Here is a 71690-nt window from a genome sequence, read left to right as displayed (position 1 = left end):
TTACCAAATGGCTTATTTGACCTGGCAAGACCTTTTCCACTTATGTTTTAATTTTATGAGAAGAACTTCTGACCTCCTTCTGTAATTGCTGTTTTTCATGATATGAAGCTTGTCCCTTAGGTGCATACTGCCCGGTTGCAAAACTAAATACAACTACGGGCGTCTGCGAGCCGTAAGTTGACATATTCTTATTTGAGTTCCTTCTGTTTTCAAAAGCATGGCGTGTCTGATTATTTAAGTTCAAAAAAAAATTATAAAAATACGCAGATACACTTACCAAATACCTCCAGGACAGCCAAACCATACCTGCGGTGCCGCAGATACATGGACTGATGTTTTAAGTAATGATGAAATCTTCTGCCCAGCAGGATATTATTGTCCAAGCACTACAAAGAAAATTTCTTGCAGTAGTGGGTATTGTTTCTTTATCCTACCTATCCAGTGGTTTTTAAACTATTTCAAGAGCATCATGTATGATATTGTTGTATTTTCAAGTCAAATCTTGATGATAACCAGCACTTTTGGGGTTTGAAATGGGTATTTACTAATTCACATTATATTCCAATTTGCAGACATTACTGCAGGAAGGGTTCTACTCAAGAATCAAGTAAGTTCCTATCTATTCACCTAGTTGTATGGCCATTTCCTTCTTCTTTTTTCCCCGGTAATATGATGGAGCCATTTCTCAGTTATTGAAGAACATTTTGTTTTGTGTAACCTTCCTAAATCGTTATGATCAGATAAAGAAACCAATCAAAGGTAGAATTTTCTATCACATCTAGGAGTTCTTTGTAAGCATCTGTCCTTTCTGCTTCCTCACTGGTGTCACCTGTCCATTGTGGCATGGCAGTCTGTTCCTATAATTTTTTTTTTTCTTGCTGGCAAGGTTGTGTTTTTCTGAGGTTCCAGCCTTCAAACTGTTCATAGATTAGGCATTTGATGTGTTATCTCATGCTCATATACTAAATGGATGTACTAATCCATAGGTAACCCTTCTAAGGTCATTTCAATTCTGAAGCCCTCTTACCGATATTGTTGCCACAAACATGCACACCCCTTAGTTTATTTCAATAGCTGAAGTGCTAACTAATAGTTATTCTTCCAAGTTGGTTCTCAATGAGCATACAATCATATTACTATATTCATTTTGTTCACCACAATTCCCATATGAAGATTTTTTCCACAATTTCACATCTCTTCCACCTTTGAAGTCACAAATCACTCGGCATATCTTCATGCTCATTAGCAAAAATGGTCTGGTTCACTGCATATCTGACTCCCATATGCAATGTATATTGTTTCATAATTAAATTGCAGTTCATAGTTCTATGTGTGAAAACCCTAGATGTCTTTCATATCTAACAGCGCATTGAAAGAAACTAAAAAACCTTGCTGTGATTTTTTTCTTCTTCTTTTTTTGACAACCTTGCGTTCACCTCAATGTCATCAAGGCCTGCAAAAGGAAGTGGAGTGCCATTGAGCTAGATGCTCACAGCTTTGATTTCCATAAGTGAAAAATGAAGAAACCACTCTGAAGCTTTACACCCTCTGAGTGAATAGAGGATGTGCTCGCCTTTGTGCGACATCAAAAAAGAAGTTGATGGTTAAAAGATAATAAGTATACAAAATCAGAAAAAAAAATGACGCAATTGATGCGATTACTTTGATATTGGTCCTATAAAATCAGCCCTTTTCCTTGCTACAAATATGGATTCATTGCTACAAATATGTATTATTGAAAAAATAGGACATGTTATTTGGATACTTCTCTTCAACTCCAAAGAGCTAAAGCAGTAAATCTAGTCGACGGTATATTTTTTGTGTTTCGTGGGTGAATTTCGTTCAATTGGCAAATTCTCAATTTTCATTTTTTTTTGAAGAAAAAATAATTTGATTGCCTCTGTCTTCTGAGGAGTTGTTTCTATATATGTTTTGTGGTTTTAATTGTAGCTTGATCGAAGTCTATAATGAACTTGCAGGGTGCTTTAAGAAGAGTTCTTGCAAGCCAAATTCTGTAAATCAAGATATTACTATTTTTGGTGCCTTACTAGTGGTAAGCATTCTTTTAGATACCTTCTTTTTCATTTTTAATAAAAAATCAAATCACTATCATGATCAGGTTATCAAGTGCAATTAATTTTTGAGAATTAGTGCACAATTGTGATTATTCAGGATTTTTTGCCCGTTGATATTAGTTTACAATAAGAATGGCATTTGCTTATTTTGGTCCAACACTCGCTCCTTAAGTTTATAATTATGTAAAATTCGACCCCAGACTATCTTAAGTTCTTGTGATGAAAGTACTGGCAACCTTGTTAATAATATGACTCGAACAGAATGATTCTTCACCTATTCATGAATTCTTCAACTTTTTGAGTGTAGATGGATAGCATTTCCTCAGTTTTTTACCCCAATTTTTGTTGATCTAAAAAAGGCTAAAAGGGTGATGGCGGTATAAATTATCTTAACCACACCACAACAACTCTGTTTTCATTGCTATGAAACAGAAAGGTGCAAAACAAGGGGATATCATCAGACAAGTCCCCTTTTGCAATAGCAGGGACAAGCTCTCGACAATAAAAACAAAAGCCAGTTGCATTGACTAGTAGAAATTATCACAAAGACAAGAACACCACCACACATAGAACACCTCAGGGAAGGAATGACAAGAAATCTGCAAGATATCCAAAATATATTAAAAAAACAAAAGTAAAAGGTAAAAACATCCAAACTCGAAAGAAAGTGTGATGATAGCATATTCTTTCTACCATCGAAGTCCCTGAGTCTTCTCTGGCATGAGCCACCTTAGTTAACAAGCATGCCCTCTGATGCTTGCTTGCTCGATAGCTCATATTTTACAAAGTACTTCTATTGTGCTGGAATGGAATCAGAGACCATTAACATATATATGTGCATACTAAGCACAGCATTAATCTTATATGATCTTAAGATCAGCTTTAGTTACCAATCAACTTTACAGCTTGCAAATTCAAAAACTTAAATTACAGTATGACTTAATACATGTTTTTGCCTAAACATAGCATCTTTTTAGGAAACTATGTATCTTGACGACATGGAGGTTTTCTGTTGCTATATTTTTGCCCTTAAGTCTGTAGCCTTCTCATATACCTTAGGAACTTCTGAGAATCCAACATTGTTGTCCAACTATTCCTTCTGCCACTGCTTTAAAATTTTCTTGCATCACCCTTTTCTAAAATAAAATTTACATTCGCTAAGAAAGCAAAGTACCTTGATATCATTACTATCATATACCTACCAGCACATAACTATGCAACTGATAAGATGGCGTCCATATTGTCTGCAGGCATCAAGAATAATCTCCTTTGCAATATATTGCTCGATGCAATAGCACATAATTATTGCGCCATTCTTCTTTGTAGTGCAATATATATTGGAAATAAGCTCCAATGGATATGCACAGTTTGAATCTAAGCCAAGCAATAACTAACTTGTTCTTTTTATTCCTGTAGGTGGCATTGAGTTTAGTTCTATTGATCATATACAATTTCTCTGGTCAAATTCTCACTAATCGTGAAAGAAGACAAGCCAAATCCAGGGAAGCAGCTGCAAGACATGTAAGAGAAACTGCACAAGCTCGTGAGAGGTGGAAAACAGCTAAAGATGTTGCAAAGAAACATGCAATCGGACTGCAGACACAGTTATCTCGTACATTCTCGCGCAAAAAAACTGCTGCACAATCAGGGCCATTAAGGGGTCTTGGTCATGGATCTGATGAGAATACATCAAAATTACCAACAGCATTGCCACCAAAGAACAAGGAACCAAGTAAACTTTCTAAAATGATGCAATCGATTGAAGACAATCCCGAAAGTGATGAAGGCTTCAATCTGGAGATCGGAGATAAAAACTTGAAAAGGAATATGCCTAAAGGAAAACAGATGCATACTCGTAGTCAAATATTCAAGTATGCATATGGCCAAATTGAGAAGGAAAAGGCCATGCAGCAACAAAATAAGAACTTGACCTTCTCAGGAGTGATTTCTATGGCCACTGACACTGAGGTTAGAACAAGGCCTGTAATTGAGGTTGCCTTCAAGGACCTAACTTTAACTCTCAAAGGGAGTAAGAAAAAACTACTGAGGTGTGTGACAGGAAAACTTATGCCTGGCCGTGTAACTGCAGTCATGGGTCCATCTGGGGCTGGGAAGACCACATTTCTAAGTGCTCTAGCTGGAAAGGCAACTGGATGTTCTGTGACAGGTTTAGTGCTCATAAATGGAAAGGTAGAACCTATTCGTTCATATAAGAGGATCATAGGATTTGTACCACAAGATGACATTGTTCATGGAAACTTGACAGTAGAGGAGAATCTTTGGTTCAGTGCAAGGTGCAGGTACGAAAATGAGTCCTATCTTTCTTCATGCACTTTCCGTTTCCAGTTTTCCTTGTAAGTAAGCTGCTTGCTCTTTGCTCATGCGAGGAAAATACCTTTACAACAGATTCACCCTAGTCTAGGTCCGATTCAAGTAGCCAGAAGCAAAAATTTGTTTCACAAGTTCACCCTCTAAATGAAATCAACTACAATTCTAGTTTGTCTTGAAATCATGGATTAGCAGTGCACAAGAAAAAGGGTGAAAATTTGTATGCTTTCCTTGGTTGACTACTCCACGTACATGAATCTATATTGTATCATATCACGTAATTGCATAATATTTATACTACGCATATAGTATTTTTTTCCGAACTTTCCCATTGCATTCATTCTATTTTTTTTTTGATGTCTGTTGGAAGGACACAGTCTATTTTTTGTGCTGCGAATTGACTGTCTACCGTTTAAGATATCACATTCTCTTCGTATTCTCTGGATCTCCTTTATTTGTTGGAGCTTTTATATATCCCTACCTTCACCATTATGTTACCTCTATCTATCCCTTGTTTGTCTTGCAGGCTTTCAGCAGACATGTCCAAAGCCGACAAAGTTCTAGTTGTAGAAAGAGTTATCGAGTCTTTAGGGTTACAAGCAGTACGGGATTCATTAGTTGGCACCGTAGAGAAACGTGGAATCTCTGGAGGACAGAGGAAACGAGTAAATGTTGGTCTAGAAATGGTTATGGAACCCTCTTTGTTGATCTTGGATGAACCTACATCTGGTTTGGACAGTTCTTCATCTCATCTGCTACTTCGAGCTCTTCGTCGTGAGGCTCTTGAAGGGGTAAACATCTGCATGGTGGTTCACCAACCCAGGTTGTTTCAATATTCATGAGATTCTGGATCTCTCTCTCTCTCTCTCTCTCTCTCTCTCTGTTTTGAAATATGGTCTTTTTCTGATTCCATTTATCTTCAAATATGATGACATCCTCATACATATTTTCAATAGTTGTAACATGAAGTCATCTAGGGTAGATAGCATATAAGAAAATACTAGTCTATATGACTAGGAAGTGGACTTCCTTCCTGCAAAGACGTAGCCAATATGTAAGTTGTATGAATGATGTGGCAGTATAAATTTTAGATTAATGCGATAGCATTTTCTAGACATGCACATAAGTTGCTTACTTATTAGATGTTGAGATCACTTTGTAGTGGCAATTTTCTTCGGCATCAACATGCATAAATTACTAAATATTAGCATTACTCTTATAATTTCTGACAGGCCTCCATCTGCCAGTTGAACTGACGATCTCCCCCTTGTTGACCCAGTCTGCTGTTAACTGCAGCAGCTGAATTTTGCAAGTTTAACCTGCGAAAAGAAAGAACTTTAGAATCTCTATTGTCTTGCAGGATAACTCTCATGCAACTAAAATGGTTCTTGACAGATTATAATGCTAAACCATAAATGCATGATTTTTCTTTTCTTGCTTTTCTGAAAAAACATCTAAAGAATTATTGAGATCTTATTGCTCCTAGTGATATACACTGAATGTATGTCATCATTCTCGGTCACTAATGGTGAATATTTTTCTGCTTCAGTTATACCTTGTACAAGATGTTCGACGATTTGATACTTCTAGCAAAGGGAGGTCTTACTGTGTATCATGGGTCAGTGAAGAAAGTTGAGGAGTACTTTTCGAGCCTTGGGATCAATGTCCCTGAGCGTATGAATCCTCCGGATTACTACATCGACATCTTAGAGGGTATAGTGAAGCCAAACACGAGTACAGCAATAAACTATAAAGAGCTGCCCCTCCGATGGATGCTTCACAATGGTTATGATGTACCACGAGATATGCTACAGAATGCTTCTGACCTTGACTCATCAGTAAGGGGAGGTGAAACAAATGCTGCTGGGGCTGGATCTGATGGACAGTCTATTGCTGGAGAAGTATGGGATAATGTAAAGGATATTGTAGGGCAGAAGCGAGATGAATATGAGTACAATTTCTCGAAATCCAAAGACTTATCTAATCGCAGAACTCCTGGTGTGCTCCAGCAGTATAAGTATTTTTTGGGAAGGTAAGTTTTGCAGCTCAGCTTTCTCAACCTGTTGATTTCACTTCTATAGTCTCTGTGAAAGCAACTTGCACATTCAGAATGTTAGAGAGCTTGGGTCTCATGTTTTGCTGAATCATCCTTTTAATGTTTGGAGCTCTTTTTTTTCTTTTTTTTCATGTTCAGGGTTGGTAAGCAACGCCTTCGAGAAGCTAGAATACAGGGAGTTGATTTTCTTATTCTGTGTCTTGCTGGAGTTTGCTTAGGAACACTTGCTAAATTGAGCGACGAGACATTTGGGTCACTTGGTTACACCTACACAGTAATTGCCGTCTGTAAGTTGGAGATCTTACCATACTAACTTATCCTTCCACAGTTAATCCTTTACTAGAAACCATTATGATTGCTCTGTAACACTCATAATATTAGTTAAAACTCCTAACCGGTGGCAGTAATTTACATGCCACATGACAGAGATGGGCCAAAATCATTATATGCACTATTGTAACTGTTGTAAGGATGAAATATAAAACCAAGTAAGTGACAAGAATGTCATGCAATTATAGCTCAAGTGCTTATTTGCAAGCTTTATTCTAAATTAAATGGCAACTAGTTGAAAGTTTCAAAAATTCATGACGTCCCAAGGTAATCAAAGATTTCAGCAAGCTTAATAGATTCCAGTAATGCTGATTTCCTTATGCAAGGCAGGGTTCTGTTTTTGTATCAATATGAAAACTTCAAATTGATGATGGAAGGAGTTATTTATTTTGAAGTGCGTTCATGCATATATGCATGTATTTTTGAGTGTATACCTAGGAGTGACATGCATGCAAGTCGTAGATTTTTAGCAACATGAATAATCATTTTTTTTTTTGTTTTCATTTATACAACCTGTACGTAGCCTGCATAATGTTAATGTCTGCATTTGCACTAATATGCACTAAAACGAACATTATTCATGCTACTAACAGTGTTGATGCTTGGAGGTATGCACTTGCTAAAACAAATAGTTGGAAAAGGGCCTGATGATTATGATGGTTATGTAGGGCTGAAAACGGATCAGATATGGATCGGATATTGATATATCCATATTTGTATCCATATTTTTGAACAAATACGGATGCGGATACGAATATTAAATGGGTATCAAAATTAATATCCACATTTGTTCTAAATAGATACGGATACGAATCGGATATTAAACATATTCATGTTTGTTATAAATGGACATAGATATGAATCAGATATTAAATATATCTATATTTTCTATCCGAATACGGATATAAATCGGATACTTTCTAGATATTAATCAAATTTAGGCAAAATTCAATAATAAAAACTAGCAACAAAGACATGATCATAAAGAAAAAATTCAATTAAAAAATATAATTTTAACAAATATTTGTCAATAATAAAAACTAATAATTTCATAAAGAATATACCGCTTAAGGTTGCTCGTCCCGAAGTAGATAGGATATATGGTGCCTCCATGGCATTTCACAGTTGTCATCGGTTATAATCGCCAGGTGGAAACTAGAAAATGGACGGAACCTTCAAAACCCTAGTTGCTTGAAGACAACGAAGAGAAAAGAGAGACAAAACGGATGAATGAGCTAGAGGTTTGAGCCTTACAGGGGTGTGGGGTGATTTAAAGAATTTTATTCAAATCCGGTATTTGTTTTCGGGTTACTGTCTTTAAGTAACCGTCATCCGATATCTAGGTTTTTTTTAGTTTAAAATTGGTTAATCACTTAATTGATTCCCTGATTTAACTCAACTTAAACTTCTTTTTTTCACTTACTCTTGTCATTCGGATATCCGAATCCAAATCCAAATCTGAAAAAAATCAGGTGTATCCACATTCGCATCCGTATCCTGGAGAGTTTTGAACTGACTATCTGAATCCGTATCCGAATCCGATCGGACCAAAAAAATAGTATCTAAATCCGATTTGAATCAAATATGAAAACAGATACGATTGAATATAATTTGACCCGTTTTCAGTCCTATTGTTATAGTGTGTAGCAATGCATATAACCAAACCAAAGACGGCATGGGGAGAAGATAGTCCATTGAAATTATAATATGATTTCGACATTTGAAATGTGAGAATTAATTATATTCACATCTAGACAAGGCACAAAATAATATATGTGCTTGCTAAACTTATTCCAATAAATTTCACAGCAAGAGGAATATGTAAGTTGCAGTTTTCTTCATTAAGAACTAGTTTTTATTGTATCCAGCACAGTACTCAGACTCTACTATATACTGCATCTCAGAAGACCTTGTGTTTGCCTTCCTTGCTAGCCAATTCTGGATTTCAAATCTAACAGGATTCAGGCTCTCAATAAACTCTTGGTTACCTTAAATGTTTTTCTAGTGTCGTCTAATATCAAACTGAGAATTTGATCTGTTTTCTTCTCAATCTCTTCTTGCTTTTGATATATGTGGAAGACACAACAAGCACATGTCTATTTTTTTTCTTTTTTGACATAAGGGAGGCATTGCCGCCCATTTTATTATAAAACTACATAACAGTTACATTTATAGATCACAGTCTATATTTGTCTCCTTAGTTGAAACTATTTGTTGAATTGCAGCTCTCTTGTGTAAGATCGGAGCTTTGAGATCGTTTTCACTTGAAAAGTTGCAGTATTGGAGGGAGAGAGCATCTGGCATGAGCTCGCTGGCTTATTTTCTAGCAAGAGATACCATTGACCATTTTAATACAATAATCAAGCCAATAGTTTATCTTTCTATGTTCTATTTCTTTAACAATCCCAGGTCATCAATTCTGGACAACTACGTCATCTTGGTCGCACTTGTTTACTGTGTGACTGGTATCGGTTATACTTTTGCTATCTTCTTCCAACCAGGGACTGCCCAACTGGTGCGTATAGTTTCAGAGATCATTGCCTTCTTTTCTTAATTTATCATTACACAACAGACCTTATTCCATCAAAATGGAGTTGGCCATATTTATCTTTCTTTTGCTAATTTTAAGCTATTATTTTCCATTCAGTGGTCTGCATTGCTTCCCGTTGTTTTAACTCTCATAGCAACTCAGGAGAAAGTTTCAAAAGTCATATCTAACTTATGCTACACAAAGTGGGCACTTGAAGCATTCGTGATTGCAAATGCTGAAAGGTGTGGTTCACTAGCCATCTCCTCTTCTAAGTTACCATGCACTCAAATTTACTGGAATTCACAGTCTTGATACAATGCTTAATTTAGTATTGTTTTCCTATATACCTACGAGGACTCAATTTGCACCATAAAAATTCTTAGCAGCAGCAATTGGAGGAAAAAAAAAAAGAAGAAGAAAAGGACGACGACAACAACAACAAGAATACCTCTCAAGAGTTCCTTGTAACATGACAAAAAGGATCAATACATCCATCATTAAACATATTTTTATTGCAGATATCTAAATGCATTCACTCTTGAGTACTTTCATAACTCTCTTATTGATCTATCAGCAAATCTTACTAGCATTAGCATAGGTTTGACCTTGTGATCATGCTCAAGCATCAAATCATAGGCTATGAGGTAAAGGAGTCTTTTCCTTCTTCAGCTTAAAGTAATGAATTTTCAGGAGCAAGCCAGCAAGGGCATTTGAACTGTAGGATGCCATATACATGCACATGGACGTTGATTACTGATGCAGACCTACTCATATTTTCTTTCCTTTAATTAAATATTGTGCAAAAATGTCATCTTGCTTTGTGCTAAGCAATTATGTATGCTTGATATTTTGCTCTTGCATTCATTCTGCAGGTATTCTGGAGTCTGGCTAATTACTCGGTGCGGTTCAGTTGTGCAATATGGATATGACATTGGTGACTGGAATCTTTGTTTATTTGTTCTCGTTGTTAATGGTATAGTTTTCCGCTGCATTGCCTTCTTTTGTCTGATGACCTTCCAAAAGAATTGAGGCTCAGAAAATTTACATTTTCTCTCATTGTACTTGTGTACAAAAGCTAAAATCAGTTTTGATATGCTTTTACTGTAATAGGGAATGTAAAAAGAACAGCAGTTATTAATTAGATTAAATCTTACAAGCACCAATATCAGGATGTGTTTTAGATGTGAGGGAATTTTGTGGGTTATCGGAGCTTTCTCAAGAATCAACATTTACCTGTGTTGTAGCAAATGATGCTAATTTGAATTTCACAGGACATTTGGTCATAGAAGAGATGGAAATTATTTCATTCCCTTCTCGTTGAATAAGATCGATACTTTTTGCTTTTTATTAAAATTACTGTAGTATTACGTAGGAGAACCACCATGGTTCAAAAAAACTTAAAAGGAACAAAAGGTTCATCTTTTGGTTACATTAGACCTACAATGCCGAGCATGATATGCCAGTCAAACAGTTGGACTACTCATTTTGTATGTGCATGTTAACATCAGCAAGAAGCATATTTCAAATTGGGACTGGTTCTTTAAAGTCTGCTTTTTGACGAGTTCCTCGCAGAAAGTCGAGTCCAAAAATCAAAAGTCTCTTCAAATAATTATCCTCCATCCAAATTATCTTGTGGTTATCTTTTTTGATTCATCATCACCATGTTTTAAAGACCTCATTTTAAACTATCTAAAACCATTATTTGCTCCTTATCTTCTGTTGGTGTCCCTCTCTGTATAATATACTTGGATATCTATCCCTTTTAGTTTTACAATGCAATGAAAACATCATCATCTATAGTGTATATATCTTATGTTTCTGCACCTACCCCACCATCTAGAAGTATAATTTTATACGGAATGTTCTGATTTTTTATTTGGCTCAACTGTATTAGAAGAATATGGGATAACACTTGAAAGGTCCATCTCTACTTCAACCACTCCAATCCTATGAGAGCATATTCCTACCTCAGGACTCTCCATATAGCTGCTCTTGTTTTCACAAAGTCTTATTCTTTCTCTTAGTAACCTTCTTCATCCAATCCTATTTAAAATTATCCTTCTCTATTTCATTATTTGATACTAGATTTATTTTCACAAGCTCAAAGGCCCTCTCTGCTACTCAAAATGTATGAAATATAAATTGCACATGCAACCGATTTATAAGAATCCTACAATCTTTCATCAAAGTTTATAAGAGACAGTGCATGGCAACACCTGTAATGCATATCAAACTGAATTCAGCAGCCTAGCAGCAAGCAAGCAATCAGAAAAACAACCAGGCATTAAGCAGCAAAAAATGCCGGTAAGAAGTGATAATTATCCAGGTATTATCCTCTTAAAGTAGCAAAAAATCAGCCTAGGGACTACAAGAATTGGTGCAACTGGAGGGCTGTAAGACATGAATATATACTGGGTCCTTTTTATATAAGTTTTTTTGCTTCTACCTGTTTCTGGGTTTCTGTCAGAATTATCTCGAGGAAGAAACACAATAGTTGAGAACTTCGCGCATTAGCATGTTTAAGGTCCAACCAGCTCTGGTGTCCATGACTTCGCAAATGCCAACAAGCACCAACAGCCAACCATCCTTAGTTTTCCTCTTCTTTCAAAATTTGCTTCGAGCCAGATTCTCTAAAGTAAGATTCAGGGTGGTCCAAACTGAACCTTTCCTCACCTTCCCTCCTCATGCTGCTAACACATCTTCCAAGCTCCCAGGTTCCCCAAACCAACCAATTCGATCTGCAATGAGATGGAGATCATTAATTGCACCCTCCAAAGCGAGCCACCACCACCACTCCCATTTCATATGATGCATCGCAGAGTGCCTTCGCAGATGCGGTCTCACAACCCTTGCATGTAAAGATCATGGCAAATTCGTGTCTCTTGGATGCTTTTTGAGCTAGAAGAGGCTGTGTGCTTCTCGTTGGACTCCATGTCAAAAGGGCTAATTTTAAGTTAGAGAAGGCTGTATACTTCATGTTGGACTCCTTGACTCCTTTTCGATAGGGCTAAGACTTTCATCCAAGTCAGAGGCCTGTTTTGAATCATTCTAGCAAGATTGCAACTTCACCGAATATATCAATTGATTCTGTCTTTGTTTGGACAGATCTTACGCCTATTGCTACATAGGAAGACCAAGCAAGCCCTGCAATAACAGCAAGTTTTGTGTTTTTGGCTTCAAGTCATATGCGTACCCATCGATCTAATTCTTGTTGGAATTAAGCCTAAATCCTCCTCAACTCCAGTTCCATCCACGAAAGCCATAATTTTGAATGATACGGGCAAGCAAAAAAAAAAAATCCAAGGTGATGAAAAACTGAAAATCTACAAGAAACCTGAACATAAAGCAATGAATTTCTCAAAATAAAATGCTTTTGTTCTAGCATTCTTATAATTGTTCACGAATCCACCAAAGAACTTGTTTTTCGAATCAAAAAGGGACCCCAAATTTCCAGTCACAATATATCTTTAATAGAGAAGAAGGATCTCCAGGAATAGAGCAAGAAAGGAAGGCAGGTCGCCGACGATAGCAGTACCTTCGAAAACGAGGGGCTGGGGGACGATCTCGGCAGAGAAGAGATGCATGCTGCCTCTGGAGGAGGCGAGCCCTCGCCGGAGTTCCCAAGGAAGGAGCTACAGCTCCGACCGAACCCTGGGCCCCTCTTTGCTTCACGCCGATGAACCAGAGTCGGAGGACACGTGGCTTCTTGGTCGCGTCCTTGGAGGTAATAGAGGCATGGGATTCGTCACCACAATGTCAGACCAGCGGCGGCAGGGGATTGGTGGGTCTTTGATACATCTATCGTGTGCGCTAAGCTTAGAGCTTCATGGAAGCATATTTTCTATGCAAAATAGATGCTGGGTGTGGATTGCCTCCTTCTCAAAAAAAAAAATTTGGACGGATTCAGGGTCGGAAGTGTGTTGCTGGGGACCTTCCTAAATATATGAAAATGAATAAATATCTTTATAAAATTATTATTTACATATATGCCCTTCTATTTTTTTTTTACTTTTACCATTAGGGTATTTCGGTCATTCATATTTTAAACCTCTCATTTCTTAACGACATTATATAACATGAGTATACATACAAAAAAAAAGGAAAAGTATATATATATATATATATATATATATATATATATAAAGTGTTTTATGAGGATATACAAGTAAATAGTAATTTGCGAGGATATTTATGCAAATTCGAATACAAGGAGGGTATGTATGCAAAAAAATCTGTAACATATCCAGCGAAAAAAGAAAGAAAGAGAGAAAGAAAGAATAATCTATGTATCTATAGCCCTTATGTCATTGGATGCGTCATAAATATAATCCTAGATCAAACAATAGCGACATATTTATCTTTACTCTAAATCTCTAATCCTTGACATAGTTTATTCAGATGTGCTCTTCAAAAGGCTCCCACAGATGGCACTCCACCCAAACCCATTCAGGTCTTACTGAAGACTTGACTCTAACTAGCTATCTCACTTGACGCCAATGAAGACGGTTCTCAGTTATTCTCAGATTGGCCAGAATTTTATAACAAGATTCTCTCCAGTCTAATTCCAAATGATGACGGATGTTGCCTTGGACTGATCCATTCATATGAAGCAGCTCAGAGACAAGATTTGGTGGTCCTATAACCGTGAAAATATACCCTCTGTCACTTTTGTTTAGGGCCAATTAAAAAATACCTCGTACCAATTCCAACCCAAAGCAAATGATCATAGCTAAACTAACAAGTCTAATAAATCTACTGCCTACACTCCGTCAATAATAAGTTGAGAAGTCCTGGTCATGAAAACAAATGCAAGGAATGAAGAGCTTCGAGAATAATCTAACTTGGATGATCATAAAAATGAGAAATTATATCCTACACCATATACACCAACATGATCATGCACCATTCAAATCATCTTGTCTCGTTTCTTTGGGCCAATCATCGAGACGAACGCATGATGAATGAGATCCACAAGAATGAAATGAGGTGAATGGCATGGTACATGCAATGTAGGGCATAATGTCTCCATAAAAACAAACAAATTCCCTCAAAGTCGCCTGACTTCATTGCTTTGCTCTAATTCCGTCAACCATCCATAAAGGTAAGCAAGTCTCCACATGTATTATGTCATGGATGTTGATGAACATAAATACATGGCAGGCCGTCCTCTCAATCTGGTCAGCAGCAGTTTCTCATGCGAGGCCAAAGAGAGGCAGAAATAAGCCAACTATCTTAACTTTTAAATCCGTCGGAAATAAAGTTACCACCAAACTATACCAGGATGCTAACAGTGCGGTTGATTGGGTTGCTTCTCAAATTGTCCATCACTCTAATGGTGTCATATGAAACTCGATCTCTGTAACCCTTATAGAATTATAGAATATTTTACCAAAAAGAAGAAGAAGAAGTTACCACCAAACTCTAGCTCGGATAATACTATCCTCCGCTGCATAAGCATGGGATTGGAGTTGGCTAGTGGAGAGGGCGGAGTTAGATCCCCCCATTCTGTAACTAAAGAAAAAGTAATGACGTACTCTGGTCACATTTGAATTCTAAATGTAAGTGGGTTTGAGGAGCTTTTGAACTGAGGACAATCTTAATGGTAGGTAGAATCACACATCAATATTACAAGCATGGTTATGGAGAAAGATCTATCACTTGTCAATAAAATATTCGCATGCTAGAAAATCAAATATCATGAATGAAAATTCTTCTCATTGCATTTGACCCGTGCATCTTACGTTGAGCTTACCTCCCCCGCCTGCCTAACATTAATACATGATTGAATTTGAAAGAGACCTACCAAGACTCGTTTTATTCGCAGAAAGAATTTCTCTTTACTGATATATTTTTTCTAAAAAGTTGATATCTAAAAAAATAATTTTTGTATATTTAGTTGACCATACAAAGATAGTATATTTTAGAGTGACTTCTATTTAGTTGAGCATCTATTTTTCTAAAAAAATATGTAAAATATCTATTATGCCCTTAATAAAGAGAAAAATCTTATCCCATTCTATGTAAAAGTTTAAGGGCATTTCTGGATTGACAATATTATATAGCATGTCGGAATGATAATATCGTCAAGATCCATCTTGTGTTAACCGGTTAGCGAAAAATAATCTTACTGAATTACTATTGAATAGAATTAATGATTTGGTAATATATGATATGTTTAACAAAATTGTGGTGATATATGACATGTATCTCGAGAGTTATTGATATACATATAATTGAGTTGCTATATGATTAAATCTTGATGTGTATGCTGATATGGTTTATGTTGCTGGAAATTGGACCTGGGGGCGGCCGCGAACCGAGGAGGAGGAGGAGCTCCGGCGAACACTGGCGGACGGCGATCCGTCGGCGGGCGGCGTTCTCCGTCTGGGTGCCTGCAGAAAAGCCGGTGGCCGGGCTTTTCCGGCGCCGGCCCTCCGATGCCTAAGTCAGAGGGGGGCTTAATTTTGGAGAAGGAGAGGGACTGTATTTCCAAGTCCGAAGCCTCCCTTGGGAGGAAGAAGCCTCCTTTCTTTTAGAGGGAGAAGCTCCCCTTTTATAGGGAGAGTGGCAGGGTTACCTGTGATGTGACTGGGCGAATTAATGGGTTACCGTCATGATTGGACGTGGGCATGGAAGTAATGAGTTGCCGTGGATGGCCAGTTCCCATCATGGGAGGAGATGGCGTGCAGCCAGAGCTTGCTTGAGGCGCACAGTGCAGTACATTCTTGGGAATGATGAGGCGTTGACAGTCGTAGTAGAGTATGGTTCCTGATTAATATGTCGTGGCATGGCCGGCAAGTAAAACATGGTGCGGTAAGGCTGCTGCAGGGCATGGCCGCAGCATATAGATGACGAGGCCGGCCTTCTGAGGTCAGCTCAGCCTTCTGGTCTCGTCCTGCTGGTCTTAGCCTGCTGTGCTCGGCCTTCTGTGCTCGGCCTTCTGGTCTCGGCCTGCCGTGGTCGGCCTTCTGTGCTCGGCCTGCTATGCTCGGCCTTCTGAGCTCGGCAGCCTTCGGAGCTCGGCCTTCTGGTCTTAGCCTTCTGTGCTCGGCCTTCTGTGCTCGGCCTTCTATGCTCGGCCTGCTGTGCTCGGCCTTCTGAGCTCGGCCTTCGGTGCTCGGCCTGCTGTGCTCGGCCTTTTGTGCTCGGCTCGGCCTATGAGCTCAAGCAATTAGATGAGCTCGAGAGCGGAAGAGCCCGATCACTTAGATGAGCTTGAGAGCGGAAGAGCCCGATCACTTGGATGAGCTCGAGAGCAGAAGAGCCCGAGCACTTAGATGAGCTTGCATAAGCTCGGCGTGGATGAGCTCGATCTTGCTGACGGATTTGGGTGCTATAATTGCATTTGTGGGGTGGTCCATTTTTCCACCAACACTACCCCCCGACTTCCGAGTTCGAGCTGCTTTTTGGCTCGGACGAAGGAAGTAGTCCAGTCGTCGATCATCCTGTAATATAGCCAAATATGTATAGAGATGTACGTGCCAAGTAGGGTGTACCTCTCATGCAGTTGGAGTTAAGTGCTCCAGGTTGCCTCAGCGGCCTTCTTTGGCCTTGTCTGTTGGCGATCAAGCCGAAATCGAGCCGAGCTCGATAGTCGATGGAGATCGAGCCGAGCTCGATTAGTCGATGGAGATCGAGCCGAGCTCGATTAGTCGATGGAGATCGAGCCGAGCTCGAATAGTCGATGGAGATCGAGCCGAGCTCGATTAGTCGATGGAGATCGAGCCGAGCTCGATAGCCGATGGAGATCGAGCCGAGCTCGATAGTTGATGTAGCATGACGTTAATCCTTTAACTGGGGGATCCGAGCTTGGTCGGGAATCCGATCTTGGAGACATACGGGAGATGGACTTCATTCGTTGGCAATCGTGCGCCCTTATTCGGAGCGGGGCGACGTTGGAGATAGAGATACCCGTAGGTCGTTTTTTGAATTCTCCGACCTGAAAATAGATAAAATATTGAAATTATTTGAAGCCAAAGTGGCGTCCTGTACCTTTTGGAGATATTTTGATGGCTCTCGAGCTTCGAAGTCCCTCAGGACTTGGCTCAGCACCGGCCTTCTTTGGCTCGATTTTCTGAGAGGGGTGTTCTGCGCTCGGGCTTCTGAGCTCGGGCTTATGAGCTCAGCAGCCTTCTGGTCTCGGCCTTCTGAGCTCGGCCTGCATGAGCTCGGCCTGGATGAGACTGCTGCAGGTCGTGGCTGCAGCATGTGGATGACGAGCTCGGCCTTCTGAGCTCGGCTCGGCCTGCATGAGCTCGGCCTGGATGAGACTGCTGCAGGTCGTGGCTGCAGCATGTGGATGACAAGCTCGGCCTTCTGAGCTCGGCTCGGCCTGCATGAGCTCGGCCTGGATGAGACTGCTGTAGGTCGTGGCTGCAGCATGTGGATGACGAGCTCGGCCTTCTGAGCTCGGCTCGGCCTGCATGAGTTCGGCCTGGATGAGACTGCTGCAGGTCGTGGCTGCAGCATGTGGATGACAAGCTCGGCCTTCTGAGCTCGGCTCGGCCTGCATGAGCTTGGCCTGGATGAGCTCGGCAGCCCTCTGTGCACGGCTGGGGCTTCGGTGATGGCGACGCTCTGAAGGAGAGCAACGTCACGAGCGCCGTCGTAAGGACTTACACCCATGAGGAGGAGTACATAACTCTCCTTCTCCAGACCTCAGCTTTTATTTCTCTTTCCCTCCAACTCGTTGATGTGAGACTTGGGCTACTACTTCTCACTAGTTGCCCCCACGTACGTCGTTGTAGCGGGAGCCATGCCTGATTCGAGATGGCTCGGGAGAAAGTTTCTTCCTCTGCTTAACATGAACCCGTGGAGGCGGCACAGAAGGAGCCTCCACTTGTTGCAGGCTTTGGGCTGCAATGGCTAGCGCTTGAACTTGCTGCACTAGCGCGTCGAAGTGCTCGGGTTGGACTTGTGGAGCTTGATCTGCCGGAGGTCTTGGTGGTGGATTCTGGACTGAGCGCCCGGGGCTTGGAGCATGATGCCGGGATGTATCAGAGACTCCTCTGCTCCTTAGTTTCATGGCCACGACTCGGGCCCTTCCTCTAGCGCCAACTGTTGCTGGAAATTGGACCCGGGGGCGGCCGCGAACCGAGGAGGAGGAGGAGCTCCGGCGAACACTGGCGAACGGCGATCCGTCGGCGGGCGGCGTTCTCCGTCTGGGTGCCTGCAGAAAAACCGGTGGCCGGACTTTTCCGGCGCCGGCCCTCCGATGCCTAAGTCAGAGGGGGGCTTAATTTTGGAGAAGGAGAGGGACTGTATTTCCAAGTCCGAAGCCTCCCTTGGGAGGAAGAAGCCTCCTTTCTTTTAGAGGGAGAAGCTCCCCTTTTATAGGGAGAGTGGCAGGGTTACCTGTGATGTGACTGGGCGAATTAATGGGTTACCGTCATGATTGGACGTGGGCGTGGAAGTAATGAGTTGCCGTGGATGGCCCGTTCCCATCATGGGAGGAGATGGCATGCAGCCAGAGCTTGCTTGAGGCGCACAGTGCAGTACATTCTTGGGAATGATGAGGCGTTGACAGTCGTAGCAGAGTATGGTTCCTGATTAATATGTCGTGGCGTGGCCGGCAAGTAAAACATGGTGCGGTAAGGCTGCTGCAGGGCATGGCTGCAGGGCATGGCCGCAGCATATAGATGACGAGGCCGGCCTTCTGAGGTCAGCTCAGCCTTCTGGTCTCGGCCTGCTGTGCTCGGCCTTCTGTGCTCGGCCTGCTATGCTCGGCCTTCTGAGCTCGGCAGCCTTCGGAGCTCGGCCTTCTGGTCTTAGCCTTCTGTGCTCGGCCTTCTGTGCTCGGCCTGCTGTGCTCGGCCTTCTGAGCTCGGCCTTCGGTGCTCGGCCTGCTGTGCTCGGCCTTCTGTGCTCGGCTCGGTCTATGAGCTCGAGAACGGAAGAGCCCGAGCACTTGGATGAGCTCGAGAGCGGAAGAGCCCGATCACTTGGATGAGCTCGAGAGCGGAAGAGCCCGAGCACTTAGATGAGCTTGCATAAGCTCGGCCTAGATGAGCTCGATCTTGCTGACGGATTTGGGTGCTATAATTGCATTTGTGGGGTGGTCCATTTTTTCACCAACAGTTTATATGAGTGTTTTATAAATGTATACACTGGATTCATCAAACATTATTTAATCATCAGATTATTGATGTATGAATTTTACTATTTTATTATCAACTATATATTTGCTGAGAGATGTTTTTATATTCATGTTGATTATTTGGCTATTATCTATAGTTTTAAATCCTAAAGTTAATTGAAAATAAAAATTGTATTTTTAAGATACTGCTTTAGAGTTCATACAACCATATTGCATGGCCGACCCGAACGATGATTTTGGAGTGTGATAGGAATTATTTCAAATTTATATATATAAAAAAAAGTAACAGTTTGAAAACAACAAGCAACCCATCAAACTAACCCACTGAATACTAACTTAAGCCAATTCCTCGTCGATCAACGATTGGCCAGAATTTCGAAGCAAATTCCTCTCCGAACCATATGACAGCATTCTATTCCAAATTGACTTGTTCATTCCAAGGAGCTAATATCACATATAAGGATGATCAAGGAGCACTTAAATACACCCCCGGAATCAATTTTGTTGATGGCCAATTCAGCTAGCTTTTGCCAAATTCCAATCCAATGCAAATGATTAGAGCCAAATGAAGCAATTCCAAAATAACTCAATTAATTGAACAATTAGAGCCAAAACAACTCAACTGACAATTGTCCAAGTGTCCGTCAATGGCAAATCACATCCAAAGCCGCCCATCAGGAAGACGAACTTCCTCATTAGGGATGATGTGCCTCCAAATCCAATCCGCAGTGTGATGTCACAGCCCTGCTCCAATATTTTTTCAGCGGCCCTGGAGTCAAGCCGCCACATCCATTTTGTCAATGGAAAATAAAAAGGTCGTAAGGCCATCCTTCCTGGTCATTAAGATGTCACCTTCTTTTGTGGGAGGTTGAGGACTATAACTCTATGAGCAAGCGTTGCGTTCTGCCATACGTATCTGGATTCCATGTAGAGCCGTGGAGACAGAGGCTGGAGCAAGACCACCTTTCAATCTGGAACCGACACCCCTCCTGGAATCACGGTTCCCTACGTACTCCCACCGGAGTTTAAGACTTTGTCCTTTCGATAAAGATGGCTTGCATGCGTCGACACAAGACACAAGCAAGTCGTGGTAGGGATCCAACGGGGATAAAGTTATTCTTATCATGTTTTTGCTTTTTGGTTTCTATCACCAAGCATTGGGCCATTGGCTTGGAATTAATGGTATCATTCTTGTGACCTGAGCAATGAGATGGAGATTTTTTATTATAATTAGAACTAATTCCTAGAAAGCAGGGTTTGTATATGATAGAAGGTGGAGATTAACCTCTTCTATCGATCCCTCCAAAAATAATATTATTTTCAGTTCTAGAAACAGAGTGAGGATGCTTTGAATTTAGGAGCAGATTCATAGAAAGTAGTGGCTTTCAGCGAGATTGCAGACTCGATTACCAAGAAAGATTCATTTCATTCCTTCCCATGCTGCAACAAATCAGGCTCAATCTGGTTTTTCATTTTGTTTTTCTACAAAACTTATAACTGACTCGAGCTATATCTATAAAAAGTTTGGAACCCTTGGCTTAATCATAAGTCGGCTTTATAAGTCCATGTTAATCGATCATTTTCGTCCGACCATTTTTGATAATTCTTTTAAAAAATATTTTATTTGTACTATGTTAAGTTTCTCACTCTTTTTTCTTTTTTTTTTTCTTCTCTATTCCACTGCTCTTGGTAGAGCCTTTCATATTCTTTTTTTACCGTACATGACTATAATCTTTCAATTGATTTTTCATCATTATACAGTCACTTTGCACAACATTTTCACTTTTAACAGTCCAATCCACCAATTGTTAACGAAGGATCTTCCAGATATATGCAAGGCTAGAGTTGCCTTCAAGATCCATTCACATTAGGTAAGACTTCTACTTTTTTTTTACTCGGATCCACCGGCTATCTTTTTATCTTCTCATCACAATCTTGAAATCCTCTATGAACACAGAAAGTGTGCGTCCGTTGCAGAAGATTCCTCCGGGGAGTGCACTTGGCTTCTGTCGTGTCAGCATCGTCAGAGGTCCACGTCAGCAAGAGCCTCGGACTTCCTTTCACACTTAAAACAACCCAAGCCGGTCGCCCGGCGCGACCTCTCGCGCGCGCGGTCTCCTTCTTTCCCATTCCCCAAAACTTTACTCCTCTATAATGCCTGCGTGGCCTCTTCCCCTTCTCTTCCTCTTCTCGTCCTCCCATGTGCAAGTCTCGACGCGCCGTCATGGCATCCCGCCCCACCTCCCGTTCCTGCTCCGGCAACACCGCCTCCAACTCCTCCTCCTCCTCCTCCTCCGTCGCCTCTAACGCCTCCTCCTCCGCCTCCCTCGTCGCCCTCCGCAACTCCCTCCTCGCCCTCCGCAACTCCCGCCAGGAGACCCCCACCCTCTACCCCTTCTCCGAGATTTCCGCCGTCACCAACAAGTTCGTCGCCTCCTCCTCCCGGCGCTGCTCCCTCCGTGGCAAGGACGTCGTCGTCTTCCGGCGCCCCTTCCGTGGCGACCCCGCCGCCCTCCCTGCCCGCCTCGTTGCCGTCTGCAGGAGCCACCACAGCAGCCTCGTCCGCCTCCTCGGTGCCTCCCTCGCCGGCGGCACCATCTACCTCGTCTACGAGCACTCCCCCGGCGCGCCCCTCGCCAACTGCCTCCGCAACCCCCGAAACCCCAACTTCACCCCGCTCTCTTCCTGGACGTCCCGCATCCAAGTCGCCGCCGACCTCGCCCAGGGCCTCGACTACATCCACCACCACTCCGCTACCATCCACAACTGCATCAAGGCCTCCAACATCCTCGTCATCGAGCCCCACTTCCGCGCCAAGATCTGCCACTTCGGCGCCGCCGATCTCGCCGGCGATATCCTCGCCAAGACCAACGCCGACGCCGACAAGGAGGCGGCGGCGGCGGACGCGGAGATCTCTCCCTTGTCCTCTCCATCCCGCAAGCTAAAAAGATCGGACAGCCGCCGGATGAAGATCGAGGGGACGAGGGGGTACATGGCGCCGGAGCTGCTCGCCGGCGGCAACATCTCTTGGCGGTCGGACGTGTACGCCCTCGGCGTGGTGCTCCTGGAGCTCCTATCCGGCGAGGAGCCGATCAAGCACCGGTTCGACGAGAGGCACAATAACTTCCACAGGGTCTCCCTCATCGAGACGGCGAGGGAGGCGATCGGGCCGGCAGAGTACTCCGCCGAGAAGGAGCGCCGGGGGCGGGTGCGGCATTGGGTGGACCGGAGGCTGCGGGACTCCTACCCGGTGGAGGCAGCGGAGCATCTGATCCGGGTAGCTCTCCGGTGCGTGGAGGCGGAGGCGGCGGCGCGCCCGGACATGACGTGGGTCGCCGGTAAAATATCTAAAATTTTCTTGGACTCCAAGTCGTGGGAGGAGAAGCTTAGCGTTCCGACGGAGTTCTCGGTGTCCTTTGCTCCGCGGTGAGAATAAGTGGCCGGTGACCGTGGAGGCGGGGATGTTGACGGGAGTCACTGTACTGGATGAGTTCCCCCGGTTTCTTTTTTCTTGTTTATTTTTTCTGTTGGCGTTTCCGTAACCGTATTCAAAGGAGTTGATTATACCCTGGAAGACAGAATGGAGACTGAGATCGCGTGTTCAGGTGAAATATCACACTGATAAAAGAATTAGGTTATACTCGAGCAGGGCGTGGTTGTGGATCTTTGGGGCCACTGCGTCAAATTTTTTTTTTGATGTATCCAAAAAAAAAAAAAAGGAGAACGGGGTATTGACTGAGTGGAGCTTCTATCAGGCTTCGTAGTTGGTCATGTTCATGTTTCAGGTGCTCTGAAACGGAATTTCCTTTGATCATCATTCTGTACCTTATTTTATGTGTCTAAGAGCCGTTGGTGGTAGCGTCGATGCAAAATTTTGCTGGGCCATATTTTGATGATCTGAAGGCATGAAGAATGGTGATGTATCAGACTCTGAATTTAGAGTATAACAGATGCTGTATATCTGCAAAGCGGACTATGTAAGCATGCAAGTCCACAAAATATATCATAATCTTAAAATAATAATAATTTTTCGATTCTTTGTAAATTAATTTAATCGTGATCTAAAATAAATCATCATAGTTACTCCAAAGTGACATAAGTCGAAATATTCAAATCAAATAACATGTTCTAACTAAATTAGTCTAAAATAGTCTAGACTAGAACTCCAATAATTGAGAATATCTTCATAAGATCTAGCGCACTTCTCCAAGTCCCGAACAATTATGATTCAAAATTTAAAAAATAGAAAAAGAAGAAATAATGAGCTATACTAGCCCAGTAAGCAACATAATATCCCAAAGTAGGGTCTAAGCATGCCAAAAAAATAATTAGTTAAAGAGCATCATACTAATTGAGAATAGATCAATTTTCGAATAATATATATATCTCTTTTGAAATCTATTATTATTTTCATAAACTGATATTAGAAACCTAACATCAAGCTATGGCCATGTAACTTGTGACATGGGTCAGATATAACATGCACAAAGTGCCAAGTACCACTATTCTAATCACCGATGGTTCGGCGTCAAAACCAGTTTCTCATATTATAAGTCGACAAGACCAATGAATAATTTCTATTGACAGGGCCAAATCACAGCCATGCTGAGAATTCATACATATAAAATAAATTTCATAATTTTTTCAATTATATTTTTTAAATTTTATAACATAATTTAAAATAATTACTATTATAACAATTACGTATATGACCCGTTTAATCAAGTATAAAACAGTTATCATAATCAAATTTAATAAACTAAAATGAAGTAAGCTAGCCAACTATAGGTAGGTTTCGGCTCATTTTATTTCACTCATCATTTAAAGTCATGGGTCAAGAGTACTATCAAATGCCCAAACCTCAGCTATTGCATCCTTCTTTGTTTTAAAAGCCGCTGAGGTCGGCCTTTTGTGCTAAGAATTGGGAAGGTCGGCTCTTTGGCCTACTGTAAATCAGCACTAGATAGATCAGCCAGCTAGATGCTCCACCCCCCCCCCCCCCCCTCTTTGGCCTACTGTAAATCAGCACTAGATAGATCAGCCAGCTAGATGCTCCACCCCCCCCCCCCCCCCCCCCCCCCTGATCATTGCCTCTCTCTCTCTCTCTCTAAGCTCTAGAGCATAGGAGATCAAAATCAGGGAGATGCACCAATCTCCTGCCTTATATAGAGCCTCAAATAGCTCGAATTAGCATATTGATTCACCTACTCTAGCCAATCTTCGCCATGTATCACTCGAACATTCGCCTCCTAACGATCACTCAAATCGCCATCAGCCTAAACATCTAACTATTATGCTGATATTTTTGCCATGAATGATACTGCTTGGAAAAGCGTGGATGCTGGCACGTCCTTCATAATTGCAGTATTCAAAAGATTTCTGCAGCAAAATTGAAGGGATGGTTGCAGCGGCTCAGCTTTGTGGCTTGATTTCATGGCTCAGCTTCATGGCCTACCTTGGCTAGTTGGCCTTATCAACAAGTTTACTTCCATCACTTGAGCCGACAAGTTAGCTAGACATTGAAAATGAGGGCAAGTGATACGCCTCTGAACTAACCGTAACCAACCAATCAAAGCTCACCACGAAACCTTCGATAATCAATCAAAACCTACCACGTGGCCGACCTAGAGGCGCATAGAGAGTTCGAATTTCAAATTCTCTCCCTAGTTGGCGGCATCTCATCCACGGTCGTGAAGAATTTTCATAACTACATGAGCAAGATGCGCTGTCATTTTGCCTGTGCGTGACTTTTGGGACATGCAATGGGCTACTAAAAATGGCTGATCCACACGTCCGAATTTTTTGGCAATAGGTACCGACCCTCGCCTATAGAAACCATTCTTAGAGACTCTCCAAGTAAGTGCTCTTGAGCATTCTTACGTACTTTTATCATCGCTCTGCCACTCTCACAACACCTCTGCTGCTCTCTGAGAGTTCGTTTGACTTAGGCATCAGACCCTTTTCAGCGAGAGGACTTCTTCGTCTTTACTATTTCAGGTCGGATCTGACATCAGAGCGAAGGTCCAAATATGGTCTCCTCTTTCTAGCACCATCTCAGAGGCGACTAGTATTGGAGCCATCGCCCATAGCGACCACCACCTCGCCACCTTAGAAGCATATTGCGACCTTCAACCTATATTTACGGTTTGAACCCCACCATCCGAGCACTCCAACTGCTCAACCAACTTGACATCTTGGTCAGACCGATTCCCAGCCGCAATAGGTAGCATTTAGAGACTTTTTTTTTTATTTACTTGATAGAGGTCATAATACAGCATGTACGGGTTAGGTAGACTATTATCCATGCTCGTCTCACAATTAAGAACCACATGACTATTATTCGTCTTATACTTGCTCAAGGTAGGTTCAGATGAATCGGTGCAGGTTGGAATGGATTGGGGTGGGTAAAATTATAAAAAAATATTTTTTCATTCAAATCAAATAAAAAATATAAAAATAATCTTAGTGCTTCATATAACATTAGACAAAATAAGAGAAAAAATATATAATATAATAAATAATTTTCAGCAATAATAAGAATAATAAAAAAAATATTGTTCTCTAATAAAGGATGGTAGAAAAGAGAAATAGGAGGGATTTGCGAGGAATTTGGGATGAATGTGAAACAAATCTCCTTCATTCGGGATTTATTTTGATTTTGATTTTGATTAAAAAGAGGGAGGGCTGGGACGTGGAGTTTTGGTTTATTGCCTTTCCTAGTTTTCTCTTCCCCTTCTCTCCATTATTTTTTATGACTTTATTCTACCTTCGAATTGGAGAAGGGCATATCAAAACTTCGCCATTGGAGCTCTGGGGTATGGCTTCCAAAAACGAAACATAAATCAGTATAAGGAAAAAGACATATTTCATAAGCCGCCAAGGACAAAGAAGGAGCAAATACTGGGAAATAGCCAGAGTCATCTAGCTGCGTGGAATCCACTGAAAAGTTGGTCGTTTATGGAAGTTTGCCTCCTGTCCGCGTACTCCTGTGGGCCAAGATGCCTTCCATAGCTTGACTTCTCCCACAGCACTTGTCCCCAGAGAATTTTGAACAGCATGACGAGACATATGGCACATCAACTAAAATATTGTGAAGACCGATGCTTTCCTTCTTGCAAGGAATTCAGGAACAAGCATTTTGTTTGTTCTGACTATTTTAGACTCGAGCGCTGCACATTCTCCCAGCTATGCTGAAAAAATAAGTTTTGCAACTACAACAGCAATTCAGAAAGCCTCATAAAGCTGAACCTGTTATGGGGCTCCCCATTAAGTAACCTTATCCTTTGACACCAACTTAGTTGAAGCCCATAGAATGATATGGTGAAACTAGGGAGCCATTTTATTTGTTCACAATAGCTGCTTGTATAACATAAATATGGTAGCCAAATAATCATCCTCCAACTTTATGATGATGATGATTGATGCGTTCCGATCGAAGTCTTACCATCGAAAATAACAGTGAAGCAAGTTCTATAAGATTTACTAAGTCCTCATGTAATAAGTGAAGGATTCCTCTCCTTCCTCTCCTATTAATTGATGAGTTACGTGTGATCAGCCATCAATCATTAGCATCCCATAAAATTTTCCCTCAACAACACCTAATCGTTAGCATGCTATAAATTTTCCCCCACAAACCCCAGCCTGGCAGGCCGCAGGGTGAGGCCCGCCGCAATCGGACCCAGCCCAGAACCAAGACGCGGCCCGAATCCGGATTGGAACCACTCGAGTCCTGACCTGAGCCAGGATATCAATACTTGGCCTGAGTTGCACTAGACTACACTGGAAAGACCAGGCTCCATTTGGGGTTTCCATTGGGATGGTTTACATGCATCTTTTTCTTAATTAAATCTTTCTATCCATATACACACATGTAGACAAATGTGCATGCATCGATAGACGTATACACAGCGGACAGCTTCTTTCTCCACTATTTGGTCGAGATGGCATCAATTTCCTTTGCCTGTCATTTAAATTTGAGTAATAGAATTATGAAGTCACAGGTCTCTGATAAATCCATGAACATAATAAAGGTTAAGTTGTGTTTATAGGAGAAATCATTAGAAGAGCTTGGAATTTTAGTCGAGCTTGTCCAATCTAGAGTAAGGTCGAATTGGCCTGTACACGCTATCGCACGAGGCCGATCCATCAGCACCCACCAAGGTTGCCCAATTGGTTTCCACCCTCATGACTGATAAGTCCAATATATGATTAATAAGTGGTGCAAGGCTCAAGCTGAACTTTTCTTTTCCCCTCTTTTTGTCTGTTTTAAGGCCAAGGCTTTCCGAGGCCAGCTAAAACTTCAAGATACTCTAGCTGGAGGCCTGGAGCTGGGGTTGGACATTCCGTCATGAGACATGACTGTGTTAGATTAGGCTCAAGCTAGCTTAAGTCTGCTTACTTGGCTTGAACAAAGAGTGCTTGCAAGTTTAAGCTCGGTACCACCTCTTCTCTTCCTGAAAAAACTATGTATGTGTGCACATGTGCAATTGTGGAAATAACCTTTATGATAAAAGGCATGCATAGCCATGTTTGTAGAACGGCATGTTATGTAGAGTAGATCGATCGTACCGGCCCAAGATTTAGAACAAACACCAAACAAAAAACAAAAAAAATACTAAATATTTAATTAAAAAATTGAGCCACACAAAAGGGCTTTCTCTCACTCCTCACTCTGAAGGGCAGCTCTTACTTTTTTCTTCTCTTTTTTTTTCTCACGCCATACTAAAGAAGACATCAAAGGCCCTTTTAAATAGAGTACCATATAGGTAGGATGTTCGATTACTATTTAAATTCAAAAAACCAATACTCACTAAAAGATAAGATTTGATAACTACTAAAGGACAAAGATAACTATTATAGAAGGAATAACTAAGTAGAATAGAATCCTAAAGTTATTAAAATTAATGACTAACTAAATAGGAATCCTAATATGATTAGGACTTGGCAATGAATCTCAATACTATCCCTTATTTTAAAGTCCGTGCCAACAACATTGGACTTGTCAATGCTGCAAAACACCACAACAGCCTTTACCATTATTGCTGCAGTAACAATAATATATAATAACTTGTCAAACTAATAATTGAATACTAGAAAGCTTATTCGAGCAAATATCAGGTTGCGAGTTATAATCGCCGCTTACCAAAGTATTGATCGTTACCTACATACTTGTAAAATCAGCAGTAAAGCTATGCTTCACCAATAATTAAGTCGCCGCTTCAAAAATTATGCATCAAATATATTGGATCAAAATTGCAAACTGCTTGACCAATCTCGCTCTCTTTGATACTACGTGGAATGGCACGCTACGTGAAATAGATCGCCGGATGTATGTGTTAACCGCTCGAATAGCAATAACCCGCTTAACCATGTGGGATATATATTTAAAAATGACTTTATGGTATTATATTAGTAGAAGCCATGTGATAAAATTTTATTGGTCGGCTTGATTAGGTTGCTGTTCGGATTGAGGGCGTGTCATTAGGGCATTTTAAAGTTGGGAAGGAAGAGTAAGTGGTGATGATGACGAGATAGGGACGTGATATCCTAGAAAGATATTCTCCCATTTCCAGTTCTCGAATTCCAGCCCTCGGCCATATCCCTGAAGGCAGACTTAGTTGATGGGTTAATTAAGCCACCCAGAAAAGGGGAGGAGGGCGGCAGAAAGGACATGATGGCCTCCTCCTTCCGCACCTGATCCCTTGGACGTCAGCCCAACTTCTCCATCCTCACGTCACTACAGTAACCCTACCCACCTACTAAAATCTCTCTATATAACTTATTGCATGCAGTACATCAAGAACGGACCGCTCCTATCCACTTGTTAAAAGGAATTTTGGTGCCAATGATGGAGGGGGGGACTATTCAAGGCTGGGTTACAAATATCTTGCGGGTTTTGAAACTTAATTTTACGTGATCAAAGATGGCGATCGACTATGGGTCGTTTTACAAAGATACAATTCTATTTTCGGTATTCAGCAACAAAAAAAAAAAAAAAAACTATCCAAAAATATTATTTTTTTGAGTACACCGTCAGCTCATACTAATTTCGCATGAGCATTGCCTACTGAGTTAAAGAACAACAGATACATAATGGGTCTAAAGAATATCCCAATTTGATGACAAGGTATTATTTAAAAGAAAAAAATAATTAATTAAGATGAAAACTTCGCTTCAAGGATAAATTTTGCAAAAAAACTACTTGTCTTCAAGGTATACATAGGATATGCCCTGAAATTGGTATATAATGTAGACTAACCTTCCCTATATGTAAAGGATATATACGGAACTGTTGCTGGAAATTGGACCCGGGGGCAATCTTCGGTCGAGGAGAGGGAGCGGCGAGTTCTCACGGCGGGGCGGCGGTCCGTCGGCGGGCGGCGTCCTCCGTCTGGGGCGGTCGGAGAGAACGGACGGCTGGTCCACGCGGCGAGGCGACGATCCGTCAGCTGGCGGCGTCCTCCGTCTGGGTGCCTGCACACGAGCCGGTGGCCGGGTTTTCCGGCGCCGGCCCTCCGACGCTCAAGTCAGGGAGGGGGCAAATAGTGTAGAAAGGAGATAAACAGTGTCAGTAGAGTGCATCCATCTTCCAACCCCCTCCTGAGAGGCCAAGGCTCCCTTTTATAGGCGGGTGTCGGTTTACCTGCGATGTAACAAGGCGAAGCCGTAGTACGGCTCGGCATGTCGTTCGGGTCGGCGCACGGTCAGGCGGATCATTGCACTGATGTCGGCGGTGAGGGCGTCGTACAGCCCGAACTAGCACGCTATCAGGCGAATTATTGCATTGGTGTCGGAGGTATGGCCGAGATCGGAGACTTATCATAGTTGACTAGACTCTGCTGGGCTGATTTGCCGTGGAGAGCTGAGAGTCCGTAGATGACAGGAGCCATGCGTATTTATTGTGGAGTAAGCCGGAGATCCGCATTTATTGTGGAGTGAGCCGGAGATCCGCATTTATTGTGGAGTGAGCCGGAGATCCGCATTTATTGTGGAGTGAGCCGGAGATCCGCATTTATTGTGGAGTAAGCCGGAGAGTTACAGCGACCATGCGCAATAAATGCCAGAGAGGCGTCAAGGTATGGTCCTCGGCCAGACCTCAGAGGCGCACGGCCGTAGTAGGTGGCTGACAAGAGTAGACCTCGAACATCGGGGTTTTTCTTAGGTCGGAGGTCTCGAGGTCGGTCGTCTTGAGGTCGGGCGTTCCGAAGTCGGACGCCGACTTCGGCCGTCCGGGGTCGGAAATTGTACGGCTTCTTAGGAGCATTTATGTCATTTGGAAAAAAATCTTATTCCCTCCAACAGGAACCATTAAGGAGCCCCCATGCAGGCCTTCTCTGCCATTTGAAAAACCAAAAGAAAGTAATAAGGAACCATTAGTAGGAGAAATTATATCTTGCAACATATGCACTAATGTAGCCGTGTACCATACCAATTACCTCGGCTCTTTTTTATGGGCTAATCACTGAGATAATCATATGATGATTGAAACCCATAGAAACGAGCCAAGATTATTGGCATGATGCACGGCTGTATGATGCATGTCGTGTAGGGTATAATTTTTGTACGAGCAGGGGTAAGCATGTTCGATGACTTATTTGAGTGATGTGTTATTGGGTAATGGGAGGGACACAGATTAGTTCTTTGAACCGAGAATTTGACCCATATTCTAGTATTATTGTTGTGTCGCTTGCCTTTCATATTTCGAACTCTGGTAGTTACACAAGAAGCATACAAGCTAGCTTGCAGCGCTGTCACGATTATAATATATGTGCAAATAGGAAGGCAGGACGTCTGCTTCTTAATCTCGTTACCTCCACGATAGATGATGTAATGGCAATCTGGCTACCAATGCATGGAAGATGAACGGGAATTTGGCCCAAGAACAGTGATTATTATTAGCTTTGGTGCAAAAACAAAAGGCAAGGTAATCTTTTTTTTTTTTTTTTTTTTCATTTTGGAGTCACAAAATTAAGCACTAGTATGTGTTATTGCAAAGCAGACAAGTCAAGCATCAAGCAACATCGAATGCAGTAAAAAAAAAAAAAAAATCAAAAAACCAGTTCTTGGAACTTTTGATGGATGGTTTTAAATTTTGTTTTGAGATATACCCTGCCCCTTCCACCGCATGCATGTATGTATATATGAGCAAGTTACACAAATTATTTATCTTGTATGTATCAAAAATCTAAAAAGTATACCATTTATATGACTTCAACTTTTAGCAAGCAGACCCTATTTGATATGTTGCTTTTGATATGGTATCATTCAGGTATTTGCAAGCACTACTCTTCGAGTCTAATAGAGTAGAAGTTGGAGGATCAAAACTAGTTTATATGAGCCTTATTGATGGTGTCCATGTCCATCGAACAAGCTTAAATGTTGTCATTAATTTGGCCGTTTGATGAAGTAATTTATGCATGCATGATTCATTTTTTAAGTAAAATAGTCTGACAGTCACAAATTTCTCCTGTTCGAGTCTAGACAACCAAGGTCCAGTTCTATAACCACAATCCTTCGTTAATAGAACCATGGTCACGATTGCAACCCCATCTCTCTCTCTCTCTCTTTATATATGTATGTATGTATGTAAATATATACGACAAGATCTAAATGAGCATTTATAGCTCTCATTAGAGAGGAAAAAAATATGTCCAACGAGGAGACCGAAGAATTCACAGAGGAAGAGAACAAAGAAGGAGAAACAAAAGATCCAATGCCATCGTCAGTTCACAATGCCTAAAACAGGCTTTTGAATATTGGAAGTTGGAACGGCCGTCGTCAAAGATCAAACGCATCCAAGAAAGTAAAATATGCCTGACGTTGCAGTCAAAGGCCCTTGGGAAGCACAAACCCTTCCACAAGTAGTACTTGATCTAAGTTGAATAGGAGCCTAGATCCGCTGACTATGGCTGTTGTGTTTTATCACAGAAATACAACGCAATGTCATGCACTTGGTCTCTTATTAAGAAAAACAAGGGTTTTAGGATATATAGGGCATTCTTGTCTAATATTATTTTGCAAAGCGGAACCTTTTGCCTGGTATCTTATGCGACTAACCATATGGAGTCTACATTATAGGCCTTAACCATAGACGATCTTTTGAGGCTATGATGAGAATTGTTGCTGTTGAGATCTGACATGACCTAAATGTCAAATTGACGAGGTCATTGGAGAGGTCGGTCTGTTTGTTAGACTGGTCGAGAGTTCAAATTGAAGGTCGCGGTCTGTCTCCGAAGCAAAAGGATAAAGAAGACTGTGCTCAAATGGTGGCTCTAATGCCACGTTCCGACTTAAACGACTACCGACAGAGAAAGTCCACTTGATCGAGAGTGTACGATGGGATTCTCTGATGGCTAAATCAGATTTAATTCTCAAAGAATAGCATAAATATTATGATAGTAGCAGTATGAGAGGAACAAAATATCACTCAAAAAAGCTCAGAAAGATTTGCCTGGAGAATCCTTCGGGAGTGGTTGATATAGGCGTGGACTTGTACCTATCATCGAGAAGTTTTTGATAACAAATCGTGCCTTGCCCGAAGATTATGCTCGAGCATTTCATCCGTGCATCTCACCCACTCGTCACATGGTTATAGAAATTGTTCTCGATTATGACTGAGTTGCCGCTAGTTGAAGGAAAACCATATAGCGGACTTTTATTGATTGGCTTATGATTTTATGGCAAGCTTCTATTAGTCGATTTGCCATATCTACCATAGTAAGTTCCGAAGCATATCAAGAACCATACACCGAAGGACATTTATACATTTCTAGGCTCTGTTTGGAAAGGAATCAAGAGGACCAATAGAGTTGGATTAGGTCTTAATTCTTTAATAAGTCCCAATTGAAGTAAGTAAACAAAAGGAGAACCCCAGAAGGTTGGCTCGAAGCTAGAAGATTAGTGGTCAGTTCACGTGGCCACGTCATCAGTTTTCCATTAGAGAAGTAATCTTTTACTATTCTACTTCAAAAGTTGAAGGCATTTCCGTTCTGAGTTTGTTTTTTGCTTTTAAAAATAGCTGCATGAATGGCCACCATGATGGAGTTAAAAAAGCTTCAGTTTTCTATAATAATTAAATGGCGAAATTCCCATCATCCGAACTCGTCCTCTGAATAGATTAGATAATGTGAATATAATAACCAGGTAGGAGAATCAAATATGGTGGGGATTAAGGGGGTAGGAACCTAAAGATATGGCCGGATCTAGAATTTTTTAACCATGCATGCGTTCATTAAATTGGTACACTTGACTGTATCACAACATCTTGTTTTATAAGTACATGTACAACGTACCAGCAATGTACTCAGGCCAATGTTAATCTCTTCAATTGCAGTGATAAAGCCCTTGGAGCATCGATTTACTGCTAGATTCTAACTTTATAAAATATCCTCGAGTTGTAAGACCTGGATCAGATATACGATAGATCAAAATTCTGCCAATCTAAATCTATTTTTTCTATTAACAAATCAAAAATGCAAAGATAATCTGCACATTATTGCTATTCTTATTTAAAAGATGGGATGCTTTAGATGCCATAATTTGGAAATCAACTAATTATACGGTAAATCTTAATGCATATAAAATATATATATATATATATATATATATATTTATTTATTTATTTATTTCATCGGCTGCTTGTGCTAATCTCGCATTAGCATTATTATTAGAGTTAAAAAAAAAAGAAGATGGTACAGTAGTGGAGGAACTGATACAGGCCGAGTTTAAAATTTTTTTCTAAAAGGATAGACAGTAAAACGACGATCCGATTAACTGTTCTGTTCGTTGTAGACTAAAATTTCTGACCACATTCCGAGTTTAGACACTGTTGAAGTTATAAACCTGAGATTGAATCACTTTTGCGGATTCCACTGAGCTCACCAAGCACAATTCTTTTCCAAGCGAGTAAAACAAAACACCAAGACAGACTTGGTCAGATCTGAGTTCAGGTATTCCCAGCAAAAGAAGAATAAAAAAAAAACCTTCCATCTTAACTGACTCCCACGGCAGCAGGATTGAGAGAGAGAGAGAGAGCGAGCAGAATGGATGCGAGTAATCTGAACTAAATGCTGCTCCACCGTACCCCGTCCCATTCGCTGGACCGTTTAACGCTATACGACCCCAAGAAGACCACCTGACCGTGCCCCACCGCCGATGGTCAAGCGGACAGCACGCATAAGATCACAGCCGTCAAATCAAGATTGGACGGCGACAAAGTTGAACCCCCGCACCAAAAAGGGTCGCGACAAGCGACCTCGCATTAAAAGGGAGGCCTCCAATCTCGACCGTCCAATCGACTTGTGATGGTGATGGGTTCATTCAATGCACGGACATAGTTGGATGTCAGATCACAGACTCTGCTGTAGCAGCAGGATCTCCCCCCTTTAACTTTAAATCACACGGCTCACATTCCGAGGCCCAGACCCTAATCATTGCACCCCCCCCCCTCTCTCTCTCTCTCTCTCTCTCTCTCTCTCTCTCAATTTAATGCAATTATCTCTCCCCCTTCTTTCCCCCAATCCCACAGCATCCCAATTTAACTCTAATTCCCCAATTTTTCACGATTTCCGAGCTATTCCAGCGTCCTACTTTCTGGAGATTTCTGAATTTATCTGCAGGTGATCCTAATTTCTTAAGTACTAATAGAGACCGGGCCTGCAGCCTAAACTGACGACCGTTAATTGTTTGCCCAGTCTTCATGCTACGTAACGGAATTGATGTCATTGAAACCTGGTTGGAAATACCTTTAGAAAAACCTAGCAACTTGTAGATCAAGATCATGTTGTAATTTAATTTTAATCTATTGTAATTTAATGGGTACGCCTATAACCGAATCACATGAAGCCCCATTCTAAAGTGCGAATATATGTACTCTTTATTTCAAAGTACATATAAAATTCCACTTATTCTCTCTCTCGTCGTTGGGTTTTTCTTAATTTTCTCAAAATATTTTTATTTAAATAAAATACTATTTTTAATAAAAATTAATATTTGCTTACGTCGCTGAAGTTGGGTCTTTCGGACATGTCATTTAAGTTATTTATTTTTACCGATTTTAATAAATATTATATTAATAAAAAATAAAAATAATAAAAAAAAAAGATGGGAGATAAATCCGAGCGGGGCCGTACGTGCAAACAGGTCTGACATCTGAGGGGTTATCGGTAATCGGTAAAACCATTCCCGCCCCAAGCAAAAGATCTGGCGGTAGCCGGAGGAAACAGCAAGGTCCGCCCCCCGCCTGGGGTCTGGTGACCGCCCCGGTAATCCCGGCGCCAGGTCTGACGTCACCTTCTCCCAAGGAGAGTACGGCCTCCTCTCCCTCCCTCTCCCACCGAGGACCGCTTCGAACCATCCAATCGAAGAACGCCACGTCAGTCCAAACTGCCACCAAGGCACCGAACGGTGGCAGTTCCGTTAATTGAGCAAGCTCCGAGGGATGACTTCCGTTTCCTTCTTCCCGTAACCAGCCAGTGGCAGGAGCCGTAATTAACCCATCCTGACGTGTCCCTTTCGGAAGCGCTTCCGCTTTGCTCCCGGCCTTCATAAGCGAGGACGGAGAAAGAGTGCGAGATTTTTTCTGTACCAAAAAAAAGAGGGCGAAAGTTTTCTCAGGTCGTCTTTGAGCTGTCTCTCCGTTCCTAGTGGGGCGATCGTCCTCTTGCGCCGTTAAAGATAACGCCGGAGGCGACGGACGCCGTAACTCTCCGACGAAACCTGGCCGAGGAATCGGCTGCCGCGGCGATTCGGAGGACCCCTCGTCCCGACGAATGTGCTCAGTAGGTAAGGGGGAAAAGATCGCCGATTTATTTATTTATTTATTTCGTTAAGTTTCTCGAAATGCGGAGATCGGATTTCGTAGATCGCAATCTTTGCCCGTCGATTCGTCCAATATTGTGATTCTCGAGAGAAATAATAGTAATAATGATTATAATAATAATAATAACCTACCGCGTCTTTGAACGGAGACTTAACGGCATTAAGTAACGGTTTTGTGAATAGTATTTGGGGCTGGGGAGGAAGAGAGAGAATATTTTTGTGCGGTGGGTCGTAAACTTTGGGGCTCCTTTATTTTTCCTTTTGGGATACCTTTTCGTCTTTCAAAAAAGCGGTTTATTCTCCGCGCTTTGTTCTCTGGTTCGTGTTGTTTACCCATTTCGTAGCATTCCCCTTCCTCTACCGAAGCAAAAGCCAAAAAGATAAAAAGAAACCATCGGAAGAAAACCTTTCCTCCTAAATATTTTTGCATGCATCAGGTATGATATACAAAAATAAGAGAAATACGGGACAAGTTTACTTTTTCGCTAATTATAGAAGAATATAGACAGGGAGGAATGGATGGAGACTGTGAAGGCCCCAGAAGGGAGTTATTTTGTACATTTTAAGCGGTGTCGTGAAGTAGGTCTCAGTAAGGGATATAGCTTTCACGCCTTTGCTCTTCGCTTCTCTCTCTTTCTCTCCGGTGATTCATCTTCTCTCCTTGCTTCAAAATCCTGGCAACTCCTCTTCCTTCTTTGCCATGCTGCTTTGTTTGCTGCTTGTTTGCATATGCGCGTTGTATGTTCACTGAGCAATCCGATCCTGGTTTTTACAGGAGAAAGAAATAAAAGAAAATGATGTCTCCATCAACTAAAATTATCGCGAGGCACCAGAAAACCTGCTGCTGCTGCTGCTGGTGGTGGTGGTAGAGAGAAGAGAATCTCGGAGGAGGATGCAGGGCTCGCAAAATTCGCTTCTGGGGATGAACAGCTTCAGGACCGAACCGGAACCCCACGTCGCTCAGCAGAGCCGCCGGGACAAGCTCCGGGTCCAGCACATCGACCCGATCCCCGATCTCGTCCAGGTCCGGGACGTCTACGACCCGGCCTTGTTCTCATCGTCGGCCCACATACAAAATTTACCGTTGGCCGGCGCCGAAACCTCGATTACCAACCCGTCGCCGTCCAGCTTTCATGAAGCGTCGGGCAATCTCGCCCGTGCCGGTGATCCCCGGGGCCCGAGCGTCTGGCGAGCGCAGCAGACGAGCTCCGAGTGGATCGTTACGAGCCCGGCTCCGATGACAGGCAGTTTGGCTTCGCCCGGTGCTTGCCACTTCAAGCCCGGCTTCTCCGGGTTTTACCAGGACGCATCCACGGAGCTTTCAAGCCAAGAGAGCCACGAACAGCAGTGCGGGGACTTGCACTTTCCCTCTTCTCAATTTCACCATTCCACTCTCCAAGAGGTGGTCACTTCCGTGGGCGACCATGGCCTGGAACTGCCCTCCGTTCGCGAGCCCGGTCAGCCGTGCTCGTGGGTCGAGAGTGGAAACGAATTGCTGCTTCTGCCGAGCTACGGCGAGCAGCCGAACACGGTGTGGGTGAGCCGCCAGCCTCCGCAGTGGAATGGGCAAGGAGGGTTTGCAAGGGGCAAAGTTGAAGAGGGATTTGCTACCGTTGGGAGTGAGGGTGGGGCGCAAGGTCTATCGTTGACCCTCTCGTCGAACCCGGCGTCGGAGCTCCATGTGGCTCAGCTGCAAGAGAGTTTTGGACTGCCGAGCTCGAGGGCGAGCGGAGCCGGGGAATCCTGCCCGTACCCCAGGTTCTCGATCGGTGATAGAGGTTATGGGGACTCGCTTCAAGGTACCGTCAGCTCGCCGGTGGCGGATGCTCGTAGGGCCGCGGGGCCGCTCGGGCCTTTCACGGGATACGCCACCATTCTGAAGAGCTCCAAGTTCTTGAAGCCGGCTCAGCAGCTGCTGGATGAATTTTGTAGCGCTGTGAAGCAGTGTCATGTGGGTGGCAGGTGTTGTGGGGCTGCGGGTGCCAATTGTGATGATGTGGTGGCCGGCGAGAAAGAGAACAGCGCAAGGGGAGGGTGTTCGGCGGCGTCGTCGTCCACCTTTCATAGTTCCTCGACGGAAGCTGGTGTGAGCGGCGAGGCGTCTCAAATTCATCGCCCCGAGATGCAGCAGAAGAAAGCGAAGCTCTTGTACATGCTCGAAGAGGTTAGTTTTATGTCAGATATTATTGCTTGCATTATGTGTATCGATTGCTATTATCTGCTACATGCTACTTCCTGTTAATTTCTTAGTCAAATTGTCTTTTATATCTGCTACATGCTGCTGCTTGTCAATTTCTTAGTCGAATTGTCTTTTAGAAGTAAGCTCAACTTTTTTGCATGTCAAATCAGTGACTTTATGCTCCTTGATATCATTCGATTCCTTGTAGCACTGCACATAGCATTTTCTGTAGTAGTGGTTGTTCCGATTCCATTGATCTGCTGTGGCAGATGATTTTTTTTCCCTTATATCTATTCGTCTCTCTCTTTTGAAGAAGGATATGAGTGGGCAGATTGCTGTTGCTCAATTGAAATGGTCATCTTTGGGATACCTTAGTTGACAAAGCATCATATAGTTGATTGATCTGAACCTTTTTGGTTCACACTTTGATGACCACCACTACTACACTTTCAATCTTTTACTTGATCTTTAAGGTTGAGTTGACACGCAAGTTGTCTTTGTGGAGAGGACACAAGCAATCTTGTAGCAATACTAGGGATCAAAAACTTTTTCAAAACTAATTGATACACCCACCTTTTTTCCTTCTCTTTCATCTCTTGTAAACTAATAGACGACCTCTAATTTTGAGTCAATTCTTTCCCAGAAGTTTGAAATGTCTGATGATGTTTGATGAATACAGTGTTAAATTGGTTGGCAGGCTCTCCTGATTTTACGAAGACGAAAAGAATTAAGAATAGAAAATCATGTTAAATTTTAGTGAGTGATATATGGACTTGGTGATTTCAAGTACAACCATAAATGTAAGATGCATTACTAGTGGCCATTTGTATTCTATGATGTGCTGTTAAATTATTTGATTCCTGCAATTTTTTTAATTCTTCAACATGCCCTTTTTATTTTATTTAAAACCATGGCCACTTTAATGGAGAGCTGGGGCATTTTCTGTAGGATGGATGTTGACAATCTACGGGTTTGGATTTCTACAGGTGTTAAAGCATGCATATGCCCTAATTTTTTTCTAAGTTGGGTTATGAAAATTTTAGAAAATAAAGGTTTACTTTCAGAAGGGTATGCGAGTTACCTTCATCTGGAAAATAAGATTTTCATATGTTACGTCTTGTGCACCCAGACAATAAGGTTCTTGACAACCCACTTAATTCATTATTGGCTTTAATTTGTTAGTTTGATGAATAGAGAGCAACAATTTGCTAATTTGGTTTTTAGTGCTATCTACTGGTCATAGTCCTCTAGTTTTTCTTGCTGCTATCTTATATGTGTTCCTTTTTGTCTTAAAAATTTTTAGTCTGTTGCAAGCTCTCAAACTCCTTGATTTATAATCATTAACTTCTCTCATGCTGCATACAATCTGCTTATGCACCGCCACCTTCATTTTTAGTAGGCTTTTCAAAAGTTTTTTTTGGAAAACATGCGAGTCTCCTTAACCCTTCAGTCAAATTCTGAAACAATTTTTAGAGAACTGTTTCAAAGTTATTTGGATTAATTTCCCAACTAGCTCCAATCTTCAGTGTTCAAGTTAGTAGAAATATGCACTCAGAAGCATTCGAGCAAATAGAAATTTTTGTCTTCTCATTCTCATCCATGAGCTCCATCAGATTTGAATATGAATTTGCCCTTACCTTCCTGTAATACCATTATTAAAAGGATGGTAGTGCAACTCCGGGTCCGTTGGCTGTTATTGCTCAGCACTACGCTTGTGGCATTTCCATTTCAAAGAGAACAAAGCTGCAATGTTTATCCGCCGTAATAATATGTGAACCTTTTCAAATTTGTCACTGATGCAGCCCACTTTTTGTGTCAAGAAAATGGTTTTGGTGTTTCAATTATTACTCAATATATCTCTAACTAGAAATTGTGATGCAACCTTAACGCATGCACACGTGCATTTTGTTAGGTGGTGACACGTAATGTTGTCCTTGATATTGGCTTTTCTTAACAAAATATTATCACTTTAGACTGGAATTTCTTGGTCATGAAGACCTTTTGGCGTGAGGACACATCATGTTATTGTTGCTTGGAAATATATAAGCATGCCTTCTTTGAGACAGACGATGTTATCTTATAGATGGAGCAGGATGGCACTTATGTCTATGTAGATTTATATCTTCTTATCCATGGAGCCTATCTTGAGCATAGTGAACATGATTCATACTGAAAGGATTGAGCGAAGAGCATTGATAGAAGCGTGAATCATTAATTACGATGCTTCATGTTGAATCAGAGTAGCAACTGCAAAATAATCAAGTTTTAAATGTAGAAACTAAGGAAATCATCACCAGAAGCTAAGTTTTCCAAAGTTGACAAAATTGGAGAGCTTACAATTTATTTTTGCACTACAACTGTATTAAATGAGATGCTAGTTTTCCTGTATTGTAAACAATAAATCGGATTCTGTCAATGCATGTTCGTGATTATTAAATAATATCTTTAGGCTTTTTTTTTTTGGGCCGTATGGATAACCTTTGGCAATATTAGAAAATCAAAAGAAGTGTTCAAAGTCAAAGCTGCATTTATGGTACCATACAGTCACACTGACTTTCCTGTTCATTGGAAACATCATTGGAAACATGACGTTTCATTTTTAGGATTATGACAGTGTCAGTTTAATTGTCCATGCTTCCAGAGAAGGTTAAAAGAGTTGTTGACGTTCTTTAGTGATCAAAACTGCTGACTGAAATGATTTTCTAGGACTAGGACTGATTAGTTTAAGAGTTTAACTCAAGAGAAGTGAATTTGCAGGCTAAGGCAATCTTTTGAAGCAAAATTTGTGAAGGAAATTCTCTATTTTAGGACATTTCTAGCAAGCATAGATGCCATCTTCAGATGGAATTTGTTTTTGTGTTCGTCCATTTTGTGTCTCCATATAAAATGCATCATAATAGACTAAGAATTATAGATTTTCAAATTGGCTTTTCATGAAATTTAACAGAATATTTCACGTGGTAAATTGTGGGACCGCATAAAAGCAGATTACTGTTTCTGTCATTTATGCTTGCTCTTTGAAGTAACCAGAGAAATAAGTATATAACCTAGCATATCTGATGCAAGTTGATGAACTAAGCACAAATTCTTCTGATATGGTGAAATTGCACTTGAGACCAGTCAAACCACACAAAAACGAAACACTGATTTGAATTCTATACTATGTAATAACATGTGAATGCTGGGTATATTCTGTTGTATGGTTTAGTAATTGAAATGATAATTTGTTTAATATTTTATGAGTTCAAATTTTTTACCCCTATGGCGTGAGAAATATTTCAGCAAGAATATGCTATAATAAGTGTTAAATGAGTTTGGTAAATGATTTTTACTCCAGGTTAAATGAGTATTTTCCTTTGTATAGCTGGTAACAAAAATGAAAAATATCAAGCCATGCTTGTTTGGCTATCTATATATCACATTTAAGATTTTGTTTTATTATGTATTACATTGAATCCACAATCATCTTATATTTGTTATGGAATGACTCATGGAAGATTTACCAGGGATGATAGTGTCTGCTTTTTTGGGCAAAAAAAAGAAGAAGGGGGTGGGTGGGTGGTGAAAAATTGAACACATTAAAAAAAAGCTTGTTATGGTCGGCTATCATTCAATAAAGTAGGTTGTTCCTATTGTAGTCAAACCAGATTTGTATAACTCTTTATGGGCGCTCTTGAAACATTTTACTTGATGTACTGGTCTCATAAATGTTTTCAATCTCATGACTGATTCTGGTTCTTTTGTAGAAGTGAAAAATTAAATTACCAATTCAAATCTCATAAAGCTCTCTTAAATAAAATGCAGTTATTTGAGATGGTAAGTTTTATTCACCAATATTGTTTGTTGTTGCTAAATTTCCATGGCGTCAGGTTGATTGGCATCATCAAGGATGATTTACCCTGTGATCCAAAGGCTTGTAATATGTGACACTCTTTATTGTGTGATATCTTTTTTATTAGAGGGTGAGAATTTGAAACATTGATTTCTTGTCTGTTTTCAGGCACCGATGAATCTGATAAGGATAGAAGAGTATGCGTCTGTATAGCAACTCTCCCCTTCTCATGATAATATGAATTTCTTCTAGTTAATTTTCCCTAGTTTATTTATTTATTCTAACTACATGCCTTGAGAAATTCATTGTGCATTTTAAATGGAATGGTTTGTACGAGTTTCTGGTAGAGCATGCTTGGAAATTTTGTTTGTTTTTAAGGTGGGCATGGCCGAGTCCAGAATGATGATTTGGTTGCATGGAGAAGAGGGAAAGACAGAAATAGACATGAGAATTGTAATAGAGGGTGGCTGTTGTTTACACTGAAAATTGAAAAAGGAAAAAAAGGCAAACCCTAGTGATGTAAGCTTATGAATTGCATTAATGAAGGTGAAATTGATGTAGAACTAATTGGCACAATATGGTCATCTGCAATGTAGACTAGACACACTTTTCGTGGAAGATTAGGTATTTGGAAGTCCTTCGAAGGAGAATTTATGCTGGATGGAGGTTCTGAATATTGATTCAAGCTGTGAATGAAAATTTGCTCTCTAAGAGTCATGAATGAGCGAAAAGCATTGATGACTTATGGTAGAGATTAAATGTGAGGTAGCCTTTTACTGTTTTGTTTAAAAAAATTAATATATGATGAATCATAATGATTATTGGTTATTGTTAGATTTCTATGCATTCATGTTTGTTTATATTAATCACTCTTCAGTGATAAAGCCTCCCAAATGCTTCTATTGCTAATCAATATAGACTTTCTTATCATAGTTATGATTTTTTTTAAGGTGATAATATTTGTGATTATATGGTTTTAATTGTATCATGAACACATTGCATGCAATACTTTGAAGAACCAGCGAACTTTCCATCTAAAGATGCCTATCAGGCATTGGAGTTTGATTGAATCTTCCTAATAAAGGAACTCTTGATTGATCAGCTAGCAGGCCGTTGCAGTTTATGCAAGAGGACTAAATGTGTTTAAAAATATCTTGCTCTACTGGTAAACTGTGTCATGTATGGTTTGATGCCATTCAGTTCATCATGACGTGACAGCTCTATAGTTGTTGATTGGAATTTTTAGTTGTTTTTATTTGATAGTATGAGATCCATATCTCATGTCGCCGGTGTAAACCAATATGGGGTTTCAGTTATTTATATTTTCGAGTGTTCCTGCGTATTTAGTGGAGTTGCTGATCTCTCTCCCTCCCTCTCTTTCTCATGTCCACCATTATTGTTATCTTCAGCTGCCCTATGTATCGCAATCAGTTGATGCAATTTATTTAGAATTCTAACTGGCCTAAGCTCACTTATTTGTGAAGGTATGCAGAAGGTACAAGCAGTACCACCAGCAAATGCAAATGGTGGTCTCCGCGTTCGAATCTGTAGCAGGCCTCAGCTCTGCTACGCCCTACACTTCATTAGCCCTCAGGGCTGTCTCGAAGCACTTCAGGTGCATAAAAAATGCTATATCTGATCAGCTCCGGCACATCAGCAAAGTGCTGGGAGAGGAGTTCATCAAATCACCGAGTTCCAGTAGAGGTGAAGCAACGATGTCCCCGAAGCTAAAATACGTCGATCAGAGCCTCCGGAAACAAAAGGCAGGTGAGAACAGCTTAGGCTTTATGGATCGGAACCAGCCGGTGTGGAGACCTCAGAGAGGCCTACCTGAGCGTGCTGTGGCTGTTTTGAGGGCCTGGTTGTTCGACCATTTCCTTCATCCGTGAGTCAAGCCGCACTTTTTGACTCCATATGTTTGTATCTCATAGTTGTGTAAATCTTTGATTTTTTTTTCTACTGCTGCCTTCTGTTGGTACATATATTATTACTGTCATCAATGCATGCATGGTGTTTTGGGTGGGAAAGGGACTACTCATGCATGTTTGGTGTCTCCAGGTATCCGACTGATACGGACAAGCACATGTTAGCGACCCAAACTGGCCTGTCACGGAACCAGGTAACTTTCTCAGACCCCATCTTTCATTCTCTTGTGTGTGATATTATGCCATTAGGAGGGGAAAGATGAATGGATCCCTCCAATGATGTCACCTGCAACCAAATCTTTGGAATGGGCTGAGTTGGAGGGGTGGTCTATTCTCAGTGCAGATCTAAGTTTTAATCCAATGGGAAACAGGTTGGATCTTGTAAATTTGGCCTGGAACTTCGAAGTTTGGATCGAAGTCAGGCTGAGTCAAATGTCTGTTTCCTCTATCATGCAGCTGACTCTCTGATTGTGTACAGCAGGGCCCAAGTGGTCATTTGGACCAATAATTAAGATACTTATTTTCTGTCAGTATTGATGGAATTCTAACTTAGCTGCTCCCCACTGTGTGGGCCAACCACCATTGACCCACAGTATTTGGCCATAGCTGCATAGTATTTGGTTTGATCCACCCTATGCTGAACTAGGTTTTTGAATCGACCTGGGTATTGCGGGTCACCCTGGCACAGCTTGTAGGACCTATCCTCTATTCATGGCAGTAAATGTGCCACTTTTTGACCATGACCTAATTTGTAGAGGACCCATTCTTCCATGATTTCCAGAATGATTGGCCTGCAGCTTAATGGGGTCAAAAAAAGACCTAGTTTGTAACTGGGAACTGCTGTCAGTCCGACCCATACCTGTTGTTAAGCTGGTGTAATTCACATCGCACGTGAAGAGTCAGCTTGTAGGAGTCAAATTTTGACTCTTTGTGGACTCTGACAGTCTGCTTTGGCGCAGTCAAAAATTGACTCATTTAACTCCATGTGCATAAAGCTGACACACGATGAACTTGCATGCGTGAGAGCAGGGCCTGGTCTCCAGTGCTCACACCATTTCCCACGAAATAGTAGAAACACTGTTTCGATGTGAACTCATGCCACGCGCACTGCTACTTTACAAGGGGGGGCAAGACCTTGGGCAGACTGTCCAAGCTCTGTGGACTCGTGATCTGATAGAGCCTGGATTTTCTGAGGCCTTCGCCATTTGGCTTTCTCATGGCCGCATGGTGATTGGTCCGCCAGGCAGAATTGGCAGCTTTAAATTTTATTAATCCTAACTGATATAATTTGCTTATTATTTTTAGTTATCGGTTTTGCACCATCGTGCAATACGTAGTAACCATGCAGCATCCCCTACCGCTGCTGCATGGTGGAGGATATGGAAGGATTCTTTTTATGGTGTTTCAAATGATTTTTATTTTTCAGTGCCTGATATGTTGCTTGCGCCGGTGCTTCACCTTCATGCAGGTCTCCAACTGGTTCATTAATGCCCGGGTGCGACTATGGAAGCCTATGGTGGAAGAGATCCACATGCTTGAAACCAAAGGGATGAACGGAATGGACCTCAACTCCGGCAACAACAGAAACAGTGCTACTACTAAGCCACCCATGGATGAAGTAGGGCGGCCTTCTAACGGACCAAGGCCAGAAGCGCAGTGCAACAAGCCATTGGATTGTTGTTCCTCTATGGAGCCTGTGTTGAACGATGAGGGTACCCAGAGTATGGAGCCCTGGCACTGTGAGAAGAGATCGAGGATGGACGAGTGTGGAATTCCGACGAGCATGGATGGGAACTTGATAAGCTTTGGAACGTACCAGAGTGCGATGGACATTGGAGGGCTTGGAGCGGTTTCGCTCACATTGGGCCTCAGGCATGAGGATGGGCAACAACAGCAGCAGATGAGGCACTTTGGAAGTCAGATGCTTCATGACTTCGTGGGTTGATGGGTCTTCTTTGCTGGGTTGACTCTGTTGCTAATGTCGGATCGAGATGATGCCGAGGAGCAGCTGCGTCCACAATGTCTGTGGTGGTAGATGAGGTGAGCACATACGAAGGCCAGTTCATTGTATTGTAGGTTAAGGGAAATGGTCCGTTGTACGATATGTAATGCTACTATTCCTTTGGTGGCATCTTGTAAGTGGCCAAAGTTTTGGTGGTTTATAAAGACTTTTTGATTAAGTGCTGTTGCACAATGTTGTTCAGTCTAATCGGCAGTTACTGTATTTTTGCTCTTAAACTACATATATTGAAGACTCGTCTTACGTTGGTTGGTGATTTCTTCATGGTTGTTAGGTGGTTTTCTGGTCCGCCTGATTCCAACATCATTGACCATCCTTTGTTGTAGGGTGTGGGTAGCTTTTCAATCTTCTATAATGAAATGTTGGGGCTAACTGCAGATTGCATGACGATATATATGTGTTGCTAGTCATATAAAATTTTTGTTGTGGATGGATGGGATAGATATCTTTTTTGAGCTGTTGTATATTTTATTTTATGTTTGATGCCAATGGATATATATTTTTTTAAAACGAAAAAGAAAGGATGGCAACAAATTAAGTAAATATGGTGCACTTAAAGGTGCTTTTGTGGGTGAAAATAGCTAGATACTGGAGACATGGTTTGAGTTAGAGAATGGCAGCTTTGTGGTGATATCAAACATATTGTTGGATTGTGCTGTTAATGTGGTTGTATACTCTAGCCCAGAGTGTCATGTTTCTTTGTGAAAAAACCAAAGAAAAAAGTGGGTTCGAATTAATAAGCCCGACTGGATCCTTAATACCTTGTATCATAATCTTTAGAAATCATGACTCTGTCGCAAGAGCGACAACAATGCGTTCATCTGTCTATCCACACCCGGTGGGTTCAATTGATCCCACTCTCTCTAAATGGGCCTGGTGCAGTCCATTTCATGATGGGCTTTGCAAGAGGTTCAGCTCAGGAATGGGGATATGGCGTTATTCTGGCTTCACTTTACACCAGGCCTCGGCTAAGATGGGCCTGGGGAACCTATTTCATGGTAGGGTTCTGGTGAATTTTTTTAAGGCTAGGTTTAGTTCAGCTCAGACCTGGAGCTTGGTGGCTTGATACCAGGCCTTGGTCCATCTACCCAGACCTTATCAGAAACAGAGTAAATTCTCTGAAGTCTGAATGTAGGATCAGATAAAAAGGAGTTCATTATGAGAGAAAATCCACTTCTTGCCCATGAAATTTTTTTGGTAGACTTGATTTGTTCTTGCTCTAGTTGGTACACAAACTGCTGAATGACATTTACAAGAGGCAAGCAGAGAATATAAGCCAGAGTGTGGTATCTTCGTTCCAATGTTGTTTTTCCATCTCTTTAAAATACCTTCCACTATTTAAGCAGCACCTTCACACAGAGCAACCAGGATTCAATTATCTGATAAAAAAAACAAACCTAGTAGAATCGACAAGTATTTCATAAATCATCAATGGTTCATTAGTTTATTGCTGAAATGAGCGAACATTTGATTGTACTGTAAAAAGTTCCATGACCGTTATTTCTGCGACCTTGAAAGAGGCAACAAGATACAAACAAGTTTAATAGTAGTTCCTGGTACCATGTTTCACCCATACAAAGATTTCTCAAAAGCAGGGGCCGGTAGCAGGACATTAATATGTTGAAATCCTTGGTTGCAATATGCAAGTGTCCAACTTCCACAGCAAAATAGACAGGCGAAAAGATGCAAACAAGTGAAATAAATATGAGTGCTAGCTCCTGGTGCAATTTTTCACCTACACCACACTCGAGTTCTCAGAAGCAGGGGCCAGAAGCATGTAGAACACCTTTCTTGCAGTATATGGATCCAACTTCCACAGCAAAACAGATAATTAGACAACAATTGCAACAAAAGAACTCCTCATGCACCACAGTTTATCTAGTAACCAACCACTAACAGGTTAATACTAAAAAGAAGAACTTTAGTATTAGGCCAGGTTGTTTGCTGGAGCAACAAAAGAGATTACAGGTGCCTTTTAACAAACATCCCACACAATACTTGTGATGATGCTCTTAAACATTCGTCAGTTCTACAAGCTCTCCGATGACCAAGAAAGACAGTCCGCAACAAAGTTTTTGACGCCCTGAAACTAGATTAGGATCTATCTTGATAGGATCCATGAGAGCTAAAATTCCATAGCACAAGGAAGCAGAAGAAGGAAAACAAACAGAATGCAGCAGCAGCGGCAGCAGCCAACTAGACCTCAGGGGCAGTCCTATAGTAACCGACAGGGACATCAGATTCTGCTGTTGGGCCCTCGTCCTCGTTCTCCCGAGACATCTCCTCCAGAGACTTGCCCTTCGACTCGGGCACCAGGAAGGTAAAGAAGAACCCCAAGAGGTTGCAGGCGGCGAGCAAGAAGAGGGAGTTCCTGACACCAATGCCGGGATGGTACCCATGGTCGGTTTTGGCCGGGTCCTTGTTCTGGGCCAAGTACAGAAACCCGAACGAGCCGACGATCGCACCAAGCTTCCCCGACGCTGCTGAGATCCCATGGCACGTCGACCTCAGCCTGGCCGGAAAAATTTCTGCAGGCACGATGAATGTGGTGCTGTTGGGACCAAAGTTGGCGAAGAAGAAGGTGAACGCATACATGACGATGAAGCCGATGTGGTTGCCCGGCGTGGTCCAGTGGTCGTAGGGGATGGCGAGGCCGAGCATGAACACCGTCATCATGAAGAACCCGATCGCCTGGATCGTGAACCGGCCGATGATGTCGATGAGGGCCACGGTGAACCAGTACCCCGGGACGGTGCCGCAGAGTGCGATCAGAGTCTGGGCCCTGGCGATCCTGAACACTTCTTCGAGAGCGTTCATGGTGGCGGCCTTGGGGATCCATCCGATGGCGCTGAAGATGTCTTTCTGGAAGAGGTTCTGGCTGTAGAAGGCGATGTCGAGGAGGAACCAGGTGGTGGTGGTGCCGAGGAGGTGGAGGCCGTGGCGAGCCAGGAATTTCTTCGAGAAGAGGCCAAAGGCGTTCGCCTGTTTGCCGGTCATCTGCTCCACCTTGGCCTGGTCCTCCTCGAGCTCGACCTGGAGGACTTTGGACATGTCGGCAGCTGCCTGCTTGGCGTTCTTGGCGACGAGAGCAGTGTAGCGGGCAGTCTCGGGCATCTTCATCCGCCAGTAGTAGGTGAGCGCCGCCGGGATGGCGCCAAACATGAGAATTATGCGCCAGACGAAATCGGCCTCGGGGACGGTCGAGGCTACGGGGTCGACGGCGTAGGTGGGGGCAGGGAAGTAGTTCTTGAAGGCGGCTGAGACGGTGATGGCGATCATGCCACCGGCGAGGATGCCGATGCCCTGCATGGCGAAGACGGCCGCGATGAAGGCACCACGGGTCTTCTTGCTGGCGTACTCGGACATGATGGTGGCGGAGAGGGGGTAGTCGCCGCCGATGCCGAAGCCGAGCCAGAAGCGGAAGAAGCAGAGGGTGGCCATGACAGACCTAGGAGTGTGGCCGAAGGAGAGGCCGGACGCGACCGAGCAGAGGACCATGAGCATGAGGGTCATGCCGTAGACGCGCTTCCGGCCCATCTTGTCGCCGAGCCAGCCGAAGAAGAGCTGGCCTGAGAGGGTGCCGCAGAAGGCGACGCCGTTGACAGCAGCGGAGACGTTGGGGGGGAGGGATCCGGGGGTCGGGGAGCCGTCGACGTGGTAGTAGATGCGGCCGAGGAGCTTGGTGACGAGGGAGATGCAGAAGAGGTCGTAGGCGTCGGTGAAGAAGCCCATGCCGGCGATCACGATGGCCGTGAAGTGGTACCATTGCGTCTTGGCCACATCCAAAGCGTTCAGCACCTGGAGCTGCTCCCCTGCCATGACGGGCGGCTTCCCTTCTTCCTCCCTCCTCTCCTCTCCTCTCCCTTCTTTAGACTTGTTTTAGATTAGAAGAAGAACCCTAAAACACAAAGGAGATCTTTTTATTTATATCTCAATCTCTTTTATTTATAGAAACATAGAGAGAGAGGAGCAGTTTGAGATAAAGATCGTTCCGGCATTGCCGCCACTAGAGACGCCTATCTTTTGGCTGATATGAAGCCATAAAAATCCAATATTGGATTCAAAGTCTTATCGTTTTCCAGAGGATGAAGAGTTCGTTAAAACAAAAAAGAACAGGAAACGTTAGACAGAGATTCCGTAAAGAGATACGAATACGAAAAACCCACCACAAACAAATCGATCATAAATTCAACAAATACGGTAACAGAGGCACATCTGTTTTTATTTAATAAATCAGCAAGAAACGGCATTAGAATTAGAAGAGGAAAAGGAAAAATAGGGCATATAATTTGAGAAAGCCGAACTCCACGATTTCAGGAACGAGATCAAGAACCAAGAATCCAACCCTAGAAACTTGTCTATTATATCCATGGAAAAAGAGACCAAAAAAAAAATCAGCGAAAAAAGATAACAATAACCGATGCATTCAGCAATACAAATAACAATTACCGACAAAGAGATTTAAATAAATAATACCGAAAGAGAAAGATGATGCGCGCATTCAAACGTCAAAGAAGGAACAAACCAATTCTTATTTTGCAATCCAAGAAGCATCGAAATCCTCGATCTCCATCCAAAAGATTTCTCATTGCTCTCCAGAAGATAACGAAACAAGCAAAAACAAAACCACAAACGGATCGCAGGCGTTCAATCGATCACGAGTCTGGATTTACGACGAGAAAGAAAACCCAAACAAAGAAGATCAAAACATAACGCAGAGCGAGAAACAGGAAGATATCTCGGTCCATACCTCTTCTCTGCCGATCGAACGAGAGCGCAGCGGCCGAGGGGACGATTGGGTGGAGGTAGAGGAGGCGAGGGTGGGGCGATGGGAAGCCCAGGTAGGGATCGAGGAGGATATAAATAGCGGCGCGGGAGCGTCGGGCGGTGAGAAGAGGATCTCCCAGTGGAATATTCTCTCCGATTTCATGATCCACGGGGGCCCATGGATCCCCTCCCTCCAAGGCCCTCCCTCAACAGCTAGGCTCCAGCTTTCTCGCATGCTTATTTTTGCTCCTCCAACAATTTCTTATACCGGAAATTAGTTTCCCACCCTCCCAAAATATTTTCTTCTCAAGAATATATCCGGTTAAATGTCGGCATAACGCTGGGCCGGTTAGTATAAAACTGGTCATCAGGGACTAAAAATTATTCCTTTCTTATATGGTGATGGCTAAAGTTCACTGTATCGATGCATATCGCTCTATATACCATATTGGTATCGACCTGATCCTCCATAAGATATATTGATATTATATTAGCATGGTACCAATACAATTTAATATCAAAATTATAGATCTTGGTAATGACTTTTTGTATTTAGCATGATAATATTTTTCTCTTAGTTTCTTTCATGGGAGAAATTCTCTCTAGAAATTTCATAAAAATAGTATCACAAATGAAGATGAAATGAAACTCTTGATTTATTATCCAAAACCTAGAGCTGCTTGCATGTATGCACACAAAGATCTCCTATGCCTCTAAACTCTGCATTTAACCTATGGTACATGTTGCAAGTGTGACCGACCGCCTTCGTCTACTTATACGTGTATATTCTATAAAATCTATTTATTGAGATATGGCATGCAAGAGATGATATATATATGAGATTTAGGTAGTCATAAATGCAGCCATTTTTGAAGGGCGCTAGCGAGCCATCTTACTAGTTTGAACATGATCTAAAAGTCTATCATGCATCTCACCTAGACTGAGTGAAAAACTTTGCTATGGATATGACCTGCAACTTTATGTCATATTTATGACAACATGGAAGGCAACAACCAAGGGAAGTCATAGAAGTGCCAATTTTTTTGAAAAAGGGGTCAAAATAGAGCTAAATTAGATTATAATGGCCTCCTATTGATTTCTCTCATGTTTTTAAAATTAATTTACACGTTTAACAATTTCAAAGCATGCTGTTAAAAGAATAGACAAACATGAAATAATGCACGCTTTGAAATTTTAGTTCAGCAGCAAAATAGATAATTCCTGGTAGGTCACTGGTATCTTTTAGTTAGATGTACCAAGAACCCATCTAAAATATGACCGACCTAGCTTCCTAGAGTCCAAGCATGCAGCCCTATTATTTTAAAAGTTTCTAAGACTCAATGGAGAACCTACGGCCATGAACGCAGGTATACACAAGTTCATTAGTTACTGGTGATCCATGATCCATCTAATCAATAATTGAAAATTCAGCAATCAAGTTCCTCCTTCAATGCCAAACAAGTAATTCTTTTTGCATTATAGTATTTTATATAATAACATAATTACTAAAATTAAAACATACCTAATTTGTCATAATTTAGAATATATTTGGTTGGAGGGAGTTGGGTGTGACAGTGGTTTGGTCGAATAAAGTTCAATTTTAATTTTGATTCTGATTCTAAAAAGAAATAAAAATATTCCAATTCTCTAAAATTTAATTTCATCTATTTTCAGGTACTCAAATTCTATTTCGATTCCGAATCTGATTTCACCTATAATTATTTCGATTCCAATTCTAATTTCGATCGCAAACCAACCACACTTTCATTATATATTTTTGGTTTTTTTAAAAAAATATTTTATGTTTTATTTGTTTTTGCTTTAAAATAACTTGTAACTAGACTCCTGCTTGTGGCAAGCACATGAACAAAGGAAAAGCAGAGAGGTGAGAAAGTCTTTCTCTGGGGCTGGAGCCTGGAGGAGCTAGTGGTCCTTCTTTAATTCCCGGCCCTAGAATGTGCATGGAAGTAGTGATTGCACCATAACGCCACGTTAATAAATCGGCACTTTGAAGCGGGGGGGAAGGGTTCGGTGAGCCTTTCAACGCTAGAATGCGCAGGTCATCATTAATTAGCACTCCCTGACGAGGGCTTCTCTCCACGCTTTGGACTCCGCCCAATTTAAGTAACCACGATATTCTCCTGCCCACCAAGTGTTCGGGAGTAGGTGATTTCTTTTGCAACGAATCCAAGTCACAGAAAATAACAATGGTAATTGCGTTCCAAACTTTTCTTCTTGTGAAACAATGATTGTGAAAAGATGGTCAATGTAGTGATGGGGTCGAGGGCTGGACTAAGGTGGGAAAAGGCAGTGGCGGAGATGATGATAATGATGGTGGCAGAGGTATCAATGAAGCAGCGGCAGTATTGCGCTAGAATGATGTTGATAGTAGTAGTGATGGAGGCGGAGGCGGCGATGATGACAGCGACAATATGATAACAATTAAAATTGTGGTAGCAATGATATTAGAATATATATATATTATTATTGTTATTATTTTTGGTTTTTACTAGAATATTTGTTTGGATAAAAATTAAGAAATAAAAACAAGGGCAAGCATGCCCAGAGCCAAGGATTTGAGAGGGTGCCATAAAGGAAAGGTTGTTTTGTGGACTTCTATAAATAGTATGGGATAATCTTTGCGACCACAATTAATCTCCAAAAAGATGCGATTGGATCTTGGTTGCTGCGACATGAAATCATAAAATTGACTTGAACTATCAGATTGTACATTGGAATTGAAATCAAAACATTTTTGCAGATAGGAATACAAGATTGCCACGTATTGCACCTGCTTTTGCATACAAATGAGACGTGCCTACGTGCCATGCGAAACATTTTAGTATTGGCTTCATCAGCAGTTGTTTCACTTCCTCCTGAAAAACCTAGCCGATGTTTTTCACTTCATCAGCAGTTGTCATCCAGACAGAAGTATCCGAGCTTTTCAACTGAGGTAAAGTTATGGAGAAAAGAGAGGGAACCCAGGGAGAATCCACCCAAAATAAAGCACACAAGACTAAGGGTCATACGGGCAAAGTCAAGCTGCATAATTTGGACTCGGTGGTTGGAATGGCAGAAAAATATAAAAGGTCTAAAAGATCACTGAGGGCATTTCCTTCTCCTTTCTCCCTTCTAGACGTGGGATTTTGTGTGCTGGTAAAAATCTTGTCTGAAAACAAATCTTTGGATACGGAGGAAGACCTTCCGTGCCAACTTCCTAAATCAGTGGTGTCATTGTTCCCTAAAAAGGACAAAAGGAAGGCGTGGATTGTTTACTTACAGACCTTCTGCGAAAGCGAGACGACGTAAAGGTCAAAGATATTCGAATATTAGTGGAAGATTTGACTTGGGAGGTTCTCACAGCGGTTTGCCGCATGGTAAGCGAGTAGGCCCAAGTCTTTTTTGGCGTGAGAAACGATAAGGACTAACTAGAGTTCATCGTCTGGATGCCCTGAATCTTGTAAGGGTGTCACACTAGCACAAATCTTATACTGATGTCATATCGGTATAATATAGTACAAATTTTTTGATATATCAAATGAAAAAAATTTTGGCATACCGAACCTCGATACACCATCCATACTAGATTCCGATAGCGAACCAATATGGTACTCTCCATACTGTCCAATTCGACCTGGTACGAACATATCTTAAACCCAACCCATATGCTACAATCATTCCTTGCCATGCCAGCCACAAAGTCTTGTAGCTTTTTTTTTTTTTCTTTATTGGGTATACTATCACGCAGCAAAACTGAGCAATACAGATGCCGTCCAGTTCAAATGCAGCTACACATCATAAGGGATTTATTCAATTAGCTAATTTGAAATGCTTGAACTTCAAGGAGAGCAAACGATTAGTTTTACGTTATCCAGAGCTCTACTTATACCAGTCAGATGTTTTAGTTTGAACTGTCGGGGAATTCAAAAATCACAACCAGAGACAGCAAGCTGCTAGACTGTGAATTTGCTATTATGCTAAAGCCTCTAATGTTAAACTAAACACCCATCCTAAGCCGTGCTAAATTACCTAGAACATTCACCTGTAAAACAGATTCTGCCAACAAGGGGAAACTATCCTGCTGGCGTTCAGGTCTCTATCTTTCCAGAATGATTAGCCAGACTAATCACTAGCCTGGTCAAAGTCGGAACCTGATAAAAATCATAGTTTCTCGCGAAGCAATTTTTGCACTCCTGTAAATCTTATTGCCCACCAGGTTTGTTAATGTCATTGGAAATGTTTCTATCGGCTTTATTCACTATTCCAATCCGCGAGTCGCAGCTGGATTTCTGTTTGCCCACCAACCTTCAAGTCGGATCCACATCGAACCAAAGCAAATCAGTCCTGATTTCTGAGGGCCAGTACCTGGATACCTGCATGCCATGTCCCACGAAAATTGAAAGTTGAATACTTGATGGATCTCATCTGCCATGTAGTTCTCCCACCGCCCCACCCGATCTCCGGTAGACCACTGTGAACCAGCATGACTGGAAAAAACAGCATGCCAACATAGGAGCAGGATGCAACCATCGCTATATACTCAATGCCCAGAGTAACAAGGGACCTCGAAGCAATATGTAATCTACATTAAGTCTACAGAACAATATCAGTTATTACATGATTCAAATCTCTTGAAATTAATTCCGAATTTCTTCAACAGACTTGGAATTCAGAAGAATGAGAAAACTCACAGGATAAGACATCTCTTAAGAGCGAAACTGATGATGCAATTAACACAAGCAAATCCATGACTAATGTACGCAGAGATCAAGGCGTGTTGCATGCCGGCTATCCTGTTTCAAGAACAAAACTCAGCAACATTGGTGGAATTTTGGGCTCGGACATCCTTGAAAGAGCCATTGCAGCTTTTTTTTGACAGTAGATTTGCATCATCCACACCACGATCCACATTCTCATGGCCTTGCACCAAGAAAAGGCTGCTCACGGAAATGTCGGAGTTAATGAGAGGAAATAGAGTGAAGTGAATTCTCTCTTTGGTTATGGAGATTGTTCTGCATATATATTCCAGCAGGCGAAGATATTAAAGGAAAGATCGAGCAGATGTCACAAGCATAATTAATAAAAGGGCAGTGAATTCTCAAATCATGATAGTGATCGTCATTCTGGTGGCTATTTATATACTTTGAAATTTTTGGCCAAATGCTTCTGAAGCACAAATTAACGTTGCATAGTGTTTGGATGTTTCAAGAATATAAAATTCACTGCTAATAGAAATGTAGTAAAACTCTAATTTGAATAGGATATTCTGAATCTGTAGTTTTTAACCTCCTCTCTTTCCATCTTTACTAACACCCTATTCTTTAGCAACCAAAGATCAGCAAAATGTCAAATTCAAACTTTGAAAATGATGGAATGAAAGACAAAGCAAAGAAATATGATTCTGGGAATAGAAACCTCCAAACAGAGCCTACATATAAGAAGTATATGTAACCAAACCTGAAAAGAGTCGATGATAAAGGAATGAATAAGATAGAGGCTTAATGATCCACTATCTAAGCATGTACCCAAAAAAATTTAAAATTAATTATCTTCCAGGGGAAAAGTTGTGGGAATAGAGAAAGTAGCACCCAGCTTAGGTGAAAGTAAGGAACTGAGTCATCCTGAGGATAATGCAGATATTTATACTTCTCCAGCAAATCAAATTAAAAATATGATGCCAAAACATCCCAGGAAAAATGGCAAATCCTTTTTTTTTCAAAATGCAAATACTCTAGTTTAATGTTGATAAATTGACATCTGTTGGCCAGCTGTATGAAGAAACCCACCACAAGTTAATTAGTTGGCATTATAGAAGTCGGTAATTATGCACTTCTGTGCAAAGATTATGTGGCATATTGACGGAGCGTCGGAGCCCACCTTATATAAGCAGACAATAAACAGAATCCACTGAAAAGTGTCCTTAAAATTGATTGAAGAAACCTTTCCAATAGGGAATTTCAGGCAGGGGATTAAAAAAACAAGGAACTAGAAGGGGCCACCTAAAAGGTATTTGTCATAATATTAAGATCATTTGTTTATGTTTCACCATTTGGATCTTTTGACATCTGACGAGAAACATAACTTCATAAAAGCACACCATAGCTGTGTCGCTGCTTATGAAGCCAATACAGGAAAAATGATTCTCCATGCAACAACAACATATGCAATTAACTGCAAGTTGTAATGCCCTAGAAAGCCATACCAAAAATGCTCAGTTCCATCTACTCAGCACAATAGAATCTACTCAAGTTCGATTATACATAATTAGCTTTCCTAGTCCCACCATATACTGTGCAGTACCGTTCGGAATACCTCTTCATTTCAGGTGTGCAAATTTCATGCATAGTTCCTCCCAATAGAATCTCTTTCTCATATATGAGTTTATATTTCACTCCATTCGCTGGAACCAAATGCATCTTACTCTAGTTTTAAGACTACACTCTTAAAATTTAACTTTATACAACTTATTTTGTCCCACATACTATGAGAAAAAAAATATTAGTCATGATATTTTGAAACATAACATGGAACGAAACCTAAGATGTACTATGTAGGACAAAAATTTAATATTTACCTTGTCATAAAATAACCTAAAAGGGTGCAGCTATACCGAGAATGCATGGAACTGATGATTCCTAGACACTAAAATTGAATAATATTCCAAAAATCTTATTTTTACCTTCAGTCTATTGCATAACAGGATGGTAAACTGGAGAAAGATAAGCTTAAAAGCAATTAATATAGGGTTTCATGATCATGATACAGAGATGAAAATCATAGGAACAGCCAAAGAACATGAAGGCTCTGCGAGTAAAAATTTTACTTTGCGGCAAGCTCTAACACTACCAGTAACCCAAGTACGGAATCATTAGCAAGCTTTTAGACTGGAAATTCCAAATGTGGTCATCACCCGTTACCTTCAACCCCTTTCAAAAGGCAAAAGAACGACAAGCTTTCCCCACCGACATCAATAAAAAAACCAAACAAAACCCGTTCCCAAGAAACCATTATGGAACAAACCCAGATGAAGAAACATCAAAAACCTGTCCTACACCTTTCATCCTGATCAACACTATCAATAACTCAGATACAGAATAATAAACAAGATATTAGATTGCAAGATTGCAAATTCCCGGTCCTTGTAACACCAATTTCCTTTAACGCCAGAATAGAAGGCATTCCGTAATTCATCAAGGTTCAAGCGTTTGCCCACTGACATCAATTACCAAGAAACCAGTTTGGCACAAACCCAGATCAAGAAACATCGGAAGGGGGAAGTAGGATTTACCGAAAATCTTGATGGGCGCCTCGAGCTCGAGAAGATTGGGCTGCTGCAAGAAGATGTCCCTCGACACGACGCAGAGCTGCCGGATCTCCGCCTCCGAGAGCTGCACCTGCTTCCCCGCTCGACTCCCCCTCACTTCCAGCAGCCGCCTATTGATATCATCCAGAAGACCGAGATCCATCCCACCACCCGACAAAGCCCACATCGAACGAACCCCTAGAAATCCAGAAGTAAAAGAGCCATCTTTCGTTTCTCTTCGCCAAGACTACGAATGGACCCAGGGATGAGAGGGACGGAGGAGGTGGCCCCATTCCTCCGCCGCCGTTCCCTTCGTCGCCCTCGCTCCCATTGAGATCTCCTCAAACATTCCTCTCGATCGCAGGAACTTTTCTCCCGCTCTCCGAGAGGAAAGAGAGATGCCCCCTCGCTCGCTCCCTGGGAAGGATGCGAGAGAGAGGAAAAAAATAGGAGCGGGAATTTTTACGACTATTATTTGGTCGCGCGACTCGCCAGGAATGGAGAGATCGCGTCCGCCGCACAGCGTAAATTAATACCCCAACATTGGCCTATTATTTTCACACGTGTACTTCATGAATCGTGTTGTCCTTCGCTGTCGGAGCACGGAACTCAAGTGCGTCCCTTCCGTGGGGGCGCGGCCCAGGAGGAGGGTGGCATCAGCAAATTGAACACGGACCTCAAAGCCTACGTGGATTCTCGTAGCATTACATGGTGGGAGTTCGAGTTGCCACTAGTGAGCGGATCGAGAGGATTGGGGCGGGACGGACCTGGAGATCCAGACGGGGACAGGGATGAGGGGATTGGACGCTTGTGATTCTTTTGATTGGGATTTTTTATATATATTTAATAGTGGTTCGGTGTGCCACCCGGGATGGGAGAGTTGATCGTAGCCGTCCAGTCTGCCGACTTGACTGATCGGACGGTGGAGAGCGGTGAGCCGCCGGTGGTCGAAAGGGAGCCGTTTCAGATCGAACGTTAATTAAGGTTCGGGATATGGGGCTGGGGGGGCCGCCAAATGTGGAAATTAGGATGACATCCAATCAAATTGAAACGCGAACAAGTGGGGGGGATGTACAGTGTACCGCCGTGTTCTGTGCCACGACTGTCCCGCTTCCTTTTCTGGAGTCAATCGTAGTTGCACCCTTCAGGCGCAAGAAAGATTTACCTTCCATCGCGCCGTCGGATCATCACTGCATGCTTTCTTTTGCCTCGCGAAATAGTTTTCTAGAAAATAAATATAAATAAGAAATTAGTTATGCTGGCCAAATTTGTTTATGTCAAACATAACTATCCTAGAAAGATTTGTTATAACTTATTCATAACATAAAATTAAGTTATCTTTAAAAAATTATATCCAAGAAAAAAGGTAGATTACCATAATTTCTACTGTTCGTGTTTTTCCTAGTTTTTTAACAAAGTGCAAAAGAAAAGATAGAAGCTTCAATTGGATATTTAGAAGTACTATTCGTCTCTGCTTGCGAGAGCTCTAGTCCATGCCCGATATAGAGAGTTGCTTGCCGACTTGAATGATTGGACTGGGAAAGGCAGCTAGAGGCTTCAACTGGCACTTCCCAATTTTGCCAAAGCTCGCATCCTTTATCAATAGTTTGAAATAACGTGTTATTTATCCCTTACCAAAACTTTTATTGGCCATTATAACGGTTAAAATGATCATTATTAACTCAAAAGTTGCTTTCAAATTTCAATGGTAGGGTTAATGGCACTTATCTCGATGTTATAATGAGAAATAATAGATAACTAGTGACATGAAACCAATGGTGTTATCTTTTCCTTCGTTTCTTTATTAAATAAAATAATATTTTTTGGATAATACCATCATTTTTGGAGAAAATTTTGAGGGAAAAAAAGAGACAACATTATTGTTATTTGTATTTCATTATTACGTTATAATAGAAAATAGTTGAATATAATGAAAAATAACAACTAATATATTTTTCAATGTTAGGAATGGCTGAAATTGTTAGAATTACCATTATAAGCGACATCTGCCCATTTCCAGGGCAGATGACATACTAACTATCTAAAAAAATACTATCTTTGCACTACAAAAGATGTACCATAGAGAATTCTGAATTGCTAGGATCATGCGTAGCCAATTTTCTAACTCGTGGCTGCTTTCTTGGTCTTTGCCATAAGTTAGTTGATTCTTTACGGCTCAGATTGCTACCGCATGTTTGGAACAACCAAAGATATTTGGCAATAATTTTTTGGTGGCTTGAAACAAATCTTCTTGATGAATGGCAGGTGATTGAAAAATACAAAAATTGTTAGGGCATCAAAATGTCTTGTGTGTTTAGATGGCTCAATCAATAGATACATGCCACCATTTTCTGATTATGGAAGCATGCATCTTACTGCTACAAGTATATATCTTGCATGAAGTGGGTAATTCTGGCTGACAGGACAGTCTTTATTTGTCGTTTCAAAGATCTGCTAAATCGGGAAGATTCATGCACGAGAAAGCTACACGACAAAGTCGTAGCTCTCATATTGCGTGGCCTCGCTCTCTAATAGTCATAGAAGGCTGCAGCTCTCATGGTCACTCATCCGGCCATCACTCTTTTTTGAATGAAAATAGGGGAATTTACTTTCCCATCCCTCTAAAGACTCCACTGTAACAAAAAGTCCTTGTTAATTAAATCTAAAACAACCCGTCCAGAAACTTTCCAAACTGTAATTTCCGGTCCCTGAGCCCCTTTTATTTTGAAATAAGATACCGAAAATGCCCCTTCCCTCATGATCTCCCATCCTTCCGAAGAAGAAAAATTTCAGAGACTTTCCGAACTGTAATCTCCGAGCCGCGGCTGCTGCCGACCGCGACCTGCCCCCTCCCGCGGCCGCCGTCGGCTCGGCTCGCCTCCTCCCGAGCCCCCTCCCACGGCCGCGCCGCCGGGAATGCCTCCGCCCCCGCCCCCATGGTGGGAAGGTGCCGAAGAAGAGGAAGAAGGGCGCCGTCCCGCATCCTGCGGCTGTCGCCGGCCACGGCCCGCCCTCCTCCAGCGTCCGCCGTGGCCCAGCCCCTTTCCGGCGCCGCCGGCCTCGCAGAAAGAGAAGAAAGAAGAAGAAGGGAAGAAGAGAAGAAAAAAAAGAAAAAGAAAAGAAAAAGTTTGAACTGGGGTCGACTCCTGCTCTGCTGGGGTCGACTCGTGAGAATCTTGGGTCGACTCGCTCACTTCTACAACAATTTTCTAAGAACACTTAACTGTGTGCACAGTCCTGTTAATTGTGTTCGCAGACAACTTAACTGTGTGCCGCCAGCTCGCGGAAGGAGAAAAAAGAAGAAAGAAGAAGAAGGGAAGAAGAGAAGAAAAAAAAAGAAAAAAAAAAGAAAAAAAAGGAAAAAATAAAAATAAAGTTAAATAAGCTTGGAACAATTAAATAAGTTTGGAATACACTTAATCTAACATGACACACAGTTAAATAAGCTTGGAACATATTTAAATCATCCCGGAACACACTTATTCTACCCCAGAACACAGTTATTTCGACTGTGCACACAGTTAAGTGTTATTAGAAAATTATTGTAGACTTATGCTGAACTGGGGTCAAGCTGGGGTCGACCCCTGAAGAGCTGGGGTCGACCCCTAAAGATATGGAGTCGACCCCTGAAATCAGGCAGAAAAACAGCTCTCTGGAAAGCCTGAGAGAGTCGACTCCAGGTGAGCAGGGGTCGACTTGTGCTATTAAGGGGTCGACTCCACGTGAGCAGGGGTCGACCCCAGGTCTGTGAACACAGTTAAGTTGTATGTGAACACAGTTAACTTGTCTAGGAACACAGTTAAGTTGTCTGTGAACACAGTTAACTTGTCTAGGAACACAGTTGTTTAGGAACACAGTTAAGTTGTTTGGGAACACAGTTAACTTGTCTGGGAACACAGTTAACTTGTCTAGGAACACAGTTAATTTGTCTAGGAACACAGTTAACTTGTCTAGGAACACAGTTGTTTAGGAACACAGTTAACTTGTCTAGGAACACAGTTAACTTGTCTAGGAACACAGTTGTCTAGGAACACAGTTAAGTTGTCTGTGAACACAGTTAAGTTGTTTAGGAACACAGTTATCTAAGAATACAGTTAACTTGTCTAGGAACACAGTTAAGTTGTCTGTGAACACAGTTAACTTGTCTAGGAACACAGTTGTTTAGGAACACAGTTAAGTTGTTTGGGAACACAGTTAACTTGTCTGGGAACACAGTTAAGTTGTCTAGGAACACAGTTAATTTGTCTAGGAACACAGTTAACTTGTCTAGGAACACAGTTGTTTAGGAACACAGTTAAATTGTTTGGGATGTGTTGTCTAGGAACACAGTTAACTTGTCTAGGAACACAGTTGTCTAGGAACACAGTTAAGTTGTCTGTGAACACAGTTAAGTTGTTTAGGAACACAGTTATCTAAGAATACAGTTAACTTGTCTAGGAACACAGTTAAGTTGTCTGTGAACACAGTTAACTTGTCTAGGAACACAGTTGTTTAGGAACACAGTTAAGTTGTTTGGGAACACAGTTAACTTGTCTGGGAACACAATTAAGTTGTCTAGGAACACAGTTAATTTGTCTAGGAACACAGTTAACTTATCTAGGAACACAGTTGTTTAGGAACACAGTTAAATTGTTTGGGAACACAGTTAACTTGTCTAGGAACACAGTTAACTTGTCTAGGAATACAGTTGTCTAGGAACACAGTTAAGTTGTCTGTGAACACAGTTAAGTTGTTTAGGAACACAGTTATCTAAGAATACAGTTAAGTTGTTTGGGAACACAGTTAACTTGTCTAGGAACATAATTAATTTGTCTAGGAACACAGTTGTCTAAGAACACAGTTAAGTTGTCTGTAAATACAGTTAACTTGTCTAGGAACACAGTTGTCTAGGAACACAGTTAAGTTGTTTGGGAACACAGTTAACTTGTCTAGGAACACAGTTAACTTGTCTAGGAACACAGTTGTCTAGGAACACAGTTAAGTTGTCTGTGAACACAGTTAACTTGTCTAGGAACACAGTTGTTTAGGAACACAGTTAAGTTGTTTGGGAACACAGTTAACTTGTCTGGGAACACAGTTAAGTTGTCTAGGAACACAGTTAATTTGTCTAGGAACACAGTTAACTTGTCTAGGAACACAGTTGTTTAGGAACACAGTTAAATTGTTTGGGAACACAGTTAACTTGTCTAGGAACACAGTTAACTTGTCTAGGAACACAGTTGTCTAGGAACACAGTTAAGTTGTCTGTGAACACAGTTAAGTTGTTTGGGAACACAGTTATCTAAGAATACAGTTAACTTGTCTAGGAACACAGTTAAGTTGTCTGTGAACACAGTTAACTTGTCTAGGAACACAGTTGTTTAGGAACACAGTTAAGTTGTTTGGGAACACAGTTAACTTGTCTGGGAACACAGTTAAGTTGTCTAGGAACACAGTTAATTTGTCTAGGAACACAGTTAACTTGTCTAGAAACACAGTTGTTTAGGAACACAGTTAAATTGTTTGGAAACACAGTTAACTTGTCTAGGAACACAATTAACTTGTCTAGGAACACAGTTGTCTAGGAACACAGTTAAGTTGTCTGTGAACACAGTTAAGTTGTTTAGAAACACAGTTATCTAAGAATACAGTTAAGTTGTTTGGGAACACAGTTAACTTGTCTAGGAACACAGTTAATTTGTCTAGGAACATAGTTGTCTAGGAACACAGTTAAGTTGTCTGTGAACACAATTAATTTGTCTAGGAACACAGTTGTCTAGGAACACAGTTTAGTTGTTTGGGAACACAGTTAACTTGTCTAGGAACACAGTTGTCTAGGTACATAGTTAAGTTATCTAGGAACACAGTTAACTTGTTTGTGAACACAGTTAACTTGTCTAGAAAAGCCTGAGAGTCGACTCCAGGTGAGCAGGGGTCGACTCGTGCTGTTAAGGGGTCGACTCCAGATGAGCAGAGGTCGACTCCAGGTCTGTGAACACAGTTAAGTTGTCTGTGAACACAATTAACTTGTCTAGGAACACAGTTAACTTTATTTTTATTTTTATTTTATTTTATTTTCTTCTTTTTCTTTCATTTTCTTTTATTTTCTTTTCTTTTTCTTTTTTTTTTCTTCTCTTCTTCCCTTCTCCTTCTTTCTTCTTCCTTCTCCTCTCGCGAGGCCGGCAGCTACGGAAGGGGGTCGGACGGTGGCGGCCACAGGATGGGGCCACCGGGGGGGCAGCGGCTCCTCTTCTTTGGCACCTCCCCACCGTGGGGGCGGAGGTATTTCCGGCGGCGCGGAAGGGGGCAGCGGGTGCGGGAGGGGGCGGGCTGTGGCCGGCGGCAGGCGCGGGAGGGGGTGGGCCGTGGCTGGCGGCTGCCTTTTTTTTCTCCTTCTTCGGTGGGAATGGGAGAGGCGGGGGCATTTTGGTCCCATAAAGCAATGTTGAAATATATATGGACCGGTTGTTAAACAACCGGTCAACAGGGATTTAATGTTAAAGTTCGGTCAATAAATGGACCGCTGAGCAAGTTCCCCAAAATATGAAAATATAGAGGAAGCGAGTAACTTCCCCCGTGCTTTATTAAGATAACATTACAAAGGTACGTAGGAGATAATGCACTAGAGACAGGCTTTGTGGCCGGCTCTCCTGACCACCACATATATATGTTTTGTTTCATATTAGTTATATAGTGAATAATTTTTGAATATTTGTATAAAATTAAAAATTTTAAATAATATCTTTTGACTTATTTTTTTAAATAAAAGGCGTGAGTTGTGGCAAATAATATTAGAGCGGATCCGACCCATAGTCTATATGGACTAAAAAATACTGTAGCACGGATTTATGGGAAGCTGACCATATATGCTGATCGTAATATTTGTGATTAGATTTGAATGAATTTGGATACTTAGCTTAGAGAGGATGCATGGGCTTAAAAGGAAGGAATATAATGGATTTGGATTTTTAGCCTAGCGAGTACATCTACACTTAAACGGAAGAAGTATATAAAGATCCGTACAAATGTGTATTTGGTTTCAAATTAGCTAAAATATATTTTGGATATGTCAAAAAAAATTTAAATAATACCATTCGGCTTTTTTTTTTTTTTTTTTTTTTGGACGGGACGATTCTCGTCCACCAATCTCCCTGGCCCAAAAAAGCCGATATGTACTCATCCCGCTACCCGGCCGCACCGCGCAAAACGAACACCATGAAGCTTTCGCTCCCACAATCCCTGCTTCTAGTTCTTCTCTTTGGAGTGGTCACTCTCACCGCTCCCTCCAACGCTGGTTCCGAGCCCTCAGAGAAGAAACCATCGACCCTCGTCGGCAAACCCCAGCAGGTTGTCGAAGGGCCTTATATCGGAGATGTCAAACCACCAATTGTTGAGAAGCCATGCCCACAGCTCCCCCACTGTCGTGCCACCAGCAATATCCCGGACGGGCACATCCCTAAGCCTTTGCCTGAGCCAGATGCCAAGAAGCCATTGAGTCCTTTCCAGAAGCCACCCTACAAGCCATAACTACGTACAGGACTGCTGTGCTGCATGCATGCAGCTGGATGCATCCATTTTATATAGCTGCGTCTAGATATATATAGAAATAAGAGGCTTCTGAGATGTGTCTGGTTTTAATATAGCTCCAGTATATATATGTATGTGCATGTACAAGCGGACCATGCTCTTACCAAGAGCGCAAAGCTATTACTGGACCCTTGTCTTGCAAGGAATGCAAACAAGGATTGGTGAATTGCGTAGCTACAAGCATGTATATTTTTCTTCTTATAAACTATGTAAACTATCTCGTGATTTCCGTGGTTGAGTAGCTAATTGGTATCTGGCCACCATCTGCACTGTGTCGACTACATCTCTGAATTATTGGCATGAAGGAAGTCAAGATATACTTATCTTTTTGAGGCTTTGGTAAGTCATTCTATCATCTTTTTTTTTCTCAGCTTTCTTGTCAAGTCACCTTGAGATGGACTTAGTTTGATCGTCATGATTTTCGAGCCATGGATGGGCAAGGTCACACAACTAAATTGAGAAAATCGCTGCGTTTTCCTTTTTTTTTTTTTTCCTGTTTGTGTCTCTATTTCTCCTTCTTTGGGATAATCCATGTTTCTCTTTCTATTTCTCCTTCCTTGGGATAATCCAAGGTCTAGATATAGAATACTATGGCTTACTTTCACACGTGTACAGTGTACTTCATGAATCGCGTTGTGCTTCGCTGCTTAAACACGGAACCCAACTGCGTCCCTTCCGCGGTGGCCTGGCCCAGGAGGCCGGGAGGGTGGTATCGACAAATTGAACACGGACCTCAAAGCCTACGTGGATTCTCGTAACATTACATGGTGGGAGTCCAAGTTGTCACTAGTGAGCGGATCGAGAGGATTGGGGCGGAGCGAACCTGGAGTTCCTGAGGGGGGCAGGGATGAGGGGATTGGACGCTTGTGATTCTTTTGATTGGGATTTCTTGTTTTTGGATTCAATAGCGGTTCGGTGTGCCGCGAGGGATGGGAGAGTCGATCGTAGCCGTGCAGTCTGCCGACTTGACTGATCGGACGGTGGAGATTGGCGAGCCGCTGGTGGTTGGGAGGGAGCCGTATTGGATCGAACGTTAATTAAGATTCGGGATATGGAGTAGGGGGGACCGCTGGACCACCGAATGTGGAAATTAGGATGATTTCCAATCAAGTTGAAACGTGGACAAGTGGGTGGGACGTACAGTGTACCGCTTTGTTCTGTCCCGCTTCTTTTTGTGGAGTCAATCGTAGTTGTACCTTTCGGGCGGAAGAAGGATTCGCCTTCCTTTGCGCCCATCCATCGTTGGATCATCCACTGCATGCTTGCATCTCTGTGCAGTGGACGATGCATTGGGGGGAAGGGCGCGATGGAAAAATTTATTAAAAGGAAAATTAATATAATTAATTTACTAAAATTTATTAAATGCAATAATAAAATAAAAACTAATTAATTGAATTTAATTTAATTTATGAAATTTTATTTATACAATGGAATTGGGGGTCTCATAATATTAAAAGCAAAATTAATGCTGGATGCTGCATATGCCGTGAATAATTTACTTTTGTTTCATATTGAATTTTTATATTGATTGAGATCCTAGGTAATAAATTGGTTTATGCAGGCACGAGGCATTTATCAATATATATAAAAGAAATATTAACCCTTATTATCCCAACCAATAAAGATTAATATAAATATCTCAATCGATAGCGGAGAATAGGATGAAGAAGAAAAGGTAATTATTTGATTAATTAGATTTTTTTATTTTCGTAAAAAAAGCGAGCATACTTTTTTCCTCCGTTGAATTTATGAGCACTCTCGTATTTTTATCTATCTTTGCTAAGAAAAGCAAAAATAGAAAAAAAAATCGTAGGTTCAAACGAACAATTTTGACTGATTTATATTGTGGTCATTTATGTCAGATAATAAAAAAAATATAAAGGTTTTTATTAAGAAGATGTGGTCCAATTTTTTTTTGAAATTGAAAAGTCTTTCACACAATATTCATGTCTCTGGTAAATAATGAAAATTTTTGACAATCTAATTGTCCATTTAAAAATATTGGACAGATTGTCGAATGGAGAAGAGAAACATTAACTCATTTACACACCCATTTGCCGGCGGGATAGGTTTGAAAGTAATAAATCTCGCAAGGGTACTTATCTAACAAAATCAGGACATCTTTATGGAATATAATGAGGGAGTTGCTCTTTCCTCCCACATAAGCTAAAATCATTTTTTTGTAAATTGCGATGTTAGAACAAGAATACTGAACAACATCTTTTTGCATGATAAACATATCTGTTGCCCAGTAGATACAACCCAAGAGGGGGGGGTGAATTGGGTCTTTTAAAACTTTTGTACTACTTCTAAAACTTTTCAATTAATTATGCTAAGTTGTATAGATGCACTGTGGAATTTAAACTTAGCAACAGTTTGATTTATTGAATGAGACTTGATTAAGTAAATTAAATATGCTTGCAACTAAAGGATGCACGGATAAGAGTTAAGCAAGCAATTTATCTAAGTAAGTAGGTGAGCAAGTTAGACAATGACAAAAAGCATCACAAACACAACAAACATATAGTGGTTCGGTGCACCCCAGCACCTACATCCACTCCCCAAGACCTCTTGGGAATTTCACTATAATCCTCAAGATTACAGTCGGTTGTTTTACAAGCTCACAACCCAACTTGTTGTTTTACACCGGGCTAACAACGAACCCTACAATCCGGTAGTTTTTCGAGTGAACTACCCAACTCGTTGTTTTACCCCGGGCTAACAACGAACCCTACAATCCCCCAATTTTAACTTAGGCTTGGGACCCCTATCCCTTGTTCCAAGTCCCTTGACTGAAACAAGCTCAATATTCAAACGTTTTACAAAAGATTTGAAAGCTCTTAAGAAGCAAATATAACAATGAGAAACAATAAAATCGGAAGAACCCTTTTTTTGCCGTTGGAAGCGTGGGAGATGTTGATTCTTCCGATGTGGGACGCGTAGGGTTGGGTGTGAGCTTTGAATCCCGAGCACACGAGAGTGGTTGAGCTTGAAATCGCTTGGGAGACTTGAAAGCACTTGATTTCCTTTCTTGAATGCACTCACTCCCTTGAGCTTTTCTTTCTAACTTCCCTCTTGAATGATTTTGCTTTTGGTTGGTGAAGAGTTGTTGAGAACCACTTAAGAGGTCCCTTTTATAGCCCAAAAAGCAAATATAGCCGTTAGAGACAAAAAGAGAAGGATTTGAAATTCAAAATCAAACCTGAAAAGCTGTCAGTCGCGTCCCAGGCGCTCCGGGGACGTCTCCGCTACAGCGAGAGACGTCTCACCTACAGGATTTTACTTTTTACTTTATCTGGGGTCGACTCGGCACTTTACGGGGACGTCTCGCCTTGTCTGTGCTTTTTGAGTGGGGACGACTCCGCTTCTTTGGGGACGACTCCGCTTCTTTGTCTCCGAAAAACTTGCCCTCTGGAATTCCCTGAGAGAGTCGTCTCCGCTCTTTCAGGGGACGTCTCCGCTTGTGTCCACTTTATGCGTGGGGACGACTCCGCTATCTCAGAGTCGACTCCGCTTCCTTATCACCGCAAAAACCATTCTCTGGAAAACCCTGAGAGAGCCGTCTCCGCCATCTTGGGGACGTCTCGGGGAGTCTCCTTTTTGCTTGCGGGGACGACTCCGCGTACAGCGGGGACGTCTCGCGCATATCTCTTGAGAAACGTCTTTCTGCCGCCACTGAGAGAGTCGACTCCGCTTCTGAGAGAGTCGACTCCGCTAACGCGGGGACGACTCGGCAGGTGCCGGGGACGACTCCAAGTGTGCCAGTTCTTCCTGTTTGTGCCAGAGACGTCTCTGAAACTATCAGGAGACGTCTCGGCTGTCCCTGAACTTTTTCTTTAGCTCAAAATATTCTTCAATAAATTCATAAAAATTGTGGGAACTTGCCTAGACATTTCTTAACAATTTTCTAAGTAAAACACATGAATTCCTCAATCGAATTGTTAAGATAAATGAAATTATACTCTCGTGTTTTGTATTCATCAAAATCCATTAGGTGGTCAACAATCTCCCCCTTTTTGATGATGACAAAACACTGAGTATATGCAAAATTTAAGATTTAAACATATACACAGTATTTGAGTATGTGCAATATAAAATATATTGTGTTCTAGAACTAATGCATAGCTAAGTTGCATGAAGTAGAAAGCATATATATTTAAAACATACTTCATGATAATGCTTTAGATTTAATCAGCTTAACACATTTCAATTTCAGCTGATTTGTATTCAATTCAAAAACACAAAGCATTATGAGCATATACTTAAATATTTCTCCCCCTTTTTGACAACATCAAAAAGATAGTGAAACATTAAGCACAAAGATATATTAACCAAATAATAAGCCTCAAGGTGTATCATAAAGATTTTCAGATTTAAATTTCAGATGATACATATTGGAGAGCATTAGGATCACTTTTCATTTAGTATTCTTTCCCTCTCCTTTAGTTATAGATTTATGCGATTAAGTTCCATAAGGTCTTTCCTTCTGAAATTTTCTTTCTCCCCCTTAATTGATCATTCCATTTTAAGAGTTTAGAATTTGTAGATAATGTTCAATAAAATTGTCAATCTCAAAAATATATTTTCTATAAGTTTCAGCTTATTTTCATAAGACTCAAGGTTTGAGATAAGACAACCTTTATAGAACTCATCTTAAGGTATAAACTTATAATTAAAGCATGTATTGCAATATAAGGAGGTTCATCAAAATCAATCCATAAAATTCTAAGTATGCATCAAAATAAAGTGTCTTTGGGATAGGATACTGAATATCTAAAGCTCCCCCTCAAAAGATGCATTCTTCTTTAATCATTTTAATTGTTGAATTTCAGATTTTAGTGATAAACGTGAATAACACTGAAATTCTGTAATATCAAGAATGTAGAGTGATCTAGAATTATTCAGAATTTATAGTAATCACTCTTTCTAATCCTTTAAGAACAAGTTATGCTTTCTCCTAATCTTAGAGAAAATGTATAAAAGTATTAATCAGAAAATGATTCAATTGAAGCTCAATTTCTTTCAAAAGCATTTACATTTTCTTTCTTTTAGAGTCATTTGAGTGAACTGAAATATTTCTAGTTTTAAGATCATTCACTCTATTGATGGAAGTCTTTAATAATGTAGGGGAGAAAACATATAGATGATCATTGAGGTATATATATTTATAGAACTCAATTTCTTAATCATAGTTTTTCAGCAATGTATACATGAAACACAATAAATCCTTTTAATATCAGAATAAAATCATATATTTAGAAATTTTTGTTTGCAATCAAGATCATCGAAAGACACATCATTTGAACCAATATTAGTATACTTTGAAGATAAGAAATGATATGTTTCGGATGCGTATCGGAGCAATCACCAAAGGCATCAAAATTAATTCTGTTTTTCCTAAAGTAAGACTTTATTTAAAAAATCACATTTAGTTTAAGCTTTTATACAAAATCAGATTCTGAATTACATAGGATTTTCAATAAAGGCTTTCAAAATCACATTATAGCTCATCTTAAATGATTACGATTGAAAATACATATTTCAAACATATAAGAGCATATTCAGAATCTTTGTATTAAATGTTGAGTTTTGGTACTAAATGGTGGATTTTTTAACAAGTATTAGGGTATTATGTATCAAAGTTAAGCAAGTTGATGGATAAGACAAACTCAATTCATTTTGCCTAAATAGAGATATCCTTCTCTTCTCCCTTTTTTTTTTTTACAAATTTATTTATCTTTCAGATTTTAACGATGATTGTGAATAACAAATCTGAATTTTCTTTTCAATAAAACCAAACAAAAGATGTTATGTAGCATTTCAAACATTCAATCAAATTGTCCAAGTATGGGGTACTACAAAAGA

The 71690-nt window shown here is 41.4% G+C and overlaps 4 protein-coding genes and 1 long non-coding RNA gene across 8 annotated transcripts in view; 3 read left to right on the top strand and 2 right to left on the bottom strand.

Annotated features, from left to right (window-relative positions):
- Window positions 1–10348, top strand: part of LOC103705560 (ABC transporter G family member 28-like) — a 10535-nt gene extending 187 nt beyond the window's left edge. Inside the window, exons 2-12 of the mRNA XM_008789324.5 lie at window positions 109–172; window positions 268–414; window positions 573–607; window positions 1980–2053; window positions 3492–4375; window positions 4930–5226; window positions 5953–6435; window positions 6598–6746; window positions 9015–9304; window positions 9437–9561; window positions 10192–10348. Of these exons, the coding sequence (XP_008787546.2) occupies window positions 109–172; window positions 268–414; window positions 573–607; window positions 1980–2053; window positions 3492–4375; window positions 4930–5226; window positions 5953–6435; window positions 6598–6746; window positions 9015–9304; window positions 9437–9561; window positions 10192–10348 (2705 nt within the window). The remainder of the gene's footprint in view (window positions 1–108; window positions 173–267; window positions 415–572; window positions 608–1979; window positions 2054–3491; window positions 4376–4929; window positions 5227–5952; window positions 6436–6597; window positions 6747–9014; window positions 9305–9436; window positions 9562–10191) is intronic.
- Window positions 10349–21281: 10933 nt separating this feature from the next.
- LOC103705449 (lysM domain receptor-like kinase 3) lies at window positions 21282–23287 on the top strand. Its single transcript, XM_008789156.6, has one exon. It carries the CDS (start codon window positions 21616–21618, stop codon window positions 22843–22845), a length of 1230 nt encoding a protein of 409 aa, XP_008787378.2. The 5' UTR covers window positions 21282–21615; the 3' UTR covers window positions 22846–23287.
- A 12335-nt stretch (window positions 23288–35622) lies between these two features.
- LOC120104869 (uncharacterized) lies at window positions 35623–46448 on the top strand. 4 transcript variants are annotated; one of them, XM_088713082.2, is made up of 6 exons: window positions 36462–36670; window positions 36739–36812; window positions 37009–38397; window positions 43729–44129; window positions 44303–44363; window positions 45638–46448. In XM_088713082.2, exons 3-6 carry the CDS (start codon window positions 37126–37128, stop codon window positions 46112–46114), a joined length of 2211 nt encoding a protein of 736 aa, XP_088569208.2. In that variant the 5' UTR covers window positions 36462–36670; window positions 36739–36812; window positions 37009–37125; the 3' UTR covers window positions 46115–46448. The 4 variants fall into 4 exon arrangements, with proteins under 4 accessions (XP_038972683.3, XP_088569208.2, XP_088569209.2 ...); XM_039116755.3 differs by lacking the exons at window positions 36462–36670; window positions 36739–36812 and adding an exon at window positions 35623–36197; XM_088713083.2 differs by having other exon boundaries at window positions 36462–36876.
- A 1648-nt stretch (window positions 46449–48096) lies between these two features.
- Window positions 48097–51189, bottom strand: LOC120104870 (inorganic phosphate transporter 1-4-like). The gene is made up of 2 exons (XM_039116756.3): window positions 50940–51189; window positions 48097–50087 (listed from the first exon to the last, which is right to left on the bottom strand). Exon 2 carries the CDS (start codon window positions 50006–50008, stop codon window positions 48386–48388), a length of 1623 nt encoding a protein of 540 aa, XP_038972684.1. The 5' UTR covers window positions 50009–50087; window positions 50940–51189; the 3' UTR covers window positions 48097–48385.
- Window positions 51190–55524: 4335 nt separating this feature from the next.
- Window positions 55525–58739, bottom strand: LOC103705452 (uncharacterized). The gene is made up of 2 exons (XR_015974229.1): window positions 58245–58739; window positions 55525–55893 (listed from the first exon to the last, which is right to left on the bottom strand). It is a non-coding gene; the product is annotated as an uncharacterized LOC103705452 (long non-coding RNA).
- Between the last annotated feature and the right edge of the window lie 12951 nt (window positions 58740–71690).

This window comes from Phoenix dactylifera, chromosome 16 (assembly GCF_051530095.1).
Source record: "Phoenix dactylifera cultivar Ajwa chromosome 16, Ajwa_hap1_PhDact_Kaust_v1.1, whole genome shotgun sequence".
Taxonomy (NCBI): Eukaryota; Viridiplantae; Streptophyta; class Magnoliopsida; order Arecales; family Arecaceae; genus Phoenix; species Phoenix dactylifera.
Note: the sequence above shows the minus strand (reverse complement) of the source record. Positions and strands in the feature narration are given on the sequence as shown.

What these genes read in the sequence shown, in the direction of transcription:
- LOC120104870 (XM_039116756.3), bottom strand. Translation starts at nt 50,008, where the DNA reads ATGGCAGGGGAGCAGCTCCAGGTGCTGAACGCTTTGGATGTGGCCAAG.
- LOC103705449 (XM_008789156.6), top strand. Translation starts at nt 21,616, where the DNA reads ATGTGCAAGTCTCGACGCGCCGTCATGGCATCCCGCCCCACCTCCCGT.
- LOC120104869 (XM_039116755.3), top strand. Translation starts at nt 37,126, where the DNA reads ATGCAGGGCTCGCAAAATTCGCTTCTGGGGATGAACAGCTTCAGGACC. An exon ending in TTCGACCATTTCCTTCATCC is followed by an intron (nt 44,130 to 44,302) that starts GTGAGTCAAGCC and finishes TGGTGTCTCCAG; the next exon opens with GTATCCGACTGATACGGACA. An exon ending in CTGGCCTGTCACGGAACCAG is followed by an intron (nt 44,364 to 45,637) that starts GTAACTTTCTCA and finishes ACCTTCATGCAG; the next exon opens with GTCTCCAACTGGTTCATTAA.